The following is a 72,089-nucleotide window of genomic DNA, read 5'->3' as shown; positions in this document are numbered from 1 at the left end:
GTTTTGGCACCTCCAGATGTGCTAGCCTCAAAGGACAAATACTAATCATATTATCAGAATATTAAAACCAAACCTACTGAAGGTGAGCCATAAAGTATAGTCCAGGTACCAGCCACTTTATAGGTCATTCAGACATTGTTCATATCCTGCACACAAGACTTTCCCACCACCAAACCCGGGCCCAATTCAATATATCAAAGCACTCACATCAACATAAGCCCCCATTCAAGGGCCCATCACATTCATACACTACAAGACAGAATCACCAATAAAACCATCTCTCACGCGGTCATCAACCATATTGCATACAAACACACAAGCCAACCTCTACAAACACATATGACAAGACATGTTTATGATTGGGGCCTCAACAAACATCAGAAATGAAATTTAAAGTGACTATGTTTTCGCTACCCGTCAAATATCTGCCCCCGTCAAATAGCATTAGAGAACCTGTGCCTAGTAGACCTTTATTAGCGGTTCCCATGAGAGCGAAATGAGGCTTTCCGGGGGGGAAAACACACATGTCAAAAAAAAATTGGGGCCAAAGGGAGGATCACCTCCTTTCAATTTCTTTCCTTTTTGTGTATTTCCCTTGGGGGTGTGATTGCACTCCAGGGGATGAAAAACACTATTTTTCCCCTAGTGGGGTTGGCCGGTCCACCACAAGGGACATTTGGCCTTACACTCAGTGAGGCATCAGGGCCCAAATCTCAAACTGGGATAGAACACTTACCTACTGGGTCCTCCACGTCTGGTGGGAAACTGTAACATAAGGGTGCCATAGCAGGAGGATGGCAGGGGCTGAAGAGGAAGCGATTCCGGCCTGCCCTTAAAAAAAACAAGGGATCCTCCAGTGCAAGCACAGGAGGATCTTTATAGTGCCTTCCAGTGTTGGCATATAGATGACTGATGCATTGGGGAGGTAGTGCGGGCATCTGCCATTGGTGGCGCTCACACTTATTAGGTTAAATGGATCATTGTGCATGGCACAGATGAACAATCAAGGAGGACAAAGTCATTTTGGCCTAGTGAGTGAGTGGTGAGCAGTGGTGAGCAGTGACAAAGAAATGAAAGTATAGAACGAGGCAAGATGGCGGCCGCTTGAGTGGCCGGTGCAGAGCTGTTGCGGCGAGGACGCTAACATAGATGAAATCCTCGGTTTAGCGTACTACTGAGTAACCCACCAGTCTAATACGGAACAATACGGAATAAAGACTCTTGCTTACCTTGCTTCGAGGCGTGTTTTTGGCGCCGGAGTGGAGTGGAGTAATGTGGCTGACCCTCGCTCGGCTCGGGTCTTCGAGGCAGCGTCTGTTGGCTGTGCTGCGGGCGCTGGAGGCTGTCATTCCCGGCTGCTTCGAGCCGAGAGGTGGGCGGAGTCAGATGATTCGAAAACAGCCACGGAGTTCGACTCAGCGTCCGCGGAGTCGGGAGGGGAAGCAGGAACCCTTCTACTCCGATTGCGGTTGGGCTGACTATTGGCAGCAGAGGTGGCGCCAGCACGAAATGGCCCCTAAACAAAACCCCAGCTCGAAAACAGGCAATGCTAGGAAAAAACGCCAACGGATGAGGCGGAGATTGAAATAACAGATTTTACGCGTGGAGAAGAGCCTTCCTCACAAGACCAGCAAAGAAAGAGACAGCAGGGTGCCCCCAAAACCCCACTGGCTACCGCTACTGTTCTGGATATGCTGGTAAAGGCTGGTAAGGAGAAGGGAAGAAGGTTTTAGGAGAAAGTACTCCTTTGGATGAGCATAATATTCCAGGGAACGCTGCTGTACCCCTCATTACTCAAGTACCCGGGGAAGAAACGCCCATTGAAGCAGGCTGCATAAAAGAGATGCTGCCTAGCAGTAGAGAAAATCCGGTGACCTCGAGTGATGGGAAGACTAGATCTGCGGGAGTAAAAGGTCTTCCTGGCTCGTTAGAAATCCTGTTGGAACCCCCGGTTTCTGAAATTGAAGATGTGATTGATGGGGCAATAGCGGGAGCCACCGGTGAAAAGGAGAGCGAGCCTAGTGAGGCTTTCTTCTCGGTCTCCGATGGCAGGGGTGAGTGGTCAGAAGAGGATGAAGAACACAGTTCATGTAAAGAGTCAGATACTGATCCCGAGAATGATATGCCAGCCACTGCTATGAAAACTAAGAAGACTGCCTGGGGACAAAAGCAAGCGCAAAGAGAATTAAGTTGGGACCACTCTTCTGCCCAGCCTCTAATAGGTAGTCCCTTGTTGGAACAGACACAACTGTCCCTGTTAGAGTTTATACACCAAGAGATTTTAGCCCACAGAGAGGAGACGCGCCAGGATAGCCGGTAATCGCAGGCTGCGATGAGGAAAATGCAGGGAGTGGTGCGGAAACTCTCTAAAGCTTGTGCCACTACGGGAGATAGAGTGTCAAACCTTGAGGAGCGTGTGGTGGCAACAGAAACTGAGGTGGCAGGAGCTGTATCCAAGGTCGATGCTCATGCTCTCAGGTGACAGATATACAGTGGAAGCTGGAAGAGATGGAAAATAGGGTTCTAAGAAACAATCTGAGAGTTTTGGGTGTTCCGGTGGGGGCTGAAGGATCGGACATAAGGGCATACATCATCAAGTTGTTTCAACAAGCCTTTCCTAAGCTATCTAGTTGGGACTGGCTAAAAGAGCTACAAAGAGTGCATAGTTTTCCCTTTAACCTAAGAAGGAATCCCAAGGAAGCGGATAAACCCAGGGCAATACTGATTTTTCTGGGTAATTTTGTCCTTCGATAGGCGATTGCGGATAAGACGAGACCTGATGCCAGGAGAAATGTAGACAGGGTGTCGTTCTTTGTCCGTCTGGACTTTTGCCACGTGACTGTGGAAAGACGTTGGCGTCTTAGGGGGTTGATAAAACCCTTTCAGGAAAAGAAACTTCAAGCCTATTTGATTAACCCTGCACAGTTAAAAGTAATTAACGAAGGGAAAACTCTGTACTTTTCCTCAGAAGTGAAGGCTAAGGAGTATCTAAGCAGTCTGGGCAAATAGATACAGTTAAACTGACAGTTCACAAATGGTTTAATGGTATAATAGGTATAAATTAATGTATCGTTAGATCACTGGTAAGGGTTCTCAGTGCGCAAAACTATTGAATGTATTTTTTTCTTTTCTGGGTTTCTTTGGTCTTTAGGTACTAGAAAGGTATTTCTAGCCGTCCTCGCCGTAAACAATGCACTTCCATCACATGCACAGACTAGATCTGTGCGCCTCACTGAGTGGGGGGGAGAGGTAGATGGGTTGGGGAGCAGGGGGGTGGGGTTGGGGGGGTGGAGGGGTGTAGAAGGTTGAAAATGGAAAATAGGAATATAAAATGCATTACTGTTTTGGCTGGTTTGTCCGGACAAAAAGAGCAGACAATCAAAGGTAATAGTACTAAGCGACAGGGCTCACAGGGACGTCAAACCAATAGTCAGGATGACAGACTGTGGAATTTGTACATTAAATGTGGGTGGCCTAAATGACTGGAGAAAGAGACAAAGACTGGCCCACTTTGTTAAATTTAATAAGATAGATGTACTCTGTCTCCAGGAGACGCATCTCCCTTGGGCGAAGAGGCACCTTCTGTTCTTAAACGGCTTTGAGTTGGTTGCCTGCTCCTGACAATCTACACCGATCAGGGGGGTTGCCATCTTGGTTAGGAAATTCCTGGGTGGGGTCAAAAGAGTGAAGGCAGATAGCCATGGGAGATGGGTTATCTCAGAGTTGGAAATCGGCCTAACTTTATGTGTAATTTATGGTTCTAACGGAGATGACCCAGAGATTTTTGATTTTTTGGAGATTGAGTTAGTCGGCTGGCCGGGACCTCTAATAGTTTGTGGAGATCTAAATATCTCAGCTAACTGGGTCGGTAATGCAAAGTATGCTGGTCGAAAACCTAGGGTTTTCAGGGCGATTAAGGCACTTATGGGTCCGTTGGCTTTAACTGATGTTTGGGGCACTAAAGAACCACAAAACTCTGGCTTCACATACTTTTCGAATCCAGCCCAGAAACATTCCAAATTGGACTATTTGTTTATTTCCTCTTCAGAAATCAATAGAGTCACCATCACTAGGCTACCAAGGGTGCTGTCGGATTACAACCCTTTGGTAATCTTGTATGAAAGGGTTGGTGGTGAAAGATTGAAATCCTCCTGGACCTTTGAGAGGAGACTATTGGCAGATCCAAGATTTGTAGCCCATATAAAGAACTGGTCGGAAGCTTTTTTGATGCTAATAGATATAGCGCCTCTCGTAATATAGTTTGGGAATCCTTCAAAGCGACCTTGAGAGGCGAGACCATCAGTTTTTCAGTAAAACTGAAAAAGAAAGATAGGTTGGAGAAAACCAAACTATTGGAGAGACTATCAAATATTGAAGAAGAGCATGTTAAGATTACAGCATCAGGTGGGGATGGAAGCAATAGTTATAATACCCTTTCTGCTATTAAGGCAGAATTACAAAAATTGATCACTCAAAAGGCGCTAGGGGAATATCAGGCTACTAGAACCAACCGTTACATGCCGGTAGAGCTCTTGCTCTCCGTTTGAGAAAAGAGAGGTCCAAAAATTTAATTTCAAAGATAGTGAAAAGGGGCAAAGGATATACTGAAGCTAAAGAGATTTTACATGTTTTTAGAGATTTCTATCAGATATTATATGATGAGGAGAATAGGGACAGTGACCAGCAGGATAGTATTGAAGATTTAGGACCGCGCCTTGATACCTTATTACAAGAAGAATTAGACAAGGATATTACCCAACTGGAAATTAAGACTGCCCTACATGAGTTGGCCTCGGGGAAGGCTGCAGGTTCCGACGGCATTCCCCTGGAGGTTTATAAGAGCATAGAATCGGAAATCATTATTCTCCTTGTAGATCTCTTTAATGGGATAGCTTGTTCAGGCCAGACTCCGGACTCATGGAAAGAGACGAACATCATTATATTCCATAAAAAAGGGAAAACCAGTGAGAAACGGGGTCATATAGACCTATCTCGCTTATCAACTCTGATACTAAGCTATATTATAAGATCTGGGCTAGGAGGTTGGGCAGGATCATAGGTGGTCTTGTTTCCCCTTGGCAACATGGGTTCGTCCCCGGACATGGCACGACAGATCATACCAGCAGAGCTATAGCTTTATTTGATGCCCATGCTGCCACGGGAGGGGAGATGGCCATTATCCTGCTCGACGCAGAGAAGGCTTTTGACCGGGTGGTCTGGAGCTATCTTTGGGATATCTTAGCAGGAAAAGTGTTTGGGCAGAAAACCATCAGAGCACTAAGGGCGATGTACCAAGACCCAGTTGCTAGTGTGACGATTATGGGTGAGAAATTGAACCTGTTTCCTATAAAGAGAGGAACCCGTTAGGGATGCCCGTGCTCCCCGATTCTTTTCTCCCTTTATATTGATCCGCTAATCCAGGCTATATTAGGGTGTCCCAGGTTAAGACCAGTGATTTTTAATGGATATGAAATTAAAGTCTTAGCATATGCGGATGATATTGCGGTATTCTCATCCGATCCCCAGCAGGCAATGGAGGTCTTGTCAGATCTGACGAAAAAATTTGGTGCTAGATCAGGGTATCTATTAAATGAAGCGAAGATCCAGATCATTTGCACAAAAAATATTGTGAAAGTTGATCCTAGATTTGTAGAAGCCGCAGTATATCTAGGGGTGACAATCAACGCCTCTGTAGAGAAAATTGTGGAAGAAAATTATACACCACTTATTAAATCAATTGAGTCCGATCTAAAAAGGTGGGACGGGCTGCATTTATCATTGATTGGGAGGGTGAAGGCTGTCAAAATGATAATGTTTCCTAAGGTATTATATTTATTTCGAGCCATACCATTATTTCTCGAGGAGAAAATAATTACGAATCTAGAATCAATGTTTATCAAATTTATCTGGCAATTTGGAAAGGTAAGACGGTCCACCAATTTGTTGTCCCTCCCGAAAGATAGGGGGGTTTGGCTCTCCCTAACTTAAAGTTGTATCATTGGACCTGCCTTCTGACCCAAATGACTGTGCTTTTCCAGCCAGAGATATATCTTAACGACTTAACCTTAGAAATTGAGCGTCCTCCCTCTATAATCGAGCTATTGTTAGGCAGAAAGGCGCTTGGGCTAATGCTATGTGAAATTGATCGTAGATTTTACAAGAAGGCAAGGTATAAGATTATCGATGGTGTCTGGCGAGTTTGGATGGCCTGTAGAAAGTTCTGTAACATCCCAAAAATTAATCCATACTTACATATTTATAACTCCAGCCTCCTCTCGGCAATAGACGCAGATAGGACATTTAAAGTATGGGGAGGGTTGGGCATTAAATCGTTGTGGCAATTAATGGATGGAGAGGGAGTAGTAAGTTTTGATGCCATACAAAATAGTTATGGAATCCCCGACAACCACTGGTTTGTTTATACCCAACTGGTACGCTTATTGAAGGCTCAGAGACCAAAATTGCTACCTTCCGGCATTAGCCCCATATTGGATGCTCTGACTAGAGGGTGTAAAAAAATTAGGATCTTGTATAACATTCTTATTTCAGAGATCCAAGATGATGTGGATAAGACCGAGGTAGCCTGGGCAAGCAAATTGGGAAACCCAGATATAGATGTTGACCAGGCCCTATTATTGAATAAAAAGATTTTTAGAGCCACAAACTTAAAGGCTCAGCACTATAAGACATTATTTAATCTGTACTATACCCCAGCGAAACTATTTGCATGGGGGGTCAGGACCGACGATACGTGTCTAAGGTGTGGGAATGGTCAAGCAGACCTATTACATATGTTTTTTAATTGCAACCTTTTAACTCCGGTAAAGAACGAGATTGAAAAATTTTGGGAGGGGCTGCTAGGTCATAAGATCGATCTATCCCCTACTCTAATGATCTTGTGCACGGATTCTAATTTAAAACTCGGAAAAGAGGTAGCATTGATTTTTATATCTGTGGCTGTGCTTAGGCTTTTAATTTCGGCAGGCTGGAAGGTTAGTGCTTTCAAATGTGGCTCTCTAGGCTGCTTGGAATTCATAATATTGAGTCCTGCCGTATGAACAAAAGGGAATAAGAACTCGGGATTTTGGAAGAAGGCTCTGGGCTCCTGTCACAGACTGGAGGAATTCTAAGTTGTAACAGCATAAATAAAATGTTATTTTTTATGGGCTAATATCACCATGATTATCCTTTGAAGATCAATCTTTTATGAATTATAAATAAGATGAATTTGGTCCTGTCATATTGTGTTATCAGATTACCTATGTATCGTCGTATTATCCATTATTTTTTATCTGTGATGAGTCTGATTCTTTTTAAGAACTGCTGCTTTTATGCCCGGATTTTATCAATAATGTTTTCTATTCATTGTAATTGCGCTTATATTCCCAATAAAAAAAAAAGAAATGAAAGTAATTGTACTTCAGGGTCAACCATACAATTTGCAGTCAGCAATCACCGGTGTCTAAGTAAGCAATTAATGCCTCCATAGCATGACCTGAATAAACAAGATGCCTACCTTCCGCACCTAACCTTGCATTCCCATTTTCAGCTGTAATGGAAAATGCAAAGGACTACAGATCTTGTATATGTTGCTTCCATGGGAAAAGACAGATGTACAGATAGGTAGAAGGCAATGCACTTGGAACAGGAATCCTGCATCAATGAATGCCAAATGATGATTCATGCGATGGATCTGATAGGCTTAGCTTAGGTAAACCTAGTATTTCAAGCTTAGGTAATGAACATCTTGTTAATAATATCCATCTTTTCTTGATTTTTCAGAGTGTTCTCAGTTTACCTAGACTTAAACTAACAATACAATTTTTAATTTGGTCAACAAGTCTGCCTCTTATTGGAAGACATAACATCTACAAGTCTCAACAACATGCTGAAAAAGGGCCAATTACTATCAAGAAGATTTAAAGAGACCTATCCCTGTAGCCTGGAAAGGGGTGAGTTCTGTATAATAATGCAGACTAGATGGCTTGAGTGGTAAATCCTAAGTGTTTGTGGTGGACACGATGATAGGCACAGTTAAAACTTTCATATTATTTGGGTGTCCAGTCATTTAGGTTACTTACAGCTAGATGTCTAGGATCTATGGTACTAGGTTGTCAGTTACTCATATTTCACTGCAAACTGACTCCTAGCACACAAAGTTTACCTCTGCTCTCAAATATTGGCATGTTCTTTTCTTATCCTGAAATCATCTCTTCTGTAAAAAGGGGGGAACTCCCATTGTGCTCTGCAGTTTATCCCTGCTCCCAAGATGGATAATGCGGTAATGCCACAAGAATAAATATAAAATCTTAACTGATCCTTATCTAGCCATCCACTTCCCCAACTGTTACCCCACATGATTAACAACATGCCCATCCCTCTCCCAATTCACAATGCCTCTTCCAAAATTTCTAGACTTTTAAAATATCCCTCTTGTTCTCCTTTAACTCATCTGTGCCTTTGAGACCTCTATGGTTGAGAAGGGAGTAGTGGTGGCTGTTACTCAGGATGTTCCACTCAGCTGCCTGCATTGACTGGGGCAATGGTGCCTTGCCCACAGTTGCTCCAGCAGGGCACTAGATGAAGAAGGAACTGATTCTTCCGTCTCCTCCTCCTCCTCCTCCACCTCCTATTCCTCCAATATCACCACCCGACAAAAGACCATCATAACCACCTCCATTTTTGGAGCAAAGAGGTGCCCGTTCTTCTTGGTGGTCATGGAGCAGCAAATTCTTGTTGTGAGGAAAAAGAAAAGAACATGAATTGTAGTACCCAATGCAAGCATTTTTGTATAGTTAGTCAGGCACACACTGTTGCTGGTTCTCTAGGGTCGCTGGATTTTGTATGTGATTCTTTGCCCCTGTGACTTACAGATTTTTCACTTTATTACAATGTGCAATATTTTGAATTAATTAACTGGGGTGGTGAAGTGAGCTAAAGAACTATGATGGATTCAACCCAGATCTGTGACTGGGGGTGAGTGTCTGAAAAGTTTCAGTGCTGCGCCCATCATCTCCTTGTGTTTGCTTTGTTTGCCCTAAGTTGGCAGGGCATGCCCAGACGTGGGTCCCTTGCTCAATTTGCCAATGGATTCTAGCTAGCCTGGCTGATGAGGGGTGTTACCCCAAAACCGGCCCCAGGATGCTTTTTTCCGATCCAGGGAAGACATGGCTTGGCAGTTTAGGCTGTACTGTTCCCATGAGGCACAGGGTCAAGACTAATTTGCATATAGCTTGGTCTGAACTGGGGTGGTGAAGTGAGCTAAAGAACTATGATGGATTCAACCCAGATCTGTGACTGGGGGTGAGAGTCTGAAAGGTTTCAGCACTCCGTCCATCATCTCCTTGTGTTTGCATTAATGAATCCACCACAGGTAAATGTATAATTAAAAAATATATATCTTTGAGCTCAATTGGAAGAAAAGTAGAAAGTTTAAATAAGTGATTTCATGGGGTGACATTTTCTTTCAAGTGACACTAAACGTATTCGGAAAATCGACTATCCTGCAAGTTATGTACTTTGCTATTAAAAAATTTAGGGATTTAAATGTATGCTTTATAATGCATTTTACTATATCATGCAACTTTAATAAAGCTAATCTGGTAGGGGAGAATAATTTTGGACAATTATTGCACACTATAACAATAATTCCAGTCGCCCTACTTTCTCCCTATTTCTGAGACCCATCTTAGTCCAACTCCACACACCACACCACATCACATCACACCACACCATCACCACAACAATTCATTATCAGGACAATAAATATTATTCGTGGGTTAGGGAGCAAGTAAGTGATTGCTGACATTGACATTTTAGGTCAGGGCTTTGGTTATCTTTAGGTTTAACTAAGGTCAGATTGGGTTGTTAATGGATGGTAGAAAACAGACCAGTATAAGAGATATCATTTGAGAAAGAAATGTAGGAAGATGTTGATGGAGAATTTGTGGCATGTGTCGGGAAACATAGAAATTATGTTTTTGTCTCTGCCCCTCGACGATTTAAATTAAGGGAAGAAGAGGTGGATAACTTAAAAAGATTAGGAACCAGCCTTAGGAAACAGCAAGTAAAAGGAAAACCTTAACTAAAAAAAAACTAAATGCAGCCATTGTCACTCAGAAAGGCCCTTGATATACTCCTTGCCTCACCAATAAGCAATTGCAACATGAGCACACTTCTTCTACTCTTGATTTAAATGGCTGAGAAGCAGAGACATAAAGATAGGAATTGTATTTCTATCTCTGCCCCTCAACCATTTAAATTAATGGAAGAAGATCACTCAATCAATCAATCAATCAATCAATCAAGGTTCTTATAAAGCGTGACTATTCACCCGTGAGGGTCTCAAGGCATGGAGGGAATGGTACTTCAGTTGAAGATCTAAGTCTAGAGGTCCTTTCTGAATTAAGGCAGTGACAGTGATTGCCTGAGATGAAGGTAGGGAGCTCCAGTTCTTCGCAGCAAGGTAGGAGTGAAGTGGATAACTTTAAAACATTAGGGGTTAACCTTAGGAAAGAGCATATAAAAGGAATACATTAACAATAAAAAACAAATGCAGGAGTTCTCATTGAGAAAAGACCTTGATATATTGCTCGTCCCAGGAGCAAATATCTCCTCTTCCTCCTTTTCCACATGATTTTCCCCCCCTTGCCCTTCTCCTCAGTGTCTTTCTTGGAAGGCTCCAGAAAACAAGGCACTTATTTAGTAATATCACTACCAACCAATCACAGCATATGTAAATTAAAAAAACCCTACCAAATCCACATTTTTGGCCAAATAAATCACTTTGAAAGATGTACTTCAACATTGAATTCTACAAATCAAATAGTCACAATTTGAATGCTCTAAACGGTTTAGAAATGAGGGAAAAATAGGGAAGAATCAGAGAAAAAATAATTAAAGGAAGGAGACGAAAATTGAGAGGAGAAATATAATAGGAGGAAGGTAGAATTTGATAATGCAACAGTAGAAAAAAAGAGGGTAGAAGAGAAAACATTGACGACAAGACGAAGAAACAGAAGGGAATATAAAAGGAAACACAAGAAGATGTGTGAGGTGTATGGACACTAAGGGCCCGATTCACAGAATGAACTTAAGACTCAATCCTAAATTTACTACTAATTTGTTATTCACAGAATGCACTTACTACTTTTGGCATTCACAGAATGAACTTACTACTTTTGGTATTCACAGAAGTTAGGATTTTGTCTTAAGTTTGTCTTAAGACAAACTTAAGACAGACTTAAGACAAAATCCTAACTTCTGTGAATATCAAAAGTAGTAAGTTCATTCTGTGAATGCCAAAAGTAGTAAGTGCATTCCGTGAATACCAAAATAGTAGTAAGTTTAGGATTGAGTCTTAAGTTCATTCTGTGAATCGGGCTCTAAGTAGATAAAGATGAATTTAGGAAAACAGCAGGAACAAAACAAAAATAGGAATATACATTTTGACAGAAGACCACACTGCATATAACTACATGGGAGATCAATAAGTGAAGTCTAAGAAGAGTAAATACATTACAATACATAACTTACTGGCACCAGAGGGAATGTCTTCCAGAGTGCTGGCAGCAGAGTAAGGCTTCCCTGTTCTGAGCCTCCTCTTGGTTGGATTTATAGAGTAATGTAATTGGAAGTTCCTTGGATTATGGCATAAGTAATGTTCTCAGTGATGTAATCAATTATGTCATTTGAGATGTCATCAGTGATGTCTTCAACGGTATATTTTAATATGTCTTCAGTAAATTAACCCCTTCGATGCTGGTGACGGAACCATTACGTCATCAGTCACGGTTGAGCTGTGCTGATGACGGAATGGTTCCGTCACAACCGCACCCTGTTCTGAAATGTCCAGCACCGGGGGGGAATCGGCGCCGCACGGAAGCGGTTAATATGTAATATGTGAGGTCATAGGCAGTATATGACAGGAGCAAGTTATAGTTAGCTCACTAAACTAGTTAACTCACTAAACTACAACTGGTGAATTTCAGTTCTTTTGTATTGCTTTTTAAACAGTATTTCTTGTGTGACTTCATCACCTAACTAAAACAGCATTTTCAACTTTGTTTTTGAGTGAAGTTCTGTTTTTATTGCACAGGTTAAGACTGTATTACTATGCTAACTATAACACCACTTTAACCTTTGTTTATTTCAGTAAATGTCTGTTTTTTATTTACGTAAGTTAAGCTTTTATTACCTTTTTTGTCTATAATGCCACTTTAACTACGTTTTTCCCATGGATTTTTGTCTTTTTTATCATAATTTAATATTGGTATGTATATAACTGAGGTAGGGAGGTCAACTAACATGTTGCACAATCTACATCTTAGAGAACACTGCTCAGTCTCTTGCCTCTAACTGCTTCTAATCCTTTACAGGCAACCAGCTCTGCCCCTTCTGCTCAGCGCTATTAGTTGCATGATGCAGGTCTTTGCCTTTGGCAATTATTTATTGAATTTTTAAATATTTTTGCATTTTTTTTCTTCACTAGTAATGTTTTTAAACAGTGGTAAACTGTTTTCTTTTTTGACATTACCTTTTTTTTATTTTTTAATACATTTTCTTCTGAATTGTTTTTAACTTTTATTTTTTGTACAAATGTTTATGATGGTCACTCAAGTGAGTCTCCATTGTTTGGGTAAAAACTCTCCTGCAGGTCTCATGTGAAAAGAGCACCTGGTGACACTTATTGCAATATGTTGAGAAATACTGCATAATGTAGTCTTCCTCTTGCTGGTGTTGAGTACATCAGTAGGTCGTGTTTCTACTTGTACTTCACCTCCTGGGTTTTCTCTCTTAAACTCAGCCCGGGCCCTCTTGTTGGAATGCACACTCCAGAAGAACCCACGGAGTAGGGTCCAGGATGGTAAGCTCTTGATTGCATAATGTGCATGTAATGTTTTGTGCATTGATTATCTATTGCCCTCTGGAGATGAATACCACCAGGAAGATCGGGAGAAAGCAAGGACTTCTTGATAGTAGATTGTTTAGGACTTCTTTTCATCCTTCCAGGAGAGAAGAAAGTGTCAGCCAAGGTGGCAACATGCAACCTGTGTCAGATATTTCAAGGGAAATAAGTACTCATTTGGGATGTCTGAAATGATGGGAAAACACATGAATACTTGGCACAGCTCTCAGTACAATGCTGTAAAGAGAAAGCATACTAAAGGTGATGGTGTCTCAACATAATCTGCTCTGCTACAGACTCTCCAGCCTGATGATTCTCTTCTAAAAGTAGTTGTATTATGTGTGATATTACTTTGTATTGCATGAAATGGGCTAAAATAGTCTTTGTTGGATAATAGACTATAGCAGCTCAAGATCAACTGTTGGGCGCTCACAAAGCAAACTTAAAAAAAAACTTTTTTCTTTTTTGGATGCCGTACTTTCAAGTAATTTTATTTGAATCCCTAAAAAGTTTTAAAAAATACAGAAAAATAAAAAATGTTGAAAAAGTAAAAAGGTTCTTTTTAGAACCACCTTAATTGGTTAAAAAAATAAGTGCAATGTACAAATGCAGCCTCGATTTACTAACTCTTTGTTCATGCTTTATGTTACTTTTGTAACAAAAAGCCAGTGCAAAACACTGTGGTTATATTTATTTTCCTTTGCAAATCAAGATTTATATTTGAAAGTTGACCAAAGTAATGTAAAGTAGTGGGATGTACAGATTTGCACTACTTTTCTTAAGGGGTCATTTATTGGGCGGTACATAAGTCTTCCTGTGTAATGCGTTTGTGCAGGCCCTGCACCCAACCCTCCACAGGTGTGCAAACTGCGTGCAGGAGCCCAACTTGCATTTTTATTTCCTTTTTAAAAGTGTGTTTACAGGAATTGCAGTACTCCCACGAAACACAGCATGGAAGCCTCCTGCCCTTGATACCACAGTGCCTTGTAAGTTTCCTAGGGGAAGCTTGGGCTACCATGTTACCATGAGCTGGAAGCTTGCATGAAGGCTCTGGCAGTACTCCGCACATGGGAGTACAGTGGTACCAGAGGACTAAAATCTTTTATTTATTTTTTACTCTGGGCAGGGTTCCCTACTATTGCCAGGGGCCAGAATATCCTTACTCTTATCACTTATACCTTTTTAAAAAAATTACTTTAGGATATGGAGACCAAGAACACCAATCCTGTAATGGTGGCCACAATATTTTGTTCGGAATTTCTAACAGACAACCAGATCACTTGGTTCAGATGGACAGTGACTAGTCCCATGGTACTAAAATGACTAAGAGGAGAAAAAAACTCTGTGTCCAAACAGATAGCTCTATTTTTTTATTTTTTGGACCACAGGACTTTTGAGAGACCAACTGTCTGGATATAACTAACTTTTTAACCCTTTCATGCCCAATCCAAGCCCCTTTATAAAGTTCAGTTTAAAAAAAAATTACTGATCAGATTTACACAAAATCACATAAAGCTCTCTTTCTGAGTAAAATTCTTACTTCCTGCCAAATTTGACTTAATGCTGTTCAGCTATTTTTTTCATTGTCAGAGAGTACATTTCCAATGGGAATTAGCATGGAAAATCATCATTTTGGGATACTCCTCTTTTCTTTACCACTGTTTGACAGATCAGCACAAACTTTCCAGGAAGAAGCCAAGGTGGATGAACATTGTTCTTTTAAGTTTTGAGAGGATTTGTCAAATGGTGGCTCAGTTATTAGCAAAACAAAAAAAGCTGACCTAACCATAATTACACAGTGGTGATCTTCACAAAAAAGGACATGCAGGATGAACAGGGGCCCTACAACGGACCAAGGAGGGCAGGAGGGAGGACAGGCACAGCACACATATGAATGACATGATGGAGTGACAGAAGCAGCACAACAGAGGGTGCAAGCAGACCAAGAAGGGCAACCGTGAACGGCAGGGTCAGCACAACAGACCATGGAAGGCAGGAGGGAGGAGCAAGGGAAGCACAATGGACCACTGAAGATAGGAGGGAGTTACAGAGGCAGGAGAAGCAAACAAGTCAATGGAGGGCAGGCTGGAGGGAACAGGAGTAGCACAATGGGTAATGGAAGACAGGAGTAAGGGCTGTGTAGAATCCTCCTTAGCCCAGATACATGTAAAGGATCACGCCACACGTTGAGCCTGGTATTACATGTCTTCATTCATCGGTGTATGACAGTTAACTGAGCATTCTACATCATGAAGTCTATCACCCACACCCATGCACTTACATCACTGTTCTATGGAGTCTGTCAGGGTCTTGCCATTGCTAACTCACAAGACACTACATCTCCCCCTTTGTTAAATTAAAAGTACAAATAATACATACGTACATCACAACTCTTCACTAAATCATTTTGGTTATCAAATCAATTGCTTAGATCTTGTCATGTGAGGCTGCGGAGCTACAAGAGAATTGACCATAACTGGCACCAGTGACAGAGACACTAGTACGGTTGTTTGGCTCCCAGGATTCTCAGGTGGGTAAGTCTCACCCTCCATCATTTGGAGCTTGCGAAGGTTGAGGCAGGTGCTTGAAATGTGAAGGATCTCACGTAATGGACTTTCCAGGACAGTGAGCAGTCACCATGTTTCCTTTACTAGTCACAACCCTCAGTGGATCAGCATCATAAGGATAATCAGATTTGTGCTTCCATTTCTGCCTGACAATAACTTTATCTCCTCTTTTGAACACAGTGCTCCAAGCACAGCGGCGTCTTCCCACATAGGTCTTTATTTCATGTTTGTGAGACAAATCAGTAGCACAAAGTTTATCAATGTCAATAGATCTTTCAGTCGTCCATTGTGGCAATTTGGGTTCTGTGGCTCTCCCAAACATTAAGGTGATAAGGCTTTCACCCTGGGTAGATTGGGGAGTTGACCTATACGGACAAAGAGTAGACCTAAGAACTGATTTGAGTTCAAGCTTTTCCAGTGCAGTGTGCTGAGTGGTCTACTTGAGGGTGGTCATAAATCTCTCTACAACACCATTAGCCTGTGGCCAAAGCGGTGAGCTTTTCTAATGCTTTACATTGAGATGAGTGAGAAAATCTTTAAATTCTCGACTATTGAAAGGCAGGCCATTGCCAGATTTAAAAACTGAACTCCATGTTGCAAAAATACTTTCTAATCTCTTAATGACTTTTTTTATGAGTAGGTGATGACAGATCTTCCACAAGGGAAAAACGAGAATATTCATCACAAATTACTATTAGATGATGTCCATTGTCAAGGGGTTCAAAGAAATTAATTGCAAACGTCTCCCATGCATGCTTTGGAAGATCAGACATGCTTAATGGATGCAGGGTTGTTTTGCATGACAGGCAGTTGCACAAATGACGCACCCTTAACTCTTTTTCAACTCTTTCATTAAGGTAAGGGTGCAAAGCTTGATCCCATAGAGCTTGTTTAGTAGCAACATATCTACAATGTCCCTAATGGGCCAGTTCAATGATTTATTGTTTCAGACTCTCAGGTGTGACAATTCTAGACCCTTGTAAGATGACGCCTTCTGGGATAACTGAACGTTCTTCCTGCACATTTTTTTAATTTCTAGTATTGAAGGTCATCATGAAGAGGTCAAGTATGTTTTCACCATGATTGATGTGTAATAATGTCTTTTAGTATTAACAAATATCTTTCAGTGCTCTTGACAACAATGATTTGCTCCACCGATATTGCAGGATGGGTATTGGATTTCATGATAAAGTTAACATAGCCATCAGCCGCTTTAGAAGTGGCTCCATGACACAGTACTGGTCAGTGGCGGTGCGTCCATTGGGGGCGTTGGGGCGTTGCCCTACTAACTCCCATGGACGACCGTCACGCTGAGGCACTTGCAGGATTAAAAATTTACATATTGTGCGCACGAAACTTCTCTGCAGCAGCCGGCAACCCTCAAGCCTCAATTACCGGGACAAAGCTGGCTGACATCGCGGAAGGTGTGGGGGCAGGGCTGCCTGTGGCAGTGATTGACAGCACAGTACAGCAGTGTGCACAAACAGTGCAGCTGCAGTCTGCGCATGCTAATGTCTGGCTACTAATTTTTTGGACTTGGCCGCGCATGCGCTCATGGTACTTTACCTTCCCCACCCTCCCCAACAGCGACTCAGCGTGCTAGGGACCCGGGCCCCCGGGGTCTCATAAGGGCAGGCACTAACCCCGCTCTCAGTCAATCCTGGCGCAGTGGTGCTGCTAATGCAGCGCCAGGATTGGCTGAGACCAGTTCCACCGCGCATCCTGGGTGCATTTAAAAAAACACTTGAGTCTCTGAGGCGGCGGCACGGCGCGTGATTCGGCCCGTGGTGTGGAGAAGGAGCCGAGGTCCGACTCTGGAGGAAGGTAAGTTTTCTCTTTATTTTATTACTCTTCGTCCCCTGTGCAACACTCCTGGACCTGTCCCCTCCGCTCACCCGCCCGTATTGCCAGCCGCAACTGTGCTTAATACATATTGCTGCTTTATTTTAATCTCCCCCGCGCGTAAATGATCCCCCCCTCTCCCTCACTCCCCCCCCTCACCCGCCGCGAGTATTAGAGCGTGATTTACAAATCAACAGAGAGCCGAAAGTTTCCTCAATCTTGCAAAAGGCCGGCAGTGACAAATAAGCTACTGCGGGGCTATGGCAATGCATTGTTTTTGCTGATTATCGAGCTGAAGAGAGTTAAAGAAAGTAGAAACAGATTTTTGTGGTTATTTGAAATCTTACAGTGGGGCTTAATTTATTTGCTGAACGGTAGCTTAGGCGAGAATAAACTCGTTTTCGATGGGTACTACTCGTGGCAATCTCAAGCGTGTGCCTGCATTATGTTAAGTTGTGTTTTATCCGTGTGTTGACTGCAACACAACATCGCACCACACATGGTTGTAGCAGGAAGGCCCTTGTCATAGTGCTCTGGGCTCTTTACGTTTTTTTGATATTGGAATCGAACAACAGTCACACAGATGGGCATGGACACACTTTCATTGTTTATACAAGGATAGAAAAGTGAAGTCAGGTCAAAGAAAAGTAAATACAAAAGGTTAAATAAGTTCAACTTGATTAATGTTTCCTCTGAGCTGCCTCAGTTCCTGGCACACTGCGAGGGAAGAGGAACGGAAAGAAGACACCACGGACTTTCTTAGTTTCATAAATGTGCTTCTTTTACGTCTTTAGGAGTTAAAGACTTGAGGACTATGAGTGTTTTACATCAGCTGTCAGATTTCCGCCGCTGTTTGCAGACTCCACAGTTACCACCAGTGCGGTTTGTGCTCTCACCTCTGGTCTGTTAAATGGAGGGTTGGAGGCCAGCATTAGACACCAGAAGGGACTTCTGGCCCTCGGGTCCCCGCCTCCCACCTGCCCACATAAACACACTTGCTGTGCTATTCAGGCAGGCCGAGGTCTGTTTCTTAGTTGTTTGAAACAGAGGGCGCATAAGGTGCTCATTTCTAATGCACACTCGTGTGTCTAGGAACACGTGGGAGTCGGAGTGGGGAGTGTGCACTGTTTGTCTTTGAAGTCCAGTGGTTCCGAGTGTAACAGCATCTAGTCGTGAACCTACCTCGGAGAGTGAAGACAGAGGCGCTATATTTTAGCAACACTTGGGCACCACAGATTGTAGGGACCGCATTGTTTGTACTGCCTTAAACCCTGCCTGTTGTCTGATACGAGCAGACGTAGCGAGCTTTCTCCGGAGCCCTGAGAGGGCTGTGTGCCGTTCTTTTTGCTATGTTAAGTGCCTCAAAGTGACTCAAGCACTTAAGGTTCCCTGGCAGCTCTAACCCAGATTCACGAGCAGCGGGCCTTAAAAACCATAGAGGTCATTGATTGGGGTTATTCCTTAACTTTGCTGTTGGCCTCTATTGCTGCCACTGTGTTTGCCAAGCAGTGCCAACTGTCTCGCAGGTGTTAGATGATGTCAGCAGCAATGAGCTTGTGATGCACATCCGTTGCTGTCCCTCAATCCCCGCACAGAGGCGCCTACGGTCACATAAGTGTATAAAGCAGGTGTGAGCCCAGCTTGTGTTGCACCCCTACATCATACTGTCAAATTAATAGCTTATCCATGCCAGCAGTGTTTTTGCCATTGAATCGATATTGATAATGTAAAGTTTGGCTTTTGGTCAGTAGGAAGGTTTTATTACTTGGCAGGGAGGAATTCCTGCATTGAAAGCAAATCTTCTTTAGCCACTTGACAGCAGAATACTTTTGCTTTAAAATTCACCATTTGCCAATCTTTTTCCAATTTTCTTTTGGGAGGAGGACCCAACCTGTACCTACTTTTGTTAGCTTCGCTTTGCTTGCGGCTTAAAAGTCATGCCCAACTTTTACGCCCCACTGCTTTCAAATGTCACCAGCCGCCACTGGTACTGGTACACGTGTGAAGTAGTCAGCAGGGTTTCAATCTTTTCCTGGATGGTGTACAAGAATTTAATCATACTCTTACAGTCGCAACAACCTCACACAATCAATGCGACGGGGCATCTTGGCAGTTGGATTTCTGAAAATAGTAAGTAATGCTTGGTGGTCAATGACAAATGTGAAATGTTTCCCATACAGGAACACATGAAAATGCTCACAATCCCACACCACAGCAAGGCTTTCCTTTTCAGGTTGTGGATAGGCATGTTCTGTTGATGACAAACTGTGGCTAGCATAAGCCCCAAATGTGTCTCGGGGCATTGGGATGTCCAGTGTGCTGGGCAAGGATGACACCCAACTCCACTGGGTTTACATCAACAACAGCCTCTGACTGCAAATTCTAATCAAAGTATGCAATTTTAGTGTCATTCTCAATTGCATACTTGATTTTCTTCAAGCTTTGTTCAGATTCATGTGCCTGTCAAAATGGAACATTTTGTTTCATTAAGTCTCTCATTGGTTCACTTACAGTGGCAAAGTCGTGAAAATACCGTGAACAGTAACTGGCCATACCAAGGAAGGATCACAGCACGGTTACATATTGTGGGGGTGGAGTGGACGACAAGGCTTTAACTTTATTTGGATCTGGAGTCATTCCCACTTCAGAAAATATAAGACCAAAGAACTTAACTTTGGATTTATTAAACTTACACTTTGCAGCATTTGAAGTAAGACTTGCATTGCCAAGTTTACGACATACTTGTGTAGGAGCTTCATCATGTTCCTTTCATGTGGCCCCAAAAACTAGTATGCATCAATGTAATCGAAAGAATTTGTGCCTGGCTATATTATGCAATGAATGATATCCTGAAATAGGTCTGCAGCTGATGACACTCTGAAACGTAGCCTTTTCTATCTAAATAAGCCAAATGAGTCAAAAAGGTAGTAATCTACCTGCAAGGTTCTTCCAGTTCGAGTTGGTCGTACCTTTTGTTCAAATCAAGGCATGAAAAGACTTTCACTCAATTCAGCAGCATAATTAAGTAAGCAATGTGTGGACCTGGATGTCATTCTCTTTCAATTGCCTTGTTCAGTTGGTGAGTATCAACGCAGATGTGCAAGGCTCTCCACTATCCTTCTTCACACTACTACTATGGGTGATACCCATGCCTTTGGACCAGTATAACTAGGAAAACACACACTCGATGAAATGCCTTGCAGGACATGAATTGGTGCTTGTACTTTCGTATATTGTGCAATGTACAGTTGCTATAAATAAACCTTGACTTTGCAATTGCGTCAAAACAGCCAACATATACACTTTGGTTTTTGAGGGAGTTAAATTGGGCACTGGACACAGTTCATTGTACCTTTCCTCTGGCATAATGTTTATCGACGCACCACTGCCTATGATAAAAGGTATGGAGCACCCATTCACTTACAGTGTGACTTTGGGAAAGTGCCCAAATTAATTTAGCACTTTCACTTGAAAATCTAGTTTCGCCCAGAATTCTTCCTTGCAAGAAGCTAATCCTACATGTGCACATCATCCAGCAGTCGACATTGACATCACACACCCATCTTCCTCGCTGTTGCTGGATAATGAACGTGACAAATCTTTAGACTAGGAATTTAATGACAATAGACTTTGTTCAGTTTCTTCTTGCCTCAACTGATGGTGCGCTTGTCCTTGTGGACGTGGATGGAATGTCTCTGGAACTTTCTGGCGTCCATTTTATTTTCTCAAAGTGACGCCCATGATCTTTTCCCTCATTTTATTTTCTTGACGTGATGCACTTGATCTTTACCTCACTTTGTAAACCATTAAAAAATGGTTCTCTTTACTGAAGATAATAAATACCTGCCCAATGACAGGACATTTTACCTTCATGTGGAAAGAAAAATCCACATTGAAAACACAGCTTCTATTTCTTTAGGGACCTCACTTGATGGCATTCTCCCTTGTGTTTTTACACTCTTTTTGAAAAAAATATTTGTATTTATTTTTTTAAACCCTTTTAGTCGAGGCATTTTATACACAATAATAAAAGCAAGGTTATGATACATTTCAGAAACATTTATACATCTAGATTAACAAAGAGTAGTCCATCAGGCCCGAAATGGGCTGGATTTGCCAGACTAAATAATAATAATTCATACAAACAATTAATTTTGTTTTATAAGAATCGGTCCCACTATTTCACAAATAATCAGATAGAGCCCTTCACAAAATTATATTAGTTACAACAGAATAAATTTAGCGTTAGAAAATATACATCTGCTCAAAAAAATCCCTTAAATATCTGTCCTATAGTCATTGGATCCAGTCCGATATTGGAGACCAAATTTTGCATCCCATGGCTCTTTTCCTCCTCCCTTTAGTCTTATAAATTGATAGCTCTAGATTATACATAGCTAATGGAAAGGGGCGACCACTCGGTCCCCCCGAACGTATGGCAGAGTACCTCGATCCCCCCGGGAAGCCATTTTGGGCGGGAGGCGCGTCTCGGCTGGTATGCCCGAAGCGGCGTAGCCGGGGTGCGCTTTTTCCCGCCCTAGAGTGGGCTGGCCTAGACACTGACGCAGCTGGCCATGCCCCTCGGGGCAGGCAGGGGCGGGTTTACGCCCGCCCTGAAGACGGATAAAAAGGGACGCAAGACCAGAAGACATCCTCTTGTTCCTGTGCTCTGAAGCTGCACCTCCTCGCTGCACGTGAGCTCGAGACGGAACGAAGAGCCAATTTTGAGCGTTGTAATCTTTCTCTTGTCTTCCAGATACTTTGTCGGAGAGATGCCCAAGAAAGGCGCGAAGAGAATGACGACTGACCAGATGGTTCGGGTCCTCATGAAGGAGATGTCCGAGCTGAAGAAGCGGGTGGCGGAGCGAGACGGGGAGGGGGGATCGGGGCGTCCATCGGCTGGAGCAGCCCCAGGAGGGAAAGCCAAGAGGCCAAGGAGGGGACCAGCCGGGGGAGACGTCCCGGTTCCCTGTACCCCGCTCGAGGCGCCAACCCCAGTACCGGCCGAGGGGAATCCGATTCCCGTGGTGGTCACCCCGATGTCCAACGAGGACATGCCGCCCGAGCTGGCAGCACAGCTCGCAGTGTGGTTGGGCGACAGTAGCGAGGGCGCCACGGCTGCCGAGGCACAGGCGCTGATGAGACAATTGCGCGAAAAACGGGATGCAGCAAAGGCGTCCCCACCGGCTGCAGTGATAGACAAGCCACAAGGGGCGATTGCGACCGCAGAGGCAGCGTCCGGTGCAGGTAAGCGGCCATTGCCGATCGCGAGGGATGAGTCAGCACCCTCTCGTAGAGAAAAGTTGGGGCAACATGTTCCTTTGGCAATTAAGGAAAAGATTTGGGCGGGGGAATATGTGAACATCTTCTCGTTGCTTGTCGATCATTATGAGGTGGAGCATGTTAAGGGTCAGAAGGATCTCATGCATCCGAGTGTTTGGCGCGCAAAAATGGCCGCCTTTAAAGTGAATGAGAATATTGGCAATTGGGGCAATGCATGGGGAATTTTTACGTCAATCCTAGGGGAACGTAGGCCAGAGTTGCTTCCCGAGTTTCCAATCTATCAGTCACGAATCATGGGGTACTCGACATCACACCAAGGTAACCATTGGTTCTGTTATGATAATCTTTTCAGAAAGGCGAAGGAGCATAACAAAAGTTTAACCTGGGATTGTTATGATTCATTGACATGGGATAAAATGAAGGAGTCAGGAATGTTAAAAATGCCTTTGGTGGGGAGCAATGTTGGCGAATCCTCCCGCCAATATGCGGGGACGCCCTTTCGGTCAGGTTCGGGTACCGATGATTACTCGAAACCTGCCGGCAATACAGGGAAAAGGGGTTTCTGCTTTAATTTCAACAGAGGTAAATGTACTAGGCCCCAGGGATCGTGTAAATTCAAACACGAATGTAGTGGTTGCGGGTCGTCCCATCCTGAGTCCAGGTGCAGAGCCAGAACGGGTGAGAATGGGGGTGGAGGAAGCGCCAAACAGGTCTAATGTAGTCCGAGGGGCGCCTCTACCAACCCCGATTGATACCTTGGCGATGATTCCCTGGCTCAGTGAATACCCGGATCGTACCTCTGCCGGGGTGCTGCGGAACGGTTTTTCGTATGGTTTCCGCATCCCGGTAGGGGACTTTCAGGGTGTCGAGAAGTGCAAAAATCAACTTTCCGTTCTGCAGCATACGACTGTAGTACAGGATAAGATCCAGAAAGAGGTTAATCGAGGTCGGGTCGCTGGCCCGTTTAGTGTACCCCCGGTGCAGAATTTTGTTTGTTCTCCCCTAGGGGTGGTCCCCAAGAAGGACCCAGGTGAGTTTCGACTGATTCACAATTTATCAGCTCCACATGGTCGGTCTGTGAACGAGGCAATCGATCCAGAAGTGTGTTCGGTGCGGTACGCATCATTCGATGAAGCCGTAGCCATTTTGAATCGCCTGGGGCCCGGGACGCTGATGGCGAAATCAGATATCGAGTCAGCGTTCCGATTGCTCCCGGTACACCCAGACGACCAGCGTCTCCTGGGATTCATGTTCCAAGGTTGTTATTACATGGATAGGTGTATGCCGATGGGGTGCTCGATATCCTGTGCCTATTTCGAGAAATTCAGTAGTTTTCTACAATGGGTCTTCACAAGGAAGACGGGTTTCAAAAATGTAATGCATTACCTTGATGATTTTCTGTTTCTCGGGGCAGCCGGGGATCTTGAATGTGGCCGGGCCTTGGCCGAATTTTGTGTGTTAATGAACCAGTTTGGCGTGCCATTGGCACCGGGTAAAACAGTGGGTCCTACGACTTGCCTCGAGTTTCTGGGGATCGAGTTGGATTCCAGTGAGGGTTGTTTTCGTTTACCGACTGCCAAAGTCTTGAAATTCAGGGCAGCCCTACAAGTGTGTATAAATGCATCTAAAGTTACGCTGCATCAATTGCAGCAGTTGGTGGGGAAGTTGAATTTTGCCCTAAGGGTGATACCAATGGCCCGCCCCTTTTCCCGTTCGACTGCCCAAGCGATGGTCGGCCTAGAGGAGGGTCATCATCGCACGAGACTATCGGCTGAGGTCCGCCAGGACATGCGTATTTGGTTAGCATTTTTGGCGGACTTTAATGGTCGAGTAGTCTGGAACAAGCCAGCCGTGTCCTCTGAAGAGCTGGGGCTATGGACAGATTCAGCAGGAAGCATTGGCTTTGGCGCCATCTTCGGCACGAAATGGTCGGCACAAAGATGGCCGACGTGGTGGCACGATAATGGGCTGACGAGTAATATTGCTTTCCTGGAACTGTTTCCCATTTTGGTGGCCCTCAGAACCTGGCCCGAAGGGTTCAAAGATCACTCGGTCATATTTTGGTCTGACAATATGACCGTAGTGGAATGCATCAATAGTCAGGCAGCACGTTGTAAACTGATTTTGAGATTGCTCAAAGAAATTGTTTTACTTTGTATGCAACTGAACGTGATATTCAGAGCAAAACATGTCCCAGGGGTGTTGAATCAGGCGGCTGACGCACTGTCTCGTTTTCAAATGCAGGCTTTCTCGGGTTTCCTTCCCTCAGCGGACCCAGAGCCGGCACCCTTTCCCGAAGCTCTCTGGTCTCTCGGTGCCCCGAACTTCGTCACCTCGTGGGAGAGAGTTTAGCACCACGGACGAGGAAGGCATATGAAGGGGCGTTTCGGGCCTATTTAGCATTTTTGGGGATTGACAGAGAGGGGTTGTGGGGCCAAGAGGAATGGGTAGTGAATTTTCTGATGTCCTTACGTAGGGCTGGGAAATCGGTGGCTACGGCCCAGAGGCATCGTGCTGCCATTTCCTTTGTTGCTAGGGCTCATAATATCCAGGACCCGACAGCATCTTTCGTGGTGCAGAAAGCGCTGCGTGGGTGGCAACGCCTTGAGGGTCGCAGAGTAGACGAGAGGCGCCCGATAGGTTTGGATAGGTTGTCCCAGTTGTTGGCCGCACTCCCTGCCACATGCTCGTCTCAGTTTGAGACGGTATTGTTCCGAGCCGCTTTTACGCTTGCATTTCACGGGGCGATGAGGTTAAGCGAGCTGGTGGCAAGGAACAAACTGGATGTGGCTGGGGGTTTGTGCCGGGAACACGTTCAGATTAGGGGAGAGACAATGACTGTCTCCTTTGTCAGGTCCAAGACCGATCAGGATGGGATGGGTGACTGCATAATCATACGCAGGATTCCCGGGTCCTCCATGTGTCCGGTAAAGTGTTTAGAAGATTACCTAGCACGAAGGGTGGCATCATGGGGGGGGACCTTGTTGAGACACGCGGACGCCACCCCACTGACGAAATTTCAGTTTCAGCGGGTGCTTGCGATGTCAATTGCCGCAGCGGGCTTGAACCCGGGCGAGTTTGGGACCCATTCCTTTCGTATAGGGGCTGCCACAGAAGCTACAGCCAGGGGTCTTAATGTGGAACAAGTCAAACGAGTGGGGCGTTGGTCCTCCAATTGTTATAAGAGATACGTGCGGTTGCACATGTTGTGAAGCTGTAATAATATACTCACGCTTCCTGTTTTTGTTTGGTTTTCAGTTACGCGAGCCTACGAGGCGGGGCGGACTATGCAGTCGACCCAACACCGGGCCAGCGGTCAGACATCACCGGCTGTGAGAAAGGAGGTGTGGGTCGTGGGCCACTCATACGTGAGGCGTGCCGCAGACGTATTCAAAGCAGGTGACATGATTCACGTAGCTGGGGAATACGGGTACAGGGTGTCCTTCTACGGAAGAGGCGGTCTCTGTATTGACCAGTTTCAAACATTTTTTGAGGGTTTGTTAGAGCGGACGAGGTCACCGCCGTCTATAGTTATAGTACATTTAGGGGGCAATGATTTGGTCACCACCGGTAGACGACTTCTCCTGGAGGCAATGCTTTCCACTGTAAGTTGGTTGGCAAGGAGAGTTCCGGGGTGCACCATTGCGTGGTCCCATATGATTCCACGAAAGGTGTGGCGGGGGCTATTTCTGTTCCTGCTTTGAACCATTCTGTTAGAAAACTGAATAACAAAGTGAGTAGGTTGTTCCGTTCCAGGACATTGCATTCTATCCCGCATGGTTGTATTAATGATGACAGTATGTATTTGGGGGATGGTGTGCATTTGTCTCGGGTGGGAAATGAGTTACTAATAGGAGACTTCTTAGCATGGTTAAAAACGTTGCAACATGACCTTTAGGTAGGAGTTTTGTGGGGGGTCCGGATAGCCGGTCAACTATCCGGCCTGTGGCGGTAAGGTCATGATCGGTGAGCACTAATTAGAAGATCCCTATGAGTGGGCGTCACCCAACACGGATGGGAGCGCTCGGGAGAGGTGGCCTTTGGCCCCTCAATGGGGAGGCGGTCCCTTCTAAGGATGGGTCGCCGAAAGTAAAGGAAAGGCGGTCAAGGCCCCTTCCTTTGTAGGAGGGGTTACAGCCCCCTCCTGGGGAATTTCCCGGGGCCAGTGACGTCTGCGACGGCAGATGTGGTAAGTTGTGTGGGGTTGGGGGGAGGTCTACGATACCTTCTAGATACCTCACACGAGTCTTCGAACGACCTTTAACTGGCGTCGAGTTTATAGGTTCCCCGTCAAGTCAAGGGAAATTGGTAGTAGTTGCACTTGAGGTACGCCTCCGTGCTGTCGCCCCTCCCAAGTGGGGGGGGTATGTCTGGTTAGGGATCTTGACACCGGTTACGACCTTGCCGTTGGCCCTTAAACGTTAGGATGTACAATTTCAATATTTCAAGAAAATGTTTTGTAGGATGTTAGATCGGCTAGGAGAACCTCTGTATTAGAGACTCTGTTAAGGTTAGCCAAACATCGCAATGTGGTAATGAAATTGTACATAATATGAACTGTTTAATGTTTTAATTTTTTGTTTTAATAAATACGGCCGGGAGGGTCACTCCCTCCCACTTCCAAAAACTTCAAGAACTGTTTCCGGTTTCCCTCCTTTGGGGATTGTGTTGAGAGGGGGTGGCGGGTATCTCAGCCATATGGAAAGGGGCGACCACTCGGTCCCCCCGAACGTATGGCAGAGTACCTCGATCCCCCCGGGAAGCCATTTTGGGCGGGAGGCGCGTCTCGGCTGGTATGCCCGAAGCGGCGTAGCCGGGGCGCGCTTTTTCCCGCCCTAGAGTGGGCTGGCCTAGACACTGACGCAGCTGGCCACGCCCCTCGGGGCAGGCAGGGGCGGGTTTACGCCCGCCCTGAAGACGGATAAAAAGGGACGCAAGACCAGAAGACATCCTCTTGTTCCTGTGCTCTGAAGCTGCACCTCCTCGCTGCACGTGAGCTCGAGACGGAACGAAGAGCCAATTTTGACCCACCCACCAGCCCCTGAGGACAGCAAGTTGTTTGTAATAAAGTGATCAATAATTTTGTTTCGTTTACAGGTTGTGGTAGTATCGTGTTGATTTTGAGTGTAATAAAGAATGGTTTATCTTATGTGAATTTTGTGATTAAAGTAATTCAGATATAGTGTCGATTTGTAAGCATGCTTTTTCGGTCATAGTGGCCAATGTATTTTTAGGCTTAGTAGCACTGTCGTATTTATTTTGGTCGGGCGGTAAGGTCATGATCGGTGAGCACTAATTAGAAGATCCCTATGAGTGGGCGTCACCCAACACGGATGGGAGCGCTCGGGAGAGGTGGCCTTTGGCCCCTCAATGGGGAGGCGGTCCCTTCTAAGGATGGGTCGCCGAAAGTAAAGGAAAGGCGGTCAAGGCCCCTTCCTTTGTAGGAGGGGTTACAGCCCCCTCCTGGGGAATTTCCCGGGGCCAGTGACGTCTGCGACGGCAGATGTGGTAAGTTGTGTGGGGTTGGGTGGAGGTCTACGATACCTTCTAGATACCTCACACGAGTCTTCGAACGACCTTTAACTGGCGTCGAGTTTATAGGTGCCCCCGTCAAGTCAAGGGAAATTGGTAGTAGTTGCACTTGAGGTACGCCTCCGTGCTGTCGCCCCTCCCAAGTGGGGGGGGTATGTCTGGTTAGGGATCTTGACACCGGTTACGACCTTGCCGTTGGCCCTTAAACGTTAGGATGTACAATTTCAATATTTCAAGAAAATGTTTTGTAGGATGTTAGATCGGCTAGGAGAACCTCTGTATTAGAGACTCTGTTAAGGTTAGCCAAACATCGCAATGTGGTAATGAAATTGTACATAATATGAACTGTTTAATGTTTTAATTTTTTGTTTTAATAAATACGGCCGGGAGGGTCACTCCCTCCCACTTCCAAAAACTTCAAGAACTGTTTCCGGTTTCCCTCCTTTGGGGATTGTGTTGAGAGGGGGTGGCGGGTATCTCAGCCATATAGTCTTGACCACCAGTTAATAAAAATGGGTGGATCAGGGCTAATCCACTCATTGGTAATACAGGCACGTACCATCGCCATAGCAATAAATACTATAGTGGTTGTGGATCTCGATCTTAAATTAGCCTCCTTATCAGACCATACACCAGTAATTATTAATTCTCCAGTAATTATAATCAGGGCTCCGAATATTGTGTCTAAAAACTTTTCTATCTCTTGAAAAAACAGCCCCAATTTTAGAAAAGAAAAAAACATATGAATCGAATCCACAGACAATAATCCACACCTATTACACTTGTCCCCCATCATTGCCCCCCATTTTGCGATTTTTCCAGGAGTATTATATAAATCAAAAAGGGCCATTAAAACCTGATTCGCAAGATCAAGAGATTTTATTATATTTATATCTCCCACTCCCAGTTTATTCTCCAATTTTGTGTTCCATAAACCCAAATCATCAGGGAATATTTCTAATAATTGTTGATATACCTGACCTATTAGGGTTTTTCTCCTCATTTTTTCGATTAAGGGAATTTTAACAAACTGTTGTCCTATTCCTGGCCCCATCTGAACCAGAAAACTGGGAATTTGAAGGTATTTGAAAAAATATTGTCTGCCTAGACCAAATTTCTCCTGTAAATCAAAAAATGACAACATTTGGCCTTTATCGAACAAATTCCCTGAGCACAATATGATCCCGGAATATTATAGGGAGCAACCCAGAAGCAGAAAAGGGGGTATAGGCATTTAGATTTAAAACATGAATCTTTTGTTTAATTTGTTTCCAAACTACATATGCAGCCTTAAGTATCTTAAACATTGTCTTTTAAAAAATAACTGGGTTGTGTTTTTACACTCAGCGCTAATTTATCTTGAGTCGTTCAGGCCTCCATGTTAGCAGCTTTTATGTCAGCTCTTTCTTTCACTCTAGCAGCCACGACTACTCGCTCCACACTGAGTGTCTCTCTCAGTATTTGTCATCTGGAGGAATTGGAGAGACAACCATCTATTACTCTGAAATGCATGTCCTCCTCATCATTGAACTAGTTGAACCTGCAGTGCTTGATGAGCAAATCAAGTCTTTCTACAAACTCATCCATCGTTTCGCCAAGCTTACTGCCTTTCTTGGCTGAAAATGAACTTTTTATAGTCGACATTTGGCATCGGATTAAACTTAGTGTGGTACATTACTTCACCAATGGGTGGTATTTTCGGTATCACTTCTTTTACTCAATCACCTGCAAAATTCTTTAAATATTTAATGATCTTTTTGCTATTTACTTCACCAACGCATCAAATGAAATCATTGAAGGTTTAGATTCAGGCAGTCCATCTGTCACCAATATTTTGCTTTTTGGTGGTATTTTGTTTCCATTTCGTAAGGTGCAATGAATCACGCCCAAAGGTGGGTCTCGGCATTTGGACTCTTCGTGTATGAAATCTACTCATTAAAATACCCTGGCTTTTAGCAATTTCTTAAATTGAGCAAAGTCCACACAGCAATAAAGGTGACTAGGAAGTTGATTACATGCCCTCGGAGCCATATGAGAAAAAGCTCTGTCCCCGTATCTTCAGGCAAGGATCCAAGGAATGGACAGAAGCACATTGTCACTGTATCTCACTGTGAGAGGGGACAATATTAACATAATTTGTACTTCAGATACTGAGGAGATATGCCTAGTAGAGCTATGTTGATGAGGTAGCATATCTTAAAAAGGATGAGCTGTCAGACCGGTAGCCAATGGAGGGACCTGCGGATAGGGGCCGAGGGAGACCATGCTGGGAGGTTACAAACTAATCAGGCAGCCGAATTTTGCACAACTTGAAGTTTTGTTAGAAGAGTGTTGTTGGCTGCCATAAGCAAGGGGTTGCCATAATCCAGGCGACTGATTATCAGCGCCTGGACCAGAGTTTTCCTGGTTGAGGCAGGAAGCCAGGAAAAAACTGTCCTCAGGGGAGGCATGGTAGAAAAACATACCTCTCTTGTCATGGCTACATGAATTTTCAGGGTCAATTTATGTTTTATTTTTATACCTAGGTTTTTTGCTGATTGACTGGGCCATGGGGACATTCCCAATTCTGTGGGCCACCAGGCAGGGGACCATATATGTTGTGCTTTGCCAAACAGCAAATCCTTTTGAAAGTATTGAAAGGAGGCAATTGTTTTAGGAATGCGGCAGCATCATAACCTGTGGAACCTTCTGCTTGGAGATCAGAGGCTTCTCTGGCTGTGTCATCTGCCCACTTGGACCAGTACTTTCGTTAAGCACTCGCTGTGTGCTAACATTTGGATCATCGTGCCCGCTTTCTGGTTGTGAAGCACTGTATTCCTCTTTTGCGATGAGTAGTGGTTTTGTTTCTTGTACGGGTACTTCGCCCTTCTCACCTCTTCGCATTGTACCTGGTTTCTCCTGCCTTCAGCGTTTCTTTGCATCAGAAATGTGTCTGCATTTAGCACTTTTTGCACTCAGCTTACACTACCTTTAGCTCTTCTCTGTACCCGCTTGTGGCTGCCTTTAACCTTGTGGTAGTGTATGAATTACAGCTGTGTGTTATGCTGTGCAACAGTATTGCTTGGCTTGACTTTACTAGCAAATTTATAGCCGAAGACAAACAAACTTTCTGTTAGGCCTACAATTTCTTCACAAGCCTTGCATTGGCTGGAGTGGAGCTTTGACTCCATATAAGCCAACCATCAACTTTCACTTCGACTGAGGCACTCGTGGCACACACCAGCAGTTTGCTGGACCGTGGCAAACTCTCCGGGAGAGCACTCTTGGGGGCATATTACCTAGAAATAGCGATATTTATAGCTAAGCAGGGAATCATTTTATCGCCACGCTACGACGATTTTTATCGCTGAGATACCTTGCTATTACCAAAGTTTATCTCAGAAACGATAAAAATCATTCGAAATGCATGAATATCGCTGTCAATACAGCGATATTCAGGCATTACCCTGACAATGCTCTTAGCCATGTTATCCACCTCTCATTGGATAACATGGCTAAGAACTGGTCAGGGCAGGCGTTAGCTTTTGGATATATTCGCGCTTAGCGCGAATATTTCCAAAACTAAGCCATTGTTGGTAATAGGAGATAGCGATATTAGCGACTGTTTCCAGTCGCTAACATCTTGGCACGCCCACTTTGCATGTCATTAGCGATAATTATCGCTGACATGCAAATCCGGCCCCAAGATGATCGCTATCTCCTACTAGCTGTCGCTAACTGGTGTTAGCGACAGCTAGGTAATAGGGCGATAAAATTATCGCCGGTGTAGCGGGAAAAAGTCCTGCTAAAGCGGCGATAATGGCCCTTGGTAATATGCCCCTTGGTTCTTTGGGCCACAGGGTTAATGTATCCACTACCTCATCACCAGGTGTAGGGTCCTCCTCAGCCTGGGTACATGTAAAGAATAGCACCACTCACATAGCTTGGCAGTACAAATTTTTGTTCATCAGCATGTAGCCAGTAACTGAACATTTTAGATCACAATGTCTTTCACCGACACCCATGCACTTACGTCACTGTACTACAGAGTCTTTTAGGAGCCAAAAGGGTTTTGTTATCTCTAACTCACAAGACACTACAGGTAGGAGCAGAAAGCTGAGCACAGAAGACGGGCGGGAGAAGCAGCACATGGAAATAGAGAGAAGGCAGGAGGTGTGAGGTAGTAAACTGTCAACAGAAAGCAGGCAGGAGGGGCAGAGGAAGAGGGAGAACAATGCACCATGGAGGGAAGGAGGGAGGGGCATGGGCAGCAAACTGATAATGTAGTACAGGCAGGAGGGGCAGCACAATGGACTACAGGAGGCAGGAGGGAGGTGCAGTGGCAGCACATGGAAAATATAGAGCAGGGAAGATGGACAATAGCAGCAAGCTAACCATAGAGGACAGGTAGGAGGTGACAGGGGAAGCATACGGACAATGAGGAGAATGCAGTGAGGGCCAGGGGCAGCAAGCTGCCCACAGAGGGCAGGCAGGGTGTTATTACCAGCATACTGGCCTACAGAGGGCATGACGTAGGATAGAAGCAGTGTAACGGACGACAGAGGCCGAGAGAAGGGTATATTATTTATACGGAAAGAAAGAAAGAAAATGATACTTTGTAATCTTCTGCATGCTAGCAATGCATTATATCCATGACATGACCAGCAACCTCTCCAAAGGTATTATGGGGAATACTTACAAGGACTTAACACCATCAGAAAGCCGCCTTTTGAGACGTTCTGGTGGCGTTAAGTCCTTTGTCTTATTCACTTTACACTTAGCATGAAAGGGGGGTGCAATGGGTGCCGCAGTCGGTGTTTTGCAGCAATACTCATTGATTTTGATGTTGCCCCCTATTTACGAGGGTGGTGTAAATATGGGGCAGCGCCAAAAAAAAGACCAAAAACAACTTGATCTTAACATGGAGAAACGAGGAAAAAAGATTAATTTCTCCTCGTTTTTGCAGTTTCCATGTGTGCTGCATTGTCCAACACGCATAGCAAGATCAAATCGTCATGAATAATTGTTTATGTGCAGGACGGATTCACTACCTGCACATAAACATTATGATTTGCAACTTCTATGTGTGCTGCACAATGCAGCACACATTGGAGTTACAAATCACCATTAGTGATTGTTTATGTGCAGGAAGGGACACGTTCCTGCACATAAACAATCATTCTCTCGGTGCAAGGGTGCCTGCATTAGCACCTGTGGTAGGGGAAATCCGGAGGTGCACCACCATGATCCATGATGCAGATAAGAAAAAAGGAAGTAACTGTCTAGACGTTGAAAATGATTAATCTGCTGTAACAAAGTTAAATACTAAAATATTGTCTTTTTATTATCATAGCTACTATTGATTTAAAAAAGAAAAATGCAGAATTCCTGAGGAAGGCGAACGGCCGAAACGCGTTGAAAGGAATACTCTCTGCGTATTGCTGAATGTTTTAAAGATTTTCTAATGTGCAGTAATTATAATGTATTATATGTAAAAAGTGTGTGTACAAAAAAAACAAAAAAAGTGTGAATATATGTATAATCAATAGATATGAAATAAGAGAAAAAAGGAGAAAAGAACAAAAAGATGAAATATAAATAAATATACTGAACAGAGATGATTTGGTAGTATTTTTGATTTAAATATAAACAGCGTCTAGTTTACTCATAAAGTATAAATGTAAATAACCTGACTAATTCCTTCCCAAAAAAGTTCTTTACCTTGCTAGGGTTCATCTCTTTAGGCAGGGGCCCCAATCTTCCAAAATAATTATACTCGCGCAGGTCCGTGAGGGTGCTACAACTATATCAAAAGTACAGACATATGTCTAATTAAAATAACTCATTTGTGTGGTTTTCCCTATCCGTAGGCTGGCACTCTGGCAGGGTAGTTACACGTATCCTCTCACTTAATAAAATAAAGGCCCTTTTTAACTACAATTTAACAGCATATATTATAGACATGTCCAAATTACCGGCATTCGGATTTACCGATGAACAATATGCTAGTATGGTAGGGAGCTCGGTCTCTTTTGGAAAAATCCCACAGCTGGCCAAGACAAAAATAAGGAGGTGAACACGCTTTTGGGTTTAAGAAAAAAATTAAAAAGAATAGAACAACATGGGCATTTTATGCTCCAATACCTAAAAGCTGGAGTTAAACCACAGGGACTCAGAGTACGCAATATCCCTGGGCTATTCACACACATCAAAGAGTTTCTGGAGTGTTGGTCGATGATTTCGAACCGATGTTCTAGGGACTATATGATGTTGATAGTTGAAACATCAAAAGGCATGTTACAAGAATTGGCAAAAGAAATAGCTGAATTAGAAGAGAAGATCAAAAAATCTGGAATAGTAGAAGACGTAAAAAAGACATTGGATGATATAGAAAAAGATCTGAATTCCTATGCTGACTATCTGATAAAAAGAAAAACTGAAAAGCTACAAAAAGATATCAAACTTTTTAACAAAGAACTGGTATATCCATACTTATCAGACAACTATTATACCAACAATGGTGACGGAGCAGATAATTGGGGCTATAGGCAGAATAGGTATGGGAAAAAAGCATACAACTTCTCAGAGTCTTCAGGCTCAGACAGTGATGGAGCCTCATATGATGGAGGCTATCAACGAGGCAGACCAAACTCAAGATATCAAGGTAGACGTCCTTTTTTAGGTCAACGCCCACCGAGATGCACGAATTGGAGGCCACAGTACCACCAAAGGTTTCAGAATGCCCCACAACAAGAGTACCAATACCCAGTACATCAAGAGATGGGCTACGATCAATATCTAGAGACCAGGAACAACCGGTACTGGAGGAATTAGAACAGTTACCCATATTCAATCTAACCTCCCATACTTTATCAACAGATACCATCACTGTTCTATCTAAGGGTCTCTCTTTTGCTCCGCACTCAGGGTTAAATAAGTTTGACCTGTTTAGAGATTTACAGACTTTTCTTAGAAAAATAAGACTGAAATTCTTTTTCCAAAATAAAGATAAAGATATGGAATCAGCAAACCTATCAGGCCTAAAACCTAAGTCTGTGTTCACTCCTACTCTTGAACAAGTGCCACCGCAAGTAGCAATTTTTGAACAGATCATGATGGAAAAATTTACCAACATCTCTAACTATGTCCCAAAACCACAGTTTAATCTTACAGCTAACCAATATACAGCCATGAATAAGATCAAGTCTAACAAAAATATCTCCATTAAGGCATGTGACAAGGGAGGAGGTATTGTGGTCTATGAAACGACACAATATATATCTAAAATGGAAGAAATGTTAAGTGACTCACGCTTCTATACCCCAATAACCAAAGATCCCACCATTCAAACTGCAAATAAGATTAAAAAACTCACAACCCAGGCACTTAGAAAGGGTGAGATATGCAGTAAAGAATGTGAGTATCTCAATGTGGAGAATCCAAGACTAGCAAGCATGTATGGTATCCCTAAGATACACAAAGACAACAAGACCCACCCATGAGACTGATCGTGACAACTATAGGCTCAATAACAGAACCTTTGGCCAAATATATAGATACAATTCTTTGCCCACATGTGGCCTACATCCCAGGACATGTTCAAGACACCAGGCAGATTATTAACCTTGTAGAAAATGTACCTTACTGTAACACAGCTCATATCTTAGTCACAATGGATATTGTGGCGCTGTACAGTAATATTCCAATCTTAGGAGCATTACATGCTACGCATTGGTTTATACAAAAATATAACATCCAGTGCCCAAGTTTATTCATCTTAGAGTGCCTCAACATAGTCTAAATGATAATGTCTTTGAATTTAATGGCAAATTATATAAGCAACAACAAGGAGTCAGCATGGGGGCTTCTTGTGCCCCCACAATTGCCAACATTTACATGGCCTATTTTGAGTCCCAATTTGTCTTTAATGAAGTGGCGCCCTTTTTTGAGTCAGTGACCAATTGGGCAAGATACATAGATGACGTGTTTTTTATCTGGGTAAATAATGAAGACATGCTACAAAATTTCCTATTATGGATAGATTCATGTGACAACAACATCAGGTTCACACACCACACAGACAGAGAACAAGTTAACTACCTAGATGTGGTTATAAAACATCAAAAGGGGACATTAATTGTAGACCTGTTTGTTAAGCCAACTGCTAAAAACACACTCCTCCACTACGATAGCTTCCATCCAGTTACCCAAAAAAATAGTGTCCCATTTGGAGAATTTCTAAGGCTGAGGCGCAACTGCACAAATATACAAGACTATGACAGCAAAGCCTTAATAATGAAAGAGAAATTCTTGACCAGGGGATATCCAAATAAAATAGTAAGAGACTCATTTAAACGGGCCCGTTTTTATGACCGACAAAGCTTATTACAACCAAAAACAAATAAAAATATTCCCCAATTGGTATTTGTCACAAAACACTCGAGTATCAATGAGAGAATTAGACAAACTATATGTGCCAACTGGCACATACTTAATGTCAATGTTCCCAAGCCAGAACAGTTACCAAAACCCATTTTTGCGTACAAAAAGAATAAAACACTGAAAGATCATATAGTAAGATCAAGAATGACAGCCAAAACTACTACCACACAAAGATCTATAACAAATTTGAAACCAGTGGTAGGAAATTACAGGTGTTCTAACTGCAAATCCTGTGGGTCAGCAATAGAGGGGGAGAATCTTACCTTCAATAAGCAATGAATTCAACCATTAGACCTAAATAATTGCAGAACCGCGAATGTAATTTATTTGATAATTTGTCCTTGTGAAAAAGGTTATGTAGGACAAACAGGTAGAACCCTCAATGTCAGGCTGACTGAACATAGATCAACAATAAGAACAAAAAAATTAACAGCACCCATGGTGAGTCACTATGTAGAACAGAATCATACACCAGAGAACATGGCATGGTTCATTCTTGAAAGGATACATCCAAAAGTAGGCTTGGAATTAGAGAAGATACGCAAAATGAGAGAAGTCTACTGGATATTTTTATTGGGTACTGCAACTAATGGACTAAATGCAGAAATTCCGTGGGAACAAGCAATCCTTTAATCATAAGTAATGGAGAAAATAAACTAAAAAATAGGTTGTCATTCAAAGGGACTAGAGGGAAGGGAAGAAATAAGTTAAAAACAAGCATATAATTAATGTAATGCAGATTACATGTTTTTTCTGACTATTGCCTGCAGATGGCAGCATACCCTTTAGTTTATCAGAAGAATCTCCTCGAGACTCTATGATCATTATTACACAAAATATTTCGATCATAATAATCCCAAAATTAAACTATATATACACCAGTGGTCGCCATTGACCGTGTTTTCCAAGCCTTTTTATATCCCATGATTATAATCTAGAATATCCCTTTACCTCCAAGTCAATATTGAATTCGAAGCTGAAACCCAGCCTAGATACACCATTACAAGATGGTGGATCCGTTAACTCCTAAACGTAGGATTTCAAGCCACCCTACCATAATCACGCGAGATCTTGTGAATCCTGAACAACAGGTACGGCACTGGCGCCAAAACATGGGGGTTTAAATAAAGTGAAGGCGAAAGCACTTTAGACATCCACCTCATCCAGATGAGGAACACGACGTAATGCCCAATATCAAATTATATGTACACCCTTGGTCACTATTATCCATGTTTCCAAGCCTACTTATATCCCTTAAATTCTAGTCTAGAAGATCCTTTTCCCTCCAACTCAATATTGAATCCGAAGCTGTAACCTAGCCCAAATACAGCATTAAAAGATGGCGTATTTGTTAACTCCTATACATAGGAATACAAGCCACCCAATCTAAATCACGCGAGATCTCGCTAGTTTCGAACCATTGGTACGATACTGGCGCCAAAACATGGGGATTTAAATAGAGCGTCGGTGAAAGCTCTTTAGATAACCACCGCATCCAGAGGAGGTACACGACGTAATGCCCACCAAAAAAGCCGAAGGTACGTGAAAAAATCGATAAGATCTAGGCGCCGTAATTTCAAGGACGCTCCAGATTAAATTATATAAAACAGCTCATGTGCCTTTTATTTTATTTTGTAATTATAGCCAAAAGAACAGAATCTTAAGAGGCACAAAACAAGTCGATACCCAGCCCTAATAACAGCGACTGTGATATTAATAACTTGATGGGAAGATCCATATCTGGAGCTGTTTTTTATATACAGGTAGATCGTTTCTCGGTCTTATATTTAGTAGAGAACAGGAGAATGTCTTGAAAGTTAAACAGGAAAATGTCTTCAAAGTTAAAATAGTATATATATACATATTTCTTACAGAAGTACTATTTAGAAGAGGTCCAAAAGTTATCTCTCCTAATGCTATCGGCCATGAACTGTAGCAGAAAATCCCTTGGGCAGCCTCGCTAACAATCAGGTACCGCAATCTCGCTAAATCCTCACCATAATAATATATATGTAGCCAGGACCATCTAATACAACATTACATATTGAGTATATTTCTTATTTATAGGGAGCTATATTTTGGCTTTGAATCACGCTCACGGGACTCACTACTGGTCCAGTTCAAACAGAACCAAATCTGGAAAGTTAAGGTATGAAATAATATAGACCTTGTAATACATAGAGTAAGAAATGAAGACGTGATCTTAATTGGATCTATCTACATAGACCTATACAAGCACGCAAGATCTACCCAGGCAAGCGGTAACTGTCCGAGAACTTTTGTTCCCCTAGACCTTTCTTTCCCTGATCCCAGCCCTTTGAATTCTAACCCATTACAAATGAGCTACCATCTGCAAGCAACAAATCAGGTTTCAAATGTCTGAATGTAAAAAAGTGTATATATAATTTCAATGTAAGCTGTGCAAAAGGTATATAAGATGTTGTAAAATATGTATATAAATGTACAGTTCTTGTAAATAGATATAGAAGAGTACAAATACAGTAACGCCTAACCATGCAGGGCCGACCCATGGTACAGGGGAAACCAGGAAATAAGAGTGATAGATAAAATCCATGATACAGATAAGAAAAAAGGAAGTAACTGTCTAGATGTTGAAAATGATTAATCTGCTGTAACAAAGTTAAATACTAAAATATTGTCTTTTTATTATCATAGCTACTATTGATTTAAAAAAGAAAAATGCAGAATTCCTGAGGAAGGCGAACGGCCGAAACGCGTTGAAAGGAATACTCTCTGCGTATTGTTGAATGTTTTAAAGATTTTCTAATGTGCAGTAATTATAATGTATTATATGTAAAAAGTGTGTGTACAAAAAAATCAAAAAAGTGTGAATATATGTATAATCAATAGATATGAAATAAGAGAAAAAAGGAGAAAAGAACAAAAAGATGAAATATAAATAAATATACTGAACAGAGATGATTTGGTAGTATTTTTGATTTAAATATAAACAGCGTCTAGTTTACTCATAAAGTATAAATGTAAATAACCTGACTAATTCCTTCCAAAAAAAGTTCTTTACCTTGCTAGGGTTCATCTCTTTAGGCAGGGGCCCCAATCTTCCAAAATAGTGATCTGTTTTACTCCATTATATTGTGTCTACTGAAGTTTTAAGGGACAGCAAGGTTTATAAAGTAAACCGTTGTGTTAAAATGTGAGATACTCATGTTCCAAACGTTTTTATGTGGCATTAATTATGCAATCATTTAAATTGAACTAGATTAGACTATAGGTTGCAGCATGTTAGATGTAGATGATGTTGATCGGGTCATGAATAATTATTTGTTTATATGAATAAGAATATCATTAAAGATTTTTAGGTTACGAAATTGTGCGTTTGTGAGATAGTGGTTTATAATCATACTTATAACAGCACTGACGAACAGATAGTTCCACAAAATATGTTTTGTCTGTAGTGGTTATTGATAAAGAGCGAAGAGAGAAAACTAATTAACTTGGTATTGAATCAAGAAAAACAAGATTTTTTGTAGTGTTCATAAAATTGTTGACGCCTTCGTTTTTGTTGTTGTATTTATGCAGACAGTAACACCAGAGGATAATTGTGTGCTCTAAAAAGACGCCTGGCCAAAGATCTTCATATTATCAAGGTTGTTTTTACAGTTCCATACACGTTGCCTGAGGATTGTTTCACAAACGTTTATGTTTCATCCCCGGAATGCATCTTTTTCCACCCTGATATTTCAGCCAGTATATTGGTATTCCAATCTCAACATTTTTCCACTATGGGCAGCATCATTTTCCTCCACTGGTAAACTGCTCCACTCTTCAACCTGAATTTCAATCAATGGTTCACTCTGCCAGCTGTTTATAATAAGAATAGCTGGCTGCCATTGCAGTATTCTTATGCTGGCAGTGGAACTCTCCCGCTGCTGACATTAATGCCTAAGCCTGCTATCATTACCTCCAGAAACAGCGGTTCCATAGGTTTCATTCCATAAAAGTCCAGCAGTCAGTTACACTTCTATCTCACAACTAAATTGGAAACACAAATTTGTCAAATACATGAGTTTAAGACATGAAACCTAGAACTGGGATCCTCTGTTGTAGTATGCACAACTCAGAGTGTATTAAACAAATACTTTATATAAGAAGACATCAGGGCCTGTATTACATATAGTGCTCACTTTCCCTGTTTGCGCCACGGAGCACCTTTCAAAAAGTGCACCTTGCAAAGACCGGGATAGTGCTGCCTATCAAGATGGACTTGCGGTCCCCAGGGCAGCCATGAACTTGCGCTTCCCTGGGGGCAGCACATTCAGTGAAATATGGAGTGGCAGCTTGCAAGACACTCCGTGTTTCTCTGTGCAAGCAGCATGCCATCTCTAGATTAAAGAGGGGCGATCCTCTTGCAGGCAGGTACAGAGAGTCACTGCACTTGCCTGCACTGGGATGTCGCGGGGTCCATGAGACCATCTTTCCCACCTATATGGGACGTCCCACAGGGGTAAACTCATGCTCCCCCTCCTTTTTGTGTCACAATCTCAATGTGCCTCCTAAGGGCATGTTTGCCTCCACGCCGGCACGGGCACAGAGTGAAAATCATTCCCTCATTTGCATAGGGCAACACCCCCATGCAAAATTCCATCTGAAGATAGCGCTGGTGCTCCATGTATGCCAGTGCTATGAGTATTACTGAGAGGGCTGCAAAAGCGTTTGCAGCCTTTCTGTAATTCCATAGTGCCCGGGGGGGGGGGGGGGGGTACGAAAAGTGTATGCACATGCCTGTTTAACCCCTGAGGCATTATGTGTAAAACAGTCACAAGTGTGATATAGTACAGGTGGTGAAGTGTTCTTATAGTGCATAAAATATATACAGTTGAAATAGATACAAAAAGATAAGCAATGGGTTGTATATAAACGTGGACATAGTCCTCCGCTCGGCTCGTGGAGTGTGCGTAGGGTTGCCTACTTGTCGGTCCACGAAGTAGGCGTAGTAGTAGGCAGGCTACACACATGCCACGGTGGAGCAGGGTGCCCGCCACCCGCCTCCCTCCCACCCTCTTTAAATGCCCTTTGTTAGACGGACCGGGAGGGTCGGCCGAGGATAAGGGGAGAGGTCTCCGGGGAGAGCCGTCTCCAGCGATCGTACAGACAAGTAACTTCCCCCCCACAGACGGACACCACACAAGGTTAAAGTTCAACGAGACTTTATAGGCAATGCTTTAAGTTTACGATGGAATGGTACAAGGAGGTCTGGACTCAGGGGTCCCCTCGATTCTGGTCTCTGGTTTGGGAAAAGGGTAGCGGGACAGTCTTGTTACCAAAAAGATGGAAATAGCTCTCAATCCTCGAGCTCGGCGTTCTAGATGATCGGGCCGCGGCGGAGCCAGCAGGTCCCGAGATGGACGAAGGAAACGACGGTCCGCGGCGGAGCCTGCAGGTCCCGATGAAGATGATGGTTACAAACGGTCCGCGGCCACGCCAGCAGGTCCCGACGACGATGAAGGATATGAAGGTTACGAAGGTTGCGGCAGCGCCAGCAGGCAAGACGATGGTGCACGAGACAGAGCTATGGCAGCGCCAGTAGTCCGTCACGGATGAGTTCTTCTCTGCGTCTCTCGACTCCAAGATACAACTGCCTTCCTGCTCTGGAGCTGCCCCAGTTATAGGGCTGGTGTGCTTTGATGTCCGGACCCTCGCACTTGGAGGTCGGGAGGTCCGGGATGAGGGAGTCCAGACACCCAGCAGGGGGGTGGAGCCAGCGCCCGGGGAGGCGATGGGCGAGCGGCACTTGGCGGGGGAGAGCCATCGACACCTCTTTCTCCCATTGACTTGCCAAGTAGCCCGCTCACCTCCTGGGTGGATGGTGGTGCCGGGATGTCTGAGGCCGGGCCAGGCCCAGGGTTGAGGTCGATCGGGGGCCAGGCGGCCTCGTGGTGGAGTGTCCAAGATGGCGCCCCAGGATGGGCGCGTGGGCCGGCAGTGGATCGGACCCACGAGGTCGACATGCTCGCGGGCAGGGGTCCCTGAGGGGACGGAGGATGTGCAATGGTGGTGTGTGGTACTTGCGTGACCGGGCTCGGGTCTGGTTGGGCCGGGGGAGAGCGGCCCTTCATGTGGCCTGTCCAACACCCTTACAATCTTTAAAAGCCCTTACAATCTTTAAAAGCATTTTAAGAGTAATGAAACTGACTTACCTGAGCTGCGGCGTCCCAGGGCTCCCACTTCCTGCTTTATCACCGACTTCTTCCTCACAAATGTGCATGCACGGGCATTTGTAAAGCAGAAAGAGGGAATGCTTTTAAACAGGGTGGGAGGGAGGCGGGGGTCCATAGTGGGTCTACGTGGAGTGTGTGTTGATTTGCATCCACTCCGTGACGCTCCGCATAGCCTCGCTACGCCCACTACGCCCAGGGTTAGTTGTATAGCAGTTCAGTATGAGAACAAAAGCGGTTTGATCTGCCTACTTGCACCACAGTTTTCCATTCAGGTAGTCCATAAACATTACTTGTTGAACCTATATATGACTATATTCATAATTGTCCATCATTCACCCTTCAAATACGGAATCTGTTAACATGGTCCATAGATGGCTTCAGTGTCTTGATGAGACCGACTGATTTATGCTCCCAGGGTTAAAACGTACACTACATCTCTTTGGGTTGTCTCTGATTGAATCTGATGAATTCCATAACTTTAAAAGGATTTTCACACTGAACTATTAGTTGGATAAATAACTGAAAGGAGGAGAACAGTAGGCTCAACCAGGAAGCAGATTGCTTGTCTATGGTAGCTTTGATGAGCCTGATTTCAGTGCAGCTATGAGAGGACAACATTGATTTGAAGGTATGGACTCAATTTCAAAAATATATTTGACCTCAGATGGCTCAGTGGGTTTAAAGGCCCCTAGCTGTAACAAAACATTTATTTAATTATTTAATTCCTAGGATTCCATAAAGAATGATGCAGCCGGACTCACCCTCAGCCTTTCGGACCAACCCACATCACACCCCACCTCAAGCTACTCCATTGGCTCCCCGAACAGAAGAAATGTCAATTCAAGCTGCTGACCTAAGCACAGCCACCGCCTGAACCAATCATCCAGAATACTACTTTCCACCTCCCTCTCACATGCTCATAATCCCTGCATGAACTGAAGCAGAAGGTGAGGAGGCTCCTTCTCCCACATCGCAGCAAAGACATGGAACAGCCTCCCCACGCAACTCCGGACCATCACCTCACTTCTGAAATTCTAAATGGCCTCCAAGAGCTGGCTGTTGAAATAAACCTCAGGAACCTGCAAGCCCCTGGATACCCTATTGGGTGATTAACCGCTCTTTATAAATCCTGATTGATCGATTGATTTACTGAGGATACAAGACATGAGAATGCTTTATCCTGGAATTGATGAGCAAACACTTCTGTTCTTCACGCTAGGGTGAACATCTTGATTGAAGTAATAATAGCCTATCCTATATTTAATTTGTAGACTAACACTGATGAACTAAAAGCTTGGAACCCAACTTGAAACCAGGGCATATTTACTAGAGAATGTCAGACCACAGACAACGCCATATTTGGTAGCGCGGAGCTCCAACATTTTCAATACGGCACAACCCGGTGTTTTCCCTAGCGCTGATATTAGCTGCCTAGCGGCAACGCAGGCACCCTTGCACAGTAGTGCAAGGGTGCTCCTGCGTTGCAGGAAATTATTATTTGTGGTCAGGAAGGTGTCCTTTCCTGCACATACACAATCCATAATGGCTATTTGTTATTTCTATGTGTGCTGCATTCTGCAGCACACATCGAAGTAGCAAATCATCATTATTTAATGATTGTTTATATGCAGGAAAGGAAACATTCCTGCACATAAACAATCTTTACTGGCATTTTGCTCTTTCTATGTGTGCTGTGTAATGCTACACACTAGAAAAAGCAAAAATGAGGACTAATAAAAGCATTTCTCATGCGCCATTCTAATGCCTGCTCTTGCTTGGCGTTAGCTTTTGCCACTCCCACAAATTACACCTCCTTGTAAATAGGAGGCAACGTCAAAAGCTGTGGGTGTTACAGTGGGATGCCCCAGCAACACTCATTGCACGCCCCTGTGCCGCAGTCGGAAAGGGGCATATTTTAAAGGTGGCATTAAGCCACACTAAGTGGGTTAGCACCACCTTGCAAATCTTGAAAATGGTGCTACGCCACCAGAGCATCAAAAATAGTGATTCTGCGGTGGTGATAGGGGCTTGTAAATATTCCCCCTGATCCTGACATAATCACTCACCTGCGTCACTCCCTGCCAACCGCAGGGCAGACAGAGGATACCTTCTCTCTTGAGGAAACCTTAATGTATGTTGATATTCCACAATAAGAGGTAACAACGCGGAGAAGGATAATTTATGATAATGGAAGAGACACCCAAACAAAGACATTTAAAGACTGGTTAGTGGGTTGCATCATGAAGGGGTGGCAATCCCCATACAAACAAGCATTTGCAATGCAATAGGTCTCGCATTAGGAAAGTTTGAGCTATTGGTCTTGTAAATGACAATTTTTTTTATTTCATGTGTTGATTTTGAAAATAGCTAAATTAATAGCTTTGTCATTTACAATGCCAATAGTTATAACTTTCGTAAATGTGACACCTATAGCATTTGTAATGCAACATGTTTTGTATTTACGTGAATTAGCGGTATTAATATTACAAATTACAATGGCTTTTAATTTTTTTAAATAATTAATACTTAAATAAAAGAGATTTTAATTTATAATGGCAATAGCTTAAACTTTTGTAAATAACTTTTGTGAAGATTATGTTCAGTGTATTTTATTGTGACGAAAATCCAAGAACAGTAGTGAAATATTAACATCTTTTTTGTGACATTTGTAATAAAGTTTAAAACATGAGAGAACATATTTGAACCAGTTGTTGTTGAATGGTTGCACAGATTGATGCTGGGGTGGAAATGTACTATAAAAACACGCCCAGAGCATGCCATAATATAACACACTTTGTGATGTGCTGTAGTGTAGGTGTGCTGCGTGTCTGCTTGCGGTTGCATGTGTGTGTTGCAGCATAGATAAACATTAACCGTTGCTGTTTATCTATGGGATCATATGTCTGTATTTTGTGTTTTCTCTGTTTGTGTCTCCGTTTGTTGTCTGTGCGTGAGTGCTTTTGTGCACGTTATGTCAATTGTTACATGTATCTGTCTGTCTTTGCTTAATTTTTATTATATCTGTACATGTCTGAATTAGCTCATATGTGCGTGAGTGCTTGTGCGGTCATATATGTAACAGTAAGGAATGTAACTGCATGAACGTGTGGGTTTATGCTTGTGTGTGTGCGTATTGGGGTAACTGTGCATGGTGTGAGTTGCATGTTAGCATCTGTATGACTGTATGTATTTATAATTGCCTGTGTGTGACAAGTCGTTGTGTGTGCATGCAGTTTACTTGTCTGTGTGTGTCGGTGAATTTGTCGTGGGCGCTGTTTTTATTTCATTTTATAGTCTCAAGCAGTACTGGCTCGAGGGGACTGCTATTTGCTAGTCCTGTAAGCTGAGCAGAAAGGGTGCAGTTTAGGCATGCAGGGTCAATTAGTTCGATTGAAGGAAACCCAGCCTACAGCTCCCACAATGCAACTTGTTGTTACATGAAAATATTGCCCAGGAGCATTGCGTGTCGGTGATATGGAGTCTTCTAGTGTTCTTTCATGATGTAAGGGTTCAGCCTGTGAAAACTAGTTGCACTGTACCCTCATTGAAACTTTGCTTGCGCCTGCCTCAGACACCATTGTAAATACTCAACAGCTTTTTTTGTAGAAACACACCTTTTGTCAATATCTTCTCTTCTCCACACCATAAATGAAAGTTTGCCTGTTACCTTTAGAACAAAGGGAAACTACTCCTGCAGTACACGTATTTTCTCGGGAACAGATTCTCTTTTTTTTATAGTCTTACATTAAGAACCTCGCATAAATATACAATAAATAATATAATATCAAAAAACAAAATCAATGTAACTAATCTGATTTACTTCAAAATTCCAAAGCTTCAGAAACGACCCTAAGCAAATGTAGAACAACTCAACAGCATATTTTATTTCATAAACCGGAGAAATGGAGTTCGTGTCAGTTCCATTAATTTTTGCAGAAACGCCTAAATAAATGTGACATGTTCACTTTACATGCACATTGTCTCGGGACACTCCGAGCACGCAAGCAAAAACTGGTACACCGAGGAGCAATTTATCAGTGATCGCTTGATGCTCAGCTTAAAAATATATATATTGTTCAGTGGTTGTAATAGAATGCCTGGACCTGGCTCAACAGCCCATTAGCAGCACTTATTAAACAAGCAAACTCACCGCCGCAGCCCGGCTTCAACAGGAAGCCAGGCAACCTTTGTTGGGACGGGGGCGGGGCCGGACACGCGACCGGAGCTTCCCAGGAGGCAGGCTGCAGTGGCTGGCGCATGGCTCCGGTGCAGAGAGAGGAGAGCCCTGCGTGCAGCCGGCGTCCGCCCGGGAAGCCAAGGAGCGGAGTGCCAGTGTCCCTGTGCCCGTTGACGTCGGAGTGCGCAGCCCCGGAGCGGGACCTGACTGGGCACGTTGTCTTGCGAGTCCTGCGGAGTAGAAGTCCCGGTGAGTGGGGCTCCGTGCATGCGTGTCTGTGTGTATGCAGGGGGGCGGCAGCGTGTGTATGTATGTGTGTGTGTGTGTGTGCGCGCGCCTGTGTGGTTGTGCGTGCGCCTGTGTGTGTGTGCGTGCATGCAGAGGGGTGGGGGCTGGCTGTGTCTGTGTGTGAGCAGGGGCTGTGAGTTACTCTGCGTAAGCGCGGCTCAGACGCGCGCTCCCGCGGTCAAAACTGAGACTGCAAAAGCGCAAGTCTGAGTCGTGTCCACTTTCCTAAATACGGGCCACATTAGGTCTGATGCAGACACTCTAAATGCTCACGCATTGAGAGTAGGTCTGCTCGACCTAAAAATGAACATTAAAATTACTTTTGTGGACCCTTCAGAAACTAAGATTATTCCATTTTACTTGCATCACCTCGTGAGTTTTGGATAACTCAAATGGGTTGTATATATTTTGCATAGCTTGATGGCGAGATTATATATTGAATCATGAGCAATTGGAATGTTTGAATGCACATCATTGATTTACGGTGTCACTATGATTAAACTTTCGGTGAAATTACTGTAAAATGCAATGTGGTTGTGATTAAAGAAAGGTAAAAATGGATTTTGAACTGATGGTGGATAAATATCTGTACGACAGCTTACTCTGGATAAGTAATACTATTTATGGTGGATTGGGAAATTGTTTTTCATATACTGTTTTCCAATTCCCCTTCCCTAATGGTCCTTAAAAGTCAAACTCTTTTACAGTGTGTCGGGTCAAGGACATGTCATGGGAATGTAGAGTTAAAAAGCTTTGGGAGGGCGTGGAGGTTCCCAGAGCAGGACTTCATGGGAAAGTGATGTGGGCTTCAGGTTCTGGCCTAAGAGATGAACCAGAAGTGAATTATTTCCTGACTATGGGAACAGTTTCTCGCTGCTGCCTAAGGAGCCATCAAAACTAAAAAGATCTGCCAAAGTTAAAACATCCCTGTAAGAGTTTAGGTCATCACTGTCCTTTTCAATAACTTAAGACTATAATCATCCTTAGCAATCATGTACTTGTGGCTAAATACTGCCATAAAAACACAAGAGAGAGGCAAAAAGCTCTGAATGTCAGCTGTTTAACCCTTACTGCATAATGCACCCTATTAGACACCTGGTGCTTTTTCCATGCATGTTTCACTTCTCAAAAGCGACATCAAAGTAGTGTGAGCACTCTACAATAGGACATACATAAATCAGTCGATAAAATGTTATAGAGTCATTATTTCTCTCACTTAATCACATTGACGGGCATCAAAATAATAACTATTGCAGACTGTGAATGATCACCAAATGGATTTTAAGCCAGGATTTGCTCAGGGGCATACATTCAAGTGATTGAGACCTCCAGATAATGAAACAGAGGCCTACAATTATAAAGCGCTCCGTCATGCAGTTCAATGCAATCACTCCTTCGGGAGCTGAAAGAGGCGTCGAAAGGCCCATAGCATAAGGTGATGAAGAAATGCTCCTCTGGGGTTACCCTCACTTGGTAAATCTAGGATGTATGGCACAGAAGCACTTGGGTATGGGCTGCAGAGCTTCATTTCAACGATTCTGTAGATTAATGGGGGGCGCAAGGTAGCCAGAACCAAAATAAATAAATGTACCGATTTGTCTCAACCCCTAATTCCCCAAGACGAAACGGAGGAAAGAAGAGTAAGATGGCATACAGGGTCAAAAGCAGCAGAGAGGGGAAGAAACATGAAAACAGAAGAGTGCATTTTGTGTTGTGAATGAAAAAGAAAGTTAGCGACAGAAAGCAAACACACCTGTTTCAGTAGAGTGACCAAGGCGAAAAGAAGATTACACCTGTGATTAGTTATTGGAGAAAAGATGAGATTTGTGAAAAGGCAAAATATTAAAAAATCTTGGAGAGAAACAAAAAGGAGAAATTGGTCTGAAATGAGAAAACTCATTAGTGTCAAGTAAAGGGTTTCATTAGGAAAAGCACTATGATCCCTGTTTTGAAAGGAGCAGAAATAGGTCCAGAGAAAAGAGAACTACTGAATAGGCAAGGCACTGAAAGAGGGAAAATAGGGTGTCATTTCAGAAAGAAAATGATCCACAGGAGAGGCTGCAGATTGAACTAAAACTTCAGATTAGGAAATAGGAGAGTGGGAATCAAGGCAGTGGAGGGTGAGATCTGTGGCAGATGTCAGCCCGAAATCAGGGACAGAGACAGCAGTAGAAGCAGCGGTTGAAGTTTCAAGGCTGGAAAAGAAGAGAAGGAGGCACGAGTCCTGAAATTCTTGGAAGTAAATTAGGGCGCAACATTCTTGGTAGAGCAAACAGAAGAAAGTAAAAGATCTCGAAAAGGAAGAGAGAGTAAACGATGAGGAGTTGAAAATAGGTTTTGGAAATAATGGGCTTGCTTCAAAGGAGCTTTCAGCTGCAGTGCCTAACTTTAGTATGTAGCCAGGAAAACAGACACGTGCACAGCAGGCCACTGTTTATGCCATAAATGTTGAAAATGGTGCAAAGAAGTTTGCAAAGTAGAAAGCTCAGATGTGAGCCAGGGTTGCCGAGACTCCTTGTTTACTTGATAGTTTTTAATGGGGCCAGAGAATCCAAGCTGGAGGACAAAGAGCTAGAAAGGTAATAGAAAGGACAATCAAGAGAGAGGACAGCGAATTCATCAAGCATAGGTAATATATGAAATGTTGTAGAGGGCAGTTGACATGTAGAAATATCCCTTAAGGGTTTTAATTCAGTGATCTTCATTGAGTTTCTTGCAGTTGCAATTTTATTCCACGAAACTTTAACACGGTTATGCGAAATAAATCACTGTCATTGGTGACTGCAAACATACTGCCTGTTTGAGGTAACACTCTTATTTTTGATACTGTATGGCAACATACTTAGCTCCCAGCTGGTGCTGTTATGTACACAGGGGCAGATTTATGACGACTGGCGCATCCCTGCAAATCAGCAGAGATGCGCCAGATAAGATGCGTGACGCATGTTTACACTTGCGCAACCACAGATGCGCCGCATTTACAATGCGGCTGATCCAGCGGGCCAAGGGAAATTCAGTCTCATAAGGACAACTCTACACCACGATACTCACCATTACTCATAAATTCAACACTAGGCCCATAGATGACTGAGACATGAAATGACCAACTGAATCATATGACCTAATTTATCTAACACCTATATAAACATTTAATTAAGTCAAGATCATAGGCAATGGATTAACTAATGGTAACTCAAATGAAACAAACAAGACCAGCTTGTCATTTCAAAATCTATTTTATTAACTTTATTTATCGAGCAAAGAGCATATTAAGAATTTAATCCTTTATTAGCATTTTATTAAGCAGCATTATTTTATTAGAAAGGCACATTAGACTGTCAGTTTAAATCAAAACAGCATGAGAAATGCTTAAAACATTATAGAACTCATTCCCTAGACCCTATTTCCCTAACTTAATTAAAGAAACCTAAAGGGAAAAAATAAGTTTGAAAGGATCTTACGTGAGACAAAAACCCGACAGCATCTCTGGAGCACAGGAACGAGCCAACAGAGCTCTTTCCAACGGGGCAATTTTTATACCTTTTCTCTATCTAAAACTAACTAAAAGAATACAAAAAGATGACCAACTCGAAGCGTGATTGGTCAAGAAATGTCAGTCCATGAAGTCATTCGCCTTTCACATTGCAAAAATCATATTCCTTAAGAGCGGCATTGTCTCTTGACTACGTGTGTCACAAGCTCTTCCAAGGCTTGCCACATTAAGCGAAACAATTCTTTGCTTCCTCTGCCCAAGCTTTTCCGCCGCAATGTCCTGTCCTTGGCAATGAAAGTTATACAATGATTACCTCAATGTTCAGCACAGCTCGACTTCCGAGAGTTTATTTTTCAAAGAATTATGAAGAAAATGTTTTCTTTCATTCTCTGCTGTGCAAGGCCCAGCTGGACAGGACTTCGGACATCCATTTTAGAAATAGGCCACCGGCCTCTTTTAGCAAGACTCTAGTATGCAAGAAAACACTAGACATCAATTAATTCAAGTAATGATAATTATTCTGTTACCCACCCCTTCACTAATGTTAACCCATTAGTCTATGTTACCTAACGTTAAGCACAAAAGACAAACAAGAACTCTGTTACATGAATAACATGACATAAACAAAAGCACATTCAAGAAAATGCACATGCTAATATTTTAAACAGCCGCAGTTGCAGTTAATGTTTGACAAAACAAAAGACAAAGTTAATATATTATTAAAACGTAGTGACAAATGCAACAGGAGCACATAATATTAGTCCCACGTGTTCGTGAGGGTGCACATTATTCTAGGTTGAATTAATACTAAAACATGTAACACTCGTTATTGTATTATAAATTATGGGAGTTTGAATCTGCGAACAAATTCTAATCTCATCTCTGTAGTCCGCTTCATCAACTACCTCATCTGGTGATTTCTAAATCACCAAACAAAACCCAAAATTGTATCCCAAATTTTATTTTTAGAAAAAAGTCATAAAATGATCTCTCTCTGTGTTAGTAAATCTAAACTCCTGTTTCATCAGTTTGTCTAGAGCTCTCATATTGAGCCCTACGAAATTCTTCCATTTCTATATCCTTCTCCTGAGCATTTCTGAGTTTGTAAATCCTCTTCTTTTTCCTCACATGCGTCTTTCTCTTGTGAATCATGCAACTGATTTTTAACAAACGTGTCACTATAGCAATGATTATTACAGGATAAAGCACTTTGCCAATGATTGAACTGCCAATTTCAGTAAACCATTCCCTGATTGTCCCAAATCTTTTAGCCAAACGTTCTGAGAAACTGTCACTTTCCATGGGTTCTATTTCTGAGTGAAATTCAGTGATATTCCTTATCAGTAATTCTATGTTCTGACTTTTATCTGGGATATATGTGCAGCAGTGCTGGACATGCAAAATCCCACAGACTCCTCCCTCTTTTGCTAGGAGAATGTTTTGAGCAAGCCTGTTCTGCATAACCATCCTTCTGGTGGCAATGAGCTCAGTATTGACTAATTGAAAACCACTTGCTGTATCAGTGGATAACCTGTCAAGAATTGTGGAAACCTTTCTGATTTTGATTGCATTCAGAGTTATTCCCACCATAGGAATTATTCCACCAAATATATCTCCCATGATCTCAGAGAAGCTTTCTCTTTTGTACCTATTCAAGTGTTTGCCAATTTCAAATGAACCTTCCCCATTTCTGTCCACATGGAAAATTTTAGGAAAGACTAGACCAAGGTAACATGTTCCATACCAGTTGTCCTGGAGACTGAAATATGCCTCGTTCCCACAGACAAAATAAATTCCTGGGAAAATTGGGTCTTTACCACTTTTAAATCCCCAACCCCCTACAATTCGATAAGTGTCCTCACATTGACTTGCACCGACAAAATAATAGTCGTAAAGCGTGTTGTCTCTTCTAATGCAGAATTTTCCACTAACTGAATCATCTATGTGAATAGCAGCAAATCTATTTTCACCATTAAGCTTCTCATCCTCAAGCTGCCAAACTTGGATTAAGTCTGTTTCAGCATCTCATTCCTTTTATAAATCGCCCTCCTTTCCTCAACCAACTTGAGAAAAGATCTTTCTTCATCTCTCATTTTGCAGGTTAAATTATTTTTGTAAGCATACTCGTAGGTAAGTTCATTAGGTTCCAGAAAGAATTCCCTCATCTGTTTTGCAGGTCTAACTTTGTTTAGGCTATGTACAATTTTCAGGTTAGCGAAGATTTCATCAAAGTCCGAGTAATAGTACTCCAGACGACCTGTCTGATAGAACAAGCTAGATATAACACTGCATGTTATTCCATAAGTAAGAGGAAGCATATTATACTTGACCCCTTCAGAAACCGAAGTAGGAAGCTTAACGCACACATAACAATCTTTGGCATCCATGACTCTAACATAGTCTGTCAAGAGTCTTGAAAAGGAATTAGTAGAAAAGTCACCAACAGATCTGTCCTGGTGAATCTCTGGTTTTATGCTCAATAATCCTGTTAGTTTTGCCTGGAACATCATGAGCAGCTTGTTTAGTTTCAGCTTTGCTCGTCATGTTCACCTTATAATCCTCTTTGTCTATGCCAAGAGGAAAGATGACTGCTAAGATTAACCAACCTAGAATGATTAGAATCACACAAATCGAAGACATTTTACAACATCTCCTGAGGATAGCACACCTTGAATTGTCAGTATTAGGCATTTTTTCTTTTTTTTTTTTTTTACTTTAAACACAAATTTTAAACTAGTAGTAATTAAAACAAATACATCCCCTTTTAATTTTTTTTAGAAACCCTCTAACAGCTTTTCTTCGACCTTGCGTCCATAAAAGTGTTTCCAGCTAACACAATTTCTTCGACCTTGTGTCACCTAACACAATTCCTTCAGCCTTGTGCCAAAAATAAACCTCAACTCAAAGAAAACTAAACCTAATAATTGTCACTATTTTCTTCCAAATCTTCTTGACTGCTACTACTGACCTCAACTACTGGTGGGATTATTATGTAGGCCCACTCTGGAGACTTGTACTTCTGATTTGGCCTCAAAGGTCTTTTTCTCTTTCTGCTAATTACTTCAATTTTCTTTCCAACTTGTTCTTTTTTGTCTGATTCCCTCTTTTGACTGGTTATCTCATTAATCTGCTCTTTTGACTTCTTCACAAACTTGAACTTCAAGTCTTCTTTTGGCCACACATCACCTTTTCTCAAGAGTTTATTTTCAGGCTCAATTTCATTACATTCAGCTTTCCAAGCCCTTTTTCTGAATTTTATTATTTCGGACTCTTCATCACTTTCATCAGAGTCAGTTTCAGAGATTTCAATACTGTATCTAGGAACTTCTTTACTCGGCAGCTTCACTCCGTTAGGAACAACATCTCTGTAGCTGGTACTTGGCAATTCATCCGTGCCATGTCAGCAATCATGCAATTGGGCATAACAGGTCTGTCATCTTTGTAAACCCAAATCTCATCTTCCTCTCGCTGTCTGCAACCTTATTTGAACCATGTGTTTTTCTCCTCATCATTTGCCTCATCCTGTAAGTCTTTTACTCCCTGCCATGTTTCTACAACAGATATTAGCATGAGAGAGTACATGATATGATCATTATCCTTTTCCCGATTAAGTGAAAGATTGTTTTTCCCACAGTAACGTGCAGTTTCATCAGCAAAAGCATTTCCTTTAGTTATATAGTCTTCTCCTTTTTTGTGCGCTCCACATTTGACAACAGCACTCTTTTCTGGTAACTGAATGCCATCGATCAATCTTTTGATTAATTTTGCATTCCTGATTGGAGTTCCCGCAGAGGTCAAATAACCTCTTTGAGACCAGAGCTGGCCATAGTCATGAACTACGCCATATCCATACTGACTATCAGTCACTATGGTAACCTTTTTCCCTTCTGCTTTCTCACAAGCATGCATTAAACCAACTAATTCTGCCACTTGTGCTGAACGAATTCCTTCAAGAGTTGAACCCTCAATTATTTCAGAAACTGTGCAAACTGAATATGCTGCTCTCAGAATGCCTTTGTCTGTTCTTAAACAGGAGCCATCAACAAAGTAAACAATGTCTGACTCTGGTAAAGGCACATCTTTAATGTCTTTTCTGGGTTTAGTACAGTATTCCAAAACATCCAAACACTCATGATCAATGTCATCAGTTTCATTGTCAATTTCAGAAACCACACTATCTGGTAAAAGTGTAGCAGGATTGAGATTAACACATCTCGCAATCGATACATTATCTGATCCCAGAATAACTTTTTCATATTTAGTCTATCTGTTACTTGACAGGTGCTGTGTTTTACTTCTAGTAAGAAGTGTTTCAACTGAATGAGGTACATACACTTTTACTGGAAACCCCATTATGACTCCTTCACTTTGCTCAAGGCTTACACTTGTTGCAGCCACTGCTTTTAAGCAACCTGGCAATGCTTTTGCAACAGGATCAAGAACAGCTGAGAAATATGCTATTGGTTTTCTCATTTTTCCATGTTTCTGAATAAGAACTGATAATGCACAACCTTCCCTTTCACTGCAGTACAGCTCAAATTCTTTGTCGTAATCAGGCATCCACAATGCTGGTGCTTCACACAGACTTCTTTTTAGCTTTTCAAAAGCTTCCAATTCTGTTTTTGTCAAAACAATCGGGTCTTTTATATCTGCCTTTGTCAGCCTCTGCAGTGGTTTCGCAAATACTGAAAACCTACAAATCCATTGGTGACAATAACCAACCATTCCTAGAAACATTCTGATCTGTCTTTGTGTTGTTGCTGGTTGTATCGCTCGAATAATTTTTATTCTCTCAATTGTCACTTGTCTGATTCCTTTTGCAATTCTGTGACCAAGGTATTTAACCTCTTGTCTGCAAAACTGTAGTTTCACAGGTGACACTTTATGTCCCTCATCTACCAATCGATTCAGAAGTCTAATGGTGTCTGTTACACAATTTCTCTTGTTTTTCCTTACTGAACCAATGTTGACTCTCCAGGCATTTTAAATCTTCCAAGGATTTCTTTAACAACTGATTAAAGATAGATGGACTCTCAGTATACCCTTGAGGAATACGACACCATGCTAATATGTGATCCTGGAACCGGAACGCAAAAATTTGTTGGCTTTCTGGATGCAGTGGAACTGTAAAGAAGGCATTACATAGGTCAATGACCGTATACCATTCTGCATCATGCGGAATCTGATATAGAATTACTGTTGGGTTTGGTACAACTGGACAGCAAGGAACAACTATTTTATTAACCTTTCTCAGGTCTTGAAATATCCTGTAAGTTCTGTTTGGCTTTTTGATTCCCATAATCGGTGAATTACATGGGCTGCTTTCAATCTCTCTCAAAAAACCTTGCTTAATGAATTTTTCAATCACAGGAATAACACCCTCAATAGTTTCAGGTTTCATTTTGTACTGGGGAATGTTTGGAAAATCTATTCCCTGTTTCACAGTAATTTTAACTGGGTCCACATGTTTCATTAAACCCATTTCATCACCAGTTGAATACCAAATTTTTGGATTAACTGCCCCTTTCAATTCTTCAGGTAAATTGTTTTTATCGAAAGCAGGGAACATTTTATTTTCTTCGTCAACCATTAACATTGTCAAATTATACAGACCATCTTCTTCTAAAGTCTGAAGCTCAATAACATCTGGTGAGTATATTTTGCCGTTTATCTTGCATAACAAATCACATCCTAATAGATTAACAGGACTGCTGTTACAAACAACAAATCTATGTTTGTCTTTGTAATTTCCAATTTCTACATCAACTGGTTTTGTCAAATCTGTTCTAATTTTCTGATTAGCTACACCAACTACCTGGATGGTTTCACCTGAGAGAGGCAGATTTTCAATTTCCACTGATCTAACAGTAGAACGGGTAGCACCAGTGTCCACAAGAAAAGTGATTTCTTTGTCATTCACTTTACCATTTACAAATAGACCTGCCTGATCTACCTCAAGAGTGGCTCCAAGTACACACTCTTCTTCCTCTCTCAGGCACCGTCATGAGTAATCTTCCGAATCACTGCTCTCATTTTCTTTCAGCCAAAATTGTTGAGAGACATTTGACACATTCACTTTTTGTGATCTTTTTACCTGTTCAGTTCCCCAGAAACCCGTCTCTGGACTGTATCTCTGTGTATTCATGCAATTTGGCAAGGGTGGCTGTGAAATTTGGCTCTGCTGATTCAATCGGCTCTGCTGATTCACTAACTGTCGCTGTAGCTGTTGCTGCTGACTTATTTCATTTAACTGTCGCTGTAGCTGTTGCTGCTGATTTATCTAATTCTGCATCTGTGGATTTAATGATGAATTTTTAAAATTTCTGGGCGGATTTTTACACTCACGCTTCCAGTGTCCAATTTCACAGCAATTAAAAGAAGGTAGCTTTTGTTTTAGCTCTTCAATGTTTATATTAAATGTAGGCTTATTCACAAAGTTCCCTTTGAACTTTCGTGGATTCTGCTGAAAATTTTTATTTTCTAAGGTTGCTATCTGCTGTTCAGCTACCTTTACTTGTGCCCACATTGCCTTTTCCTTAAGTTTCTTTTGTTTTGCATCTATCTCATCACTGCAGTATTTTGCCTTTCTCAGGATATCCTCGACTGAAAGTGACTGCCAACCGACAATTCAGTTTCTGATCATTTCTCCAATTTCAGGTTTCAGGCCATAAACAAATCTATAAATGAAGTGGCTCATGTCACTTTCACTTAATTTTTCATAGCCACTGTATTGTTTAAATACCAGGAGTAATCTTTCATAAAAGGAATGAACTGATTCTTTTGGCTCTTGGTTTGTCCTGTCTATTTTAACCCAATCTACTTCTTTTGCAGGAATCTTGTTTTTCAGCCAGACAATTACTTTGTCATAGAAATCCATAACATCATCTGAAGGAGCACCTGTTATTTTGTGTCGAGGTGGTTCCTCTTTGGGCCAACTAACAGAAATTTTACATTCTGTCCAAAGATCTGATGGGACAACAATGTCAAAGAAACCATCAAGATCAATCCACAGAACTTTTGAAACCTTAATGAATCTGTCAACCTGATGATACCATTCTACTAGCTTTTCTCTCAGCCGAGGAAAATCATTTGTAAAGAGCAGAATATCCTGTCTTGTCCATGGAACATGAACATAACCTCCACCAGCTATTTCCCTCATAGGACATTCACCAAAAACTTCTCCTCTTTCTCTCTTTTCTTCTTCTCTTTTCTTTGTCCATTTAACTCTCCATTTGCTTCATTCACCTAATCTTTTTAGAAACACAATTAGTTCTTTTACATGGGTTATCCTGCCTGTGGTATTTAGATTCTCAATATCCTTCTCTGAAAAATCCACTCTGCAATGTTTTTGCAATTGTTTTTGACGACTCAAATCTATTTCCAATTCAGCAGCCACTTCTTCAAATTGTTCATATTTATTTTTTGTTTTCCACTGAATGCTCTTACAAATAAACAACAGTTCATCATCCTGATATTGCTTCAAACAGTCAGTACCAATTGTGCCAATAATTAATTCTTCTAAATCTGCTTTTAATTTTGCAACATCAAGTTGTTTAGACTCAGGAATTTGTTGAGAAATCTGTGTTAAATCTGTTTTATTTGTGGTCTTTTCTAAAGAACCAGAATCAGAATCTGCAGCTGATGGTGTGACACCATTTGACAAACTTTGGTTTAAAGTTAAATTTGGCATTGTTTTATCTCGATGAATTTCTGTTAATTCAGAATAAAAATTTTCAGCCACCTTTTGAATTTCTGCATTAAATGGATTCGTTATGACTGAATGTCTGTTTTCACCTTGCTCAAAAACTGGTTCAACAGGACCAATTGTAACTGGTACTGTTACTGCTTCCATGCCTTTTGTTAATTGCTGAATTAATTCTCCCTTCGCTTTTAAATATTCTGAAATGTTCGGTATATTTTCAGGTAGCTCTGCTTTTTTGTCATTTTTCGAGAAATTATTTCTAGAATCTGAAACCTCTGGACAATTTCTGCTTTCTCTCGGAGTATTTGACTTGCTTCTTGATCTTGCCCTATCAGGTAATCTCAAAAACCTGGGTGAATTTTCATCAATCTCTCTAGGAGGTGCACTAGGAGAAATTCCTGGGGTAGATTGTGAACCGCTTGGCTGATAAGGTGGTGGATTAACAAAAATTTCATCTAATTCTTCATCAAGATGACCTTTTTTCCAGGAATTCTTTTGACCTGCAGTTTCAACTACCATTTCTATAACCGGGTACAAACCCTCATGCATGTCCCCTTTTCTCCAATGATGCACTCTATCCTGATGGGTTTCCCTATTTATATCTAATTTTGGACCTCTTGATGTTCCCCAATTTTCTCGTTTGAGTTCCATCATTTCAATTTTCCATTCAACTAAAGCTTCAAATTGAGTGGGTCTGGGTCTTGGTGAAAGAGCCATCATTTTATCTCTTAAGTTTCTTAAAACTTTAACATTAAATGATCCATCTTCTGGCCACGCTAAAACACCATCATCTTTGGTATATTGCATCCAATTTTCAAACCAGAGAACCGTATGGTAACCATATTCTCCTTCCATATATGCCGCGGGTGTTTTATACTTAGAAAGTAATTTTCCTCCACGCGCTTCAATTTTCTTGTCAGGATTGAATACATTTTTAATTTTCTGAAACCATGAAGGCTTCTTTTCTTCTTTATACCAATAACTCATGTTTTAAAACTATTCCGTTTAACCCTTTCGATGCTGATGACGAGCTGGGCTCGTCATGGTGCACGGTGGTCGTGTGCTGATGACGAGCCCAGCTCGTCATGAGCCCCACCCTCGGGGGAAGCGCTGGCGCTCCCCCCGAGGTTCTCTGATCTTCGTTGTTTTGCTCGGGGCGGCAGCGGAAGAGCTTCCGCTGCCGCTGCCGCCCCCGCCCCCCCCCTGGGAATCCCTGATGACGTCAGCGCGCACAGCGCGCGCTGACATCATCAGGGATTCCCTGCGCTCGGGAAGCCATTTGCTTCCTGCGCGTCTGGACAGAAGGTGAGTTTCTCGTGTCCGGCGGGGGTTTGGGGCCGCAAAGAGGCATCAGGGGAGAGGAAAGAGATTTTCCTTTCCCCTGAAGTCTCTTTGCAGGGCATTTCTGCCTCACGATCGCACACAGCGTCGCGATCGTGCGGCGGAAATGCCCCCACTAGCACCAGGGATTGTAAATTTAGCTTTTCGGAAGCGACCCCTTGGGCAAGGGTCGCTTCCAGGTGGGCAGACATTTTCTTGACGATTTTCTGCCCCCCCTGGGGGCAAATCGGCCCGTTATTTCGGCCGTTTTGCCCCCAGGGGGGGGCAGAAATAAACCACTGGCACCAGGGATTATTTGTTTTGGCAATGTTTGTTTTTGGAAGCGACCCCTTGGGTAAGGGTCGCTTCCTGGGGGCCTTTATTTTGTCGTTTATTTTCTGTCCCCCCTGGGGGCAAATCGGCCCGTTTTTTTTTGCCGTTTTGCCCCCGGGGGGGGTCCGAAAATGCCCACTAGCACCAGGGATCGTGAAATTAGCTTTTAGGAAGCGACCCCTTGGGCAAGGGTCGCTTCCAGGTGGGCAGCCATTTTATTTTCGATTTTCTGCTGACCCTGGGGGCAAATCGGGCCGTTATTTCGGCCGTTTTGCCCCCGGAGGGGGGCAGAAATAAACCACTGGCACCAGGGATTTTTTATTAGTGCATGTTTGTTTTGGGAAGCGACCCCTTGGGTAAGGGTCGCCTCCAGGGGGCCTTGATTTTGTTGTTTATTTTCTGTCCCCCCCCCTTGGGGCAAATAGGGCCTTTTTTTGCCGTTTTGCCCCCGGGGGGGGGGGGGGCAGAAAATGCCCACTAGCACCAGGGATCTTGAAATTAGCTTTTAGGAAGCGACCCCTTGGGCAAGGGTCGCTTCCAGGTGGGCTGTGATAATATTTTTGTTTTTCTGCCCCCCCCTGGGGGGCAAATCAGCCCGTTTTTTTAGTTGCTTTGCCCCCAGGTGGGGGCAGAAATTCCCCACTGGCACCAGGGATCTGTTTTGAGGCAATGTATATGTTTTGGAGGCGACCCCTTGGGCAAGGGTCTCTTCCTGGTGGCAAGTAATTGTTTTTGAATTTCTGCCCCCCCTTGGGGCAAATCGGAGTGGTGTTTGCCTGGCGGTGTGTGTAGTGGTGCTTGGCTGGATGGTGTGCGTGGAGTGGTACTTGGCTGTATGTGCACGGAGTGCTGCTTGGCTGGCGGTGTGTGTGGAGTGGCGCATGGCTGGATGGTGTGCGTGGAGCGGTACTTGGCTGTCTGTGCACGGAGTGGTGCTTTGCTTGCGGTGTGCGTGGAGTGGCGCTTTGCTTGCGGTGTGCGTGGAGTGGTGCTTGGCTGGCGGTGTGCGTGGAGTGGCGCTTGCGGTGTGCGTGGAGTGGTGCTTGGCTGGTGGTGTGCGTGGAGTGGTACTTGGCTGTCTGTGCGTGGAGTGGTGCTTGGCTGGCGGTGTGTGTGGACTGGTGCTTGGCTGGCGGTGTGCGTGGAGTGGTGCTTGGCTTGCGGTGTGGTGCTTGGCTGGCGGTGTGGTGCTTGGCTGGCGGTGTGTGTGGAGTGGCGCTTGGCTGGATGGTGTGCGTGGAGTGGCGCTTGGCTGGATGGTGTGCGTGGAGTGGCGCTTGGCTGGATGGTGTGCGTGGAGTGGTGCTTGGCTTGCGGTGTGCGTGGAGTGGTGCTTGGCTTGCGGTGTGCGTGGAGTGGCGCTTGGCTTGCGGTGTGCGTGGAGTGGCGCTTGGCTTGCGGTGTGCGTGGAGTGGTGCTTGGCTTGCGGTGTGCATGGAGTGGCGCTTGGCTTGCGGTGTGCGTGGAGTGGCGCTTGGCTGTCGGTGTGGTGCTTGGCTGGCGGTGTGGTGCTTGGCTGGCGGTGTGTGTGGAGTGGCGCATGGCTGGATGGTGTGCGTGGAGTAGTACTTGGCTGTCTGTGCACGGAGTGGTGCTTGGCTGGTGGTGTGTGTGGAGTGGCGCTTGGCTGGATGGTGTGCGTGGAGTGGCGCTTGGCTGGATGGTGTGCGTGGAGTGGTGCTTGGCTGGATGGTGTGCGTGGAGTGGTGCTTGGCTTGCTGTGTGCGTGGAGTGGTGCTTGGCTTGCGGTGTGCGTGGAGTGGCGCTTGGCTTGCGGTGTGCGTGGAGTGGTGCTTGGCTTGCGGTGTGCGTGGAGTGGTGCTTGGCTTGCGGTGTGCATGGAGTGGCGCTTGGCTTGTGGTGTGCGTGGAGTGGCGCTTGGCTGGCGGTGTGGTGCTTGGCTGGCGGTGTGGTGCTTGGCTGGCGGTGTGTGTGGAGTGGCGCATGGCTGGATGGTGTGCGTGGAGTAGTACTTGGCTGTCTGTGCACGGAGTGGTGCTTGGCTGGTGGTGTGTGTGGAGTGGCGCTTGGCTGGATGGTGTGCGTGGAGTGGCGCTTGGCTGGATGGTGTGCGTGGAGTGGCGCTTGGCTGGATGGTGTGCGTGGAGTGGTGCTTGGCTTGCGGTGTGCGTGGAGTGGCGCTTGGCTTGTGGTGTGCGTGGAGTGGCGCTTGGCTTGCGGTGTGCGTGGAGTGGCGCTGTGCTTGCGGTGTGCGTGGAGTGGTGCTTGGCTTGCGGTGTGCGTGGAGTGGTGCTTGGCTTGCGGTGTGCATGGAGTGGTGCTTGGCTTGCCGTGTGCGTGCAGTGGCGCTTGGCTAGCGGTGTGGTGCTTGGCTGGCGGTGTGTGTGGAGTGGCGCATGGCTGGATGGTGTGCGTGGAGTAGTACTTGGCTGTCTGTGCACGGAGTGGTGCTTGGCTGGCAGTGTGTGTGGAGTGGCGCTTGGCTGGATGGTGTGCGTGGAGTGGCGCTTGGCTGGATGGTGTGCGTGGAGTGGTGCTTGGCTTGCGGTGTGCGTGGAGTGGCGCTTGGCTTGCGGTGTGCGTGGAGTGGTGCTTGGCTTGCGGTGTGTGTGGAGTGGTGCTTGGCTTGCGGTGTGCGTGGAGTGGTGCTTGGCTTGCGGTGTGCGTGGAGTGGCGCTTGGCTTGCGGTGTGCGTGGAGTGGCGCTGTGCTTGCGGTGTGCGTGGAGTGGTGCTTGGCTTGCGGTGTGCGTGGAGTGGTGCTTGGCTTGCGGTGTGCATGGAGTGGCGCTTGGCTTGCGGTGTGCGTGGAGTGGCGCTTGGCTAGCGGTGTGGTGCTTGGCTGGCGGTGTGTGTGGAGTGGCGCATGGCTGGATGGTGTGCGTGGAGTAGTACTTGGCTGTCTGTGCACGGAGTGGTGCTTGGCTGGCAGTGTGTGTGGAGTGGCGCTTGGCTGGATGGTGTGCGTGGAGTGGCGCTTGGCTGGATGGTGTGCGTGGAGTGGTGTTTGGCCTGCGGTGTGCGTGGAGTGGCGCTTGGCTTGCGGTGTGCGTGGAGTGGTGCTTGGCTTGCGGTGTGCGTGGAGTGGTGCTTGGCTTGCGGTGTGCGTGGAGTGGTGCTTGGCTTGCGGTGTGCGTGGAGTGGCGCTTGGCTTGCGGTGTGCGTGGAGTGGCGCTGTGCTTGCGGTGTGCGTGGAGTGGTGCTTGGCTTGCAGTGTGCGTGGAGTGGCGCTTGGCTTGCGGTGTGCGTGGAGTGGCGCTGTGCTTGCGGTGTGCGTGGAGTGGTGCTTGGCTTGCGGTGTGCGTGGAGTGGTGCTTGGCTTGCGGTGTGCGTGGAGTGGCGCTTGGCTTGCGGTGTGCGTGGAGTGGCGCTTGGCTAGCGGTGTGGTGCTTGGCTGGCGGTGTGTGTGGAGTGGCGCATGGCTGGATGGTGTGCGTGGAGTAGTACTTGGCTGTCTGTGCACGGAGTGGTGCTTGGCTGGCAGTGTGTGTGGAGTGGCGCTTGGCTGGATGGTGTGCGTGGAGTGGCGCTTGGCTGGATGGTGTGCGTGGAGTGGTGCTTGGCTTGCGGTGTGCGTGGAGTGGCGCTTGGCTTGCGGTGTGCGTGGAGTGGTGCTTGGCTTGCGGTGTGCGTGGAGTGGTGCTTGGCTTGCGGTGTGCGTGGAGTGGCGCTTGGCTTGCGGTGTGCGTGGAGTGGCGCTTGGCTTGCGGTGTTCGTGGAGTGGCACTTGGCTTGCGGTGTGTGTGGAGTGGCGCTTGGCTGGATGGTGTGCGTGGAGTGGTACTTGGCTGTCTGTGCATGGAGTGGTACTTGGCTGTCTGTGCATGGAGTGGTGTTTGGCTGGCGGTGTGTGTGGGGTGGCGCTTGGCTGGATGGTGTGCGTGGAGTGGTTCGTGGCTGTCTGTGCACGGAGTGCTGCTTGTCTGGCGCTCGGCTGGCGGTGTGTGAGTACCTACTTTCTGTTGGTCACTACACACACTGCTAGTTGAGTGACACTCTACTCAGTCCATCATTTTGTTTAGTTGCTGTGGCAGATATTTGGGTGTGTGAAAGTGATGGGCCCTTGAATGGCGCTGTCTGCTGGTGTGAGTGTTGTAATGTGATGGGTCTGCGGCTGGTGGTGTGAATGTTTTGTATGTGTCACACGTACAAAAGGTGTATGAATGTCCTTACTGCCCCCGTGTGATGGGGGTACTGGTAGGAGCAGAACCGACTGGCACCAAAGGGGTTAGGCAGTAAAATAAATTCAAAAAATTAACCAGTGTCTTGATGTTAAACCTCATCTAATCCCAATTGGTCTTTGCCCTATTTCATGGCCCCTCTGTGCAAATGTAAAATTGGGGGGCAAATTTGTGTGTGGTTTTTTCAATTGTTATATTGTTTGTGAAATGTGGTAGTAATTTTTTTATCTTCTCCATTTTTGCCTTGTTCCAGGCTTTTGCTGTTTGGATTGTTGTAAGTTGCGGGTCCGTTACTGTTGGTTTTGCAGCTTGTGTAGTTGCTTGTGCTTGGTAAGTGAATGTATTTTGTACTACTTTCCCTTGTTTTTTGTCTTTTTGAAAAAGGTTGTACTTATATCACTTTGTGTGGCTCTGTTTCTTTTTTTCTTCAGCATTAGTGTTTTATGTGCACTTTGATTTCTAATTTGTTTTTTTTTCTTTTCTTTCTAGTGGGATATCATTTCTTTTTGCTGTGTCTCAGCAGAGTAGGTGCTGGTGAGTGTAGCTGTATTTGGTAAGAGTGAAATTGTTTTGGATTGTATTGATCTTTGTGTGAAAGCCTTACCTTGTTTACTTCTTACTTTGCACAGTGTAGGTTGTTGTTCACTTGTGTGTGCTGTCTTTCTTTGTAAGGATAATGGCTAGTCGCAGGATTACTGCTCAGCAGGTTCTTAGTTTGCTTTTTGAGTCTTCCTCTGACCATGGTTCAGAGACTGACTCTGATTCGGATTTGGAGGTTGGTGGAGAAGATTCAGGCAGTGAGTTTTCTCTTTGCCTGGATTCATCATCATCGGATGAAGAATCTTCTTCTAGTGCTGATGAAGTGTCTATGGTAGCGGAGGACATTGTTGCGCCGGTAGTGGACCAAGAGGCAGCTGTGCTACTTCCTAGGGCTGCAAGGTATCCTTTCTTTTTACGTCGGCATGAGGCGGGTGGGCTGCAGCCTGCGCCCAAAAGGCTTCACATTGCTGTGGTGCGCCAAGCGGCATCTGGTGCTGTTAGGCCTCCTATTGTTGTAGAGCGGCAAGGTGCATCAGGGTCTGATTTGTTTTCCGGTGGTGTAGTGCAGCAAGAAGCTTCTCAGGCTGCTGGGCTTCCCGTTGGTGAAGTGCTGCAAGAGGCATCTGGGGCTGGTAGGCTTCCCATTGTTGTAAAGCAGCAAGATGCATCTGGACCTGCTTTGTTTCCCGGTGGTGTAGTGCAGCAAGAGTCTTCTGGGGATGCTATGTTTTCTGTTGGTGATGTGCAGCCAGAAGTATCTGTGGATGTTAGGCTTCTCGTACGTGTACAGCAACAAGTGGCTTCTGGTCTGCAGGCTGAGGTGGCTGCTCCCCCCGTTCATGGGGATGGCCTCTGGGTTCCCCCTGGCATGGTGCAGCCGGCATTGCCAGAGTTCACTGGTGTTCCTGGGTGTAGAGTGAATACTGAGAATTTTCAGCCAATACAGTTTTTTCAGTTGTTTATGGACGATGTGTTTTTGCAAAATATTGTTGACCAAACCAATTTGTATGCAGAACAGTTTTTGAGGGACAATAGTGCCAGGCTTAAGCCCCATTCTAGAGCTACTCTGTGGACTCCCACAAATGTTGAAGAGATGAAGAAGTTTTTGGGATTAACTTTTTTGATGGGCTTGCTAAGGAAGCCATCAATGTCTTCATATTGGTCCACTAGTCCCTTGATGACAACAGCTATATATCCAGCAGTCATAAGTCGTGATCGGTTTTTGCTTCTTCTTCGGATGATGCATTTTGTTGATAATGGTTTAGCCTTGGCACGCGATCACCCTGATTGTGACCGTCTGTTTAAAATTCGGCCTGTCCTTGATCACTTTGTTGATCGTTTTTCTGAGATCTTTGCTCCTGGAAAAGAAATTGCAGTGGATGAGTCTTTGCTATTGTTCAAGGGCCGCTTGTTTTTAGGCAGTACATTCCTAGTAAGAGGGCACGCTATGGAATCAAACTGTATATGTTGTATGACAGTGAGACTGGATATGTCTACAATTTCAGGGTGTACACTGGTAAGGAGTCCAGCATTAACCCTCCTGGTTGTCCTTCCACTTTTGGAGTGACTGAGAAGATTGTATGGGAACTAGGTAGAGGATTATTTCACAAAGGCCACCATTTGTATGTAGATAACTTCTACACTGGTGTGCGGTTGTTCAAGGAGTTGGCCAAAGTGGGCACTGTTGCTTGTGGCACAATGCGCAGTAACCGGAAAGGTTTCCCAAAGGAACTTGTTTGCAAAAGGCTTGTGAGGGGACAGTCTACTGCATTGCGATGTGGGGAGCTTCTGGTTGTGAAGTTTTCAGACAAGAGAGATGTGTACATGCTGACTACTATCCATGACGAAAGTACTGTACCTCTGCCTGTTTGGGGTCAGGTTGCTGAAGTGCGCAAACCTGTGTGCATTCTAGATTACAATAAGTACATGGGTGGTGTTGACCGAGTAGATCAGAGGTTGGAACCTTATGATGCTATTCGAAAGGCTTACGTTTGGTACAAGAAATTGGCTATTCATCTTTTCCATTTGGCATCCTTCAATGCTTTTGTTGTGTTCCAGTAGTCTTGTCCTGAGTCGAAGATGCCTTTTGTTAAGTTTCAGGAGTCTGTAATAGCCAGCCTTGTACTAGTGGAGCAGGCAAGTGTTCCTAGATTTGGAGTGGTGGAGGAGGTGGCTAGATTGAAAGATCGCCACTTTGCTGAATTCATTCCTCCCACTACCGCAAAAGACTTTCCGACTAGAAGATGCAGAGTCTGTTGGCGTAGAGGCGTGCGGAAGGAGTCTCGTATGTCCTGCCCTGACTGTCCTTCTAAGCCTGGATTGTGTCTGTCAGCTTGTTTTAAATCATACCACACGAAAAAGAAGTATTGGGAGTTTTAATGAGCTGTGAAGTGAATTGCCTGGTCTGTATTCTGTAAAAAAATTTGGTTTGTTTCAAGGTTTGGCTTTAGTGCAATGTGTTTGGTTTTAGAATTTGTGTAAGTTGATTTGTAGGTATTTCCATTTGTTTAGTGTTTTTTTGAAAAGAATAATTCTAAATGTGATTGTGGTGTGTGCAGGCTGGCGCTTGGATGGCGGTGTGCGTGGACTGGCGCTTGGCTGGAGGTGTGTGTGGATTGGTGCCTCCCTGGCAGAGTGCATGGTTTGGTGTTTTGCGGGTGGTGTGTGTGGATTTTTGTTTGGCAGGCGGAGTGCATGGTTAGGTGCTTGGCTGGCAGTGTGAGTGTATGGTGCTTGGCTGGTGGAGTGCAAGGAATGGTGTTTGGTTGGCAGTGTGTGTGGAGTGGCACTTGGCTGGATGGTGTGCGTGGAGTGGCGCTTGGCTGGATGGTGTGCACGGAGTGGTGCTTGACTGGCGGTGTGCGTGGAGTGGCGCTTTGCTTGCGGTGTGCTTGGAGTGGTTCTTGGCTGGCGGTATGCGTGGAGTGGTACTTGGCTGGCGGTGTGCGTGGTGTGGTACTTGGCTGTCTGTGTGCGCTGAGTGATGTTTGGCTGGCTGTGTGCATGGTTTGGTGCTTGGATGGTGGTGTGGGTGGTCTGGCGCTCGGCTGGCGGTGTGTGAGTACTAACTTTCTGTTGGTCACTACATACACTGCTAGTTGAGTGACACTCTACGCAGTCCATCATTTTGTGTAGTTGCTGTGGCAGATATATGGGCGTGTGAAAGTGATGGGCCCTTGAATGGCGCTGTCTGCTGGTGTGAGTGTTGTAATGTGATGGGTCAGCGGCTGGCGGCGTGAATGTTTTGTATGTGTCACACGTACGAAAGGTGTATGAATGGCCTGTAAAGAGGTTGGTGCCTTGACGTGGCTTTACAGCTCACGAGCTGTGAGTCAGTGGTTCAGTTTATCATACTTTCAATTATACGCAGTGTATTTCATTTTTGTGAAATTACTTGCAAATAAAATTGTATGTACTGAATCATCACTCATCCTCGTGCCAAATCCAACCAGTATGTGTGTGTGTTTGCGGTTTAGATGGCTGTCCAGTAATATTTGTTTTTGTTTTCCCTTTTAGAAGTAGGGTGTACCTTGTCCCTTTTTGTGAATGTTGTAATGTGTTGCTTTTCCTTCCGGATGGTGTCAATGGTCTGGTGTGTAACAGGTATGAAAGGTGCGTGAATGGCCTGTAAAACGGTTGGTGCCTTGTCGTGGCTTTACAGCTCACGAGTTGGGATTCACTGGTTTGGTTTTTATGCATTTATTTATTGACAGAGCATTTCATTTTGTGAAATATCTTGTTAATAAAATTTTATGTACTGAACCATCACTCGCCCTCGTGCCAAATCCAACCTGTATGTGTGTGTCTTTGAGGAATAGTTAGCCGTGCTTGAATGTTTGACTTTTGAGTAACTCTGTTACGGTGTACATTATAGCTATAAATAACTTACAAAATTTAGATTTTATTGTTAAACCATGGAAGTATATGCTCATGTCTTTCTGGTGAATTTTATTGATTTTTTTCCACAATCTCCTGCAAACTTGAAATTGTCGGTCAAAATTTCCTTGAATCACACGCTCTCAAATTGAAAACTTAATTCGCCACCGTACAATTTGGACCGTTTCCTTTTGTAGCCACTATGCCTACCCACGCAAGTGAGGTACCATTTTTATCGGGAGACCTGGGGGAACGCTGGGTGGGAGGAAATTTGTGTGAGCCTAGTGACGCCACACTTTCCCACGCAAAAAAAGTGTGTAAACACTGATTTTTCCAGCAAAAATTTAGGTTTGCAAGGGATTCTGGGTATAGGAACGTTGGAGGATCCACGCAAGCCATACCTCCTTGGAAGCCCCTGGGTGTCTACTTTTCAGAAATGTGTGGGTTTAGTAGGTTTCCCTACATGGCCGTCTCGCACGGGGCCAAAAACCTAGGTAACCCCTCTTTCAAAAGCTGGTGCTATTGACATTCAATAGCCCCAGCTTTTGCAAGAGAGGTTACCTGGGTTTTTGGCCCCGTGCGAGACGGCCATGTAGGGAAACCTACCAAACCCACACATTTCTGACAAGTAGACACCCGGGGGCTTCCAAGGAGGTATGGCTTGCGTGGATCCTCCAACGTTCCTTTACCCAGAATCCCTTGCAAACCTCAATTTTTGATGGAAAAATCATTTTTTACACACTTTTTTTGCGTGGGAAAGTGTGGCGTCACTGGGCTCACACAAATTTCCTCCCACCCTGCGTTCCCCCAGGTCTCCCGATAAAAATGGTACCTCACTTGCGTGGGTAGGCATAGTGGCTGCAACAGGAAAAGGTCCAAATCGTACGGTGGAGACATTACAATAACCAATAGCAAGATTACCTTCTTTTTTTAGGGGGGGGGACTGAGTTATTGGACCGGGGCTCGGCGGGCATCTTTGGTAACTACCAAACCCAACCATTTCTGAAAACTAGACACCCGGGGGAGTCTGGGGAGGTATGGCATGTGTGGGTCCCCCAATGTTTTCCAACCCAGAAATCCCTGCAAACCATAAATTTAGGTTAAAAAAACAGTTTTCCATACATTTTTGCGTGGGATCGCCGTGTCGGCACAAATGTCCTACCACCCTGCGTTCCCCTTGTTCTCCCGAGTAAAATGATACCTCACTTGTGTGGGTGGGCCAAAGGCCTGTGACTAAGGCAGGGGGGCTTAATTTGTAACACTGAAATACTACTTTTTTCAACATTCATTTTTGGCCTGTTCTGCTTTGGGGCACCCACACAAGTGAGGTATCCTTTTACTTGGGAGAACAGGGGGAGTGCTGGGTGGTAGGACATTTTTGCCGGCACGGTGATCCCACACAAAAAAGTTTGGAAAAGTGATTATTTTACCTAATTTTAAGGTTTGCAAGGTGTTCTGGGTAGGAAAACGTTCGGGGACCCACGCATGCCATACCTCCCTGGACTCCCCCGGGGGTCTACTTTTCAGATCTGTTTGGGTTTGGTACTTTCCAAAGAATACCACCGAGCCCCGGGCCAAAAACTCAGGTGCCCCCCCCCAAAAAAAAAGGTTGTTTAGCAATTTGGTTTTGTAAATTCACCACCGTACAATTTGGACCGTTTCCTTTTGCAGCCACTATGCCTACCCACGCAAGTGAGGTACCATTTTTATCGGGAGACCTGGGGGAACGCTGGGTGGGAGGAAATTTGTGTGAGCCCAGTGACGCCACGCTTTCCCACGCAAAAAAAGTGTGTAAACACTGATTTTTCCAGCAAAAATTGAGGTTTGCAAGGGATTCTGGGTAAAGGAACGTTGGAGGATCCACACAAGCCATACCTCCTTGGAAACCCCTGGGTGTCTACTTTTCAGAAATGTGTGGGTTTAGTAGGTTTCCCTACATGGCCGTCTCGCACGGGGCCAAAAACCCAGGTAACCCCTCTTTCAAAAGCTGGTGCTATTGACATTTAATACCCCCAGCTTTTGCAAGAGAGGTTACCTGGGTTTTTGGCCCCGTGCGAGACGGCCATGTAGGGAAACCTACCAAACCCACACATTTCTGACAAGTAGACACCCGGGGGCTTCCAAGGAGGTATGGCTTGCGTGGATCCTCCAACGTTCCTTTACCCAGAATCCCTTGCAAACCTCAATTTTTGATGGAAAAATCATTTTTTACACACTTTTTTTGCGTGGGAAAGCGTGGCGTCACTGGCCTCACACAAATTTCCTCCCACCCTATGTTCCCCCAGGTCTCCCGATAAAAATGGTACCTCACTTGCGTGGGTAGGCATAGTGGCTGCAACAGGAAAAGGTCCAAATCGTACGGTGGAGACATTACAATAACCAATAGCAAGATTACCTTCTTTTTTTAGGGGGGGGGGACTGAGTTATTGGACCGGGGCTCGGCGGGCATCTTTGGTAACTACCAAACCCAACCATTTCTGAAAACTAGACACCCGGGGGAGTCTGGGGAGGTATGGCATGCGTGGGTCCCCCAATGTTTTCCTACCCAGAAATCCCTGCAAACCATGAATTTAGGTTAAAAAAACAGTTTTCCATACATTTTTGCGTGGGATCGCCGTGTCGGCACAAATGTCCTACCACCCTGCGTTCCCCTTGTTCTCCCGAGTAAAATGATACCTCACTTGTGTGGGTGGGCCAAAGGCCTGTGACTAAGGCAGGGGGGCTTAATTTGTAACTCTGAAATACTACTTTTTTCAACATTCATTTTTGGCCTGTTCTGCTTTGGGGCACCCACACAAGTGAGGTATCCTTTTACTCGGGAGAACAGGGGGAGCGCTGGGTGGTAGGACATTTTTGCCGGCACGGTGATCCCACGCAAAAAAGTTTGGAAAAGTGATTATTTTACCTAATTTTAAGGTTTGCAAGGTGTTCTGGGTAGGAAAACGTTCGGGGACCCGCGCATGCCATACCTCCCTGGACTCCCCCGGGAGTCTACTTTTCAGATCTGTTTGGGTTTGGTACTTTCCAAAGAATACCACCGAGCCCCGGGCCAAAAACTCAGGTGCCCCCCCAAAAATGAAGGTTGTTTAGCAATTTGGTTTTGTAAATTCACCACCGTACAATTTGGACCGTTTCCTTTTGCAGCCACTATGCCTACCGACGCAAGTGAGGTACCATTTTTCTCGGGAGACCTGGGGGAACGCAGGGTGGGTGGAAATTTGTTGATCCATGCAGATTCCGGAACTTTCCACCACAGAAATGTGAGGAAAATGCAATTTTTTCCCAATTTCTTAGCTTTGCAAGGGATTCTGGGTAAGAGAACCTGGGGGTAGGCAGTCGAGTCACCCCATCCTGAATTCCCCTGGGTGTCTACTTTTCAAAAATATATAGGTTTGCTAGGTTTCCCTAGGTGCCGGCAGAGCTAGGGTTCAAAAACAAAAGGTAGTCTCTTTGCCCAAAAAGGCCACA

Source organism: Lissotriton vulgaris, chromosome 8 (assembly GCF_964263255.1).
Source record: "Lissotriton vulgaris chromosome 8, aLisVul1.2, whole genome shotgun sequence".
Taxonomy (NCBI): Eukaryota; Metazoa; Chordata; class Amphibia; order Caudata; family Salamandridae; genus Lissotriton; species Lissotriton vulgaris.
This window is presented reverse-complemented; position numbering follows the sequence as displayed.